Source organism: Coregonus clupeaformis, unplaced genomic scaffold (assembly GCF_020615455.1).
Source record: "Coregonus clupeaformis isolate EN_2021a unplaced genomic scaffold, ASM2061545v1 scaf0520, whole genome shotgun sequence".
Lineage (NCBI taxonomy): Eukaryota > Metazoa > Chordata > Actinopteri > Salmoniformes > Salmonidae > Coregonus > Coregonus clupeaformis.
In genome coordinates, this window is record NW_025533975.1 from 231221 (window position 1) to 303309 (window position 72089).

Genomic DNA, 72089 nt, shown 5'->3' on the forward strand with positions numbered 1-72089 from the left:
TTTTACTGAGGAGTGGCTTCCGTCTGGCCACTCTACCATAAAGGCCTGATTGGTGGAGTGCTGCAGAGATGGTTATCCTTCTGGAAGTTTCTCCCATCTCCACAGAGGAACTCTAGAACTCTGTCAGAGTGACCATCGGGTTCTTGGTCACCTCCCTGACCAAGGCCCTTCTCCCCCGATTGCTCAGTTTGGCCAGGCGGCCAGCTCTAGGAAGAGTCTTGGTGGTTTCAAACTTCTTCCATTTAAGAATGAGGGAGGGCACTGTGTTCTTGGGGACCTTCAATGCTGCAAAAATGTTTTGGTACCCTTCCCCAGATCTGTGCCTCGACACAATCCTGTCTCGGAGCTCTACGGACAATTCCTTCGACCTCATGGCTTGGTTTTTGCTCTGACGTGCACTGTCAACTGTGGGACCTTATATAGACAGGTGTGTGCCTTTCCAAATCATGTCCAATCAATTGAATTTACCACAGGTGGACTCCAATCAAGTTGTAGAAACATCTCAAGGATACTCAATGGAAACAGGATGCACCTGAGCTCAATTTCGAGTCTCATAGCAAAGGGTCTGAATACTTATGTAAATAAGATATTTCTGTTTTTAATTTTTATAAATTTGCAAAAAAATTGAAAAGCCTGTTTTCGCTTTGTCATTATGGGGTATTGTGTGTAGATTGCTGAGGGTTGAATCCATTTTAGAATAAGGCTGTAACGTAACAACATTTGGAAAAAGTCAAGGTGTCTGAATACTCTCTGAATGCACTGTATATGGTGTGTTTACAAACTCTTCATCGGTAATTCCAGAAGGTCAAATGTACAGTATTATGCTCAAATGACAAAAATAGGTTTTGTGAAAATACAAATTACGTTTGTCCAGGATAATAATTGAGTACAAAATTTACTTTTTCAAGACATGATTGAAGCTTCAAATGCTTTATCTTTTATTTACTAATTATCAAATGACAAAACATTGAAAGTCTTAAAAAATGATATTGATGAAGAATGTTCAAAGAACTATGGTATTTATCATATTCCTCAAAATCAACAGAAATGTGGCATTATATGATGACTGCTAATGTTAGCAGTAGCACTCACACAAAACTTCAAAGACTTCAGCCCAGGGCTCAATGCGATCCACCTTTATGCTGATGTCCTGACCTGAGTCTTTATATTCAGATGAATTGAATCACACTACAGTTAAGTTAGATTATATGGTTGACAGTTGACAGTTCAGTTGGCATTAGACTGTGATCCTGGTCTTGATTGACTTTGGTTAGGATTGGCCAGCCGGTGGGTAACGTAGTATGTTTGTTTTTCTGCAGGGAGACAGAGAAATAGCTAATAATAGCAAGCAATGATGACAGTACATGAATGTATAATTAGGTTATCAAATGCTATAATATTAATAAATTGCAATATGAATGTAATTATTTAACATATCAACAGCAATATGCAAAAATAAAATACTTAAGCTATGCAAATATAGTAATGAGATTACAATATGAATGTCAAAAGTGGGATGCAATAACGTGGTGTGGTAGGCCAAAGCTAGAGCAGGTTAAAATGGCAGTGGCTATATAGTGTAGCATATAGTATGTGGGGTACACATCAAACAGTAGATATAACTCATAAAGCTAGTAGGCAAACAAGCCAGCAGTATTAACTGAAAAGCAGGCCTTAATTTGCATAACAAAGTGTGAAAGGTGCAAACAATGAGGTGTCAATTACCAACTACATGTAGCATCAAGAAAATTGATCAATTAATCAAAATGGCTGTTTTACTTGGACTATTAGCATTAGTGGCCAACATGCTATACAAAACAAATGTTCTTATTGAGTCAATTCCTTTTCTGTTTCCTTCTTCAATGTGAGAACATTGTGTACTGACGTTTTTCTTGACGCATACTTTCTGTCTAAGTACGTGAAAGGCCAGAATACAGGGGAGGCGCCCGCAAACGTTCATGTTTTTATACTTGACCATAGAGTTTGTTAGAGGGAACACCAGCCCACGAATGCCCTCCTTTCACCTCTACGCCTCAGACTGGGGGAATGTTGAACAGTACAGAATCACAATGTTTGAAGTTCATATTTTTCCTTTAATCTAAACATTTGTATTCTGATATGAAGGTATGAAAAAATAAAAGTGGAATTTCACACAAAAACATTCTCCCTATGCCCTTTTCAGACTTGAGATAAGTTGATTTAAAGTGGTCAATTTTTAATTGCATTGTTAAGTCTACTTATCTCAAGTCTGAATTGGTCACCATGTGATCAGTGTAAGAAGGGTGGTTCAGCACAGTAGTTTACTCCTGAAGACTGGCTGAGTGGGGTAAAGCAGTGTTTTGACAAGCAGGATATCTGGGTTCACATCCACCTCCTCACATGAATACACTTTATTAATGTTACCTCTGCTATAACTTACATACCCCTAAGCATTTTGATTGTAAGATTATTTCTAATCTCACAAAGTTGCCTGGCAACTGTAGCCTATAATTAGTGCCAAAGTCTACCCTAGGAAAATTATGTAATTCTTATTTAAAATGTAATTACAATATTGACAAGTTCTGTCAATATTTATAATCAATCAGTATTTATGCTATAAACCATTTGCAATTTAAAAACATTTGATTATATGAGACACAACGAAAAAAATAAAATAAAATGCATGCATGCAGAGCAGAATTAGGCCGATACCCACTAATTATCAAAATCCAGAAAAGAGCAGTTAAATTCTATAACCACTTAAAAGGAAATGATTCCAAAACCTTCCATAACAAAGCCATCACCTACATTTACATTTTAGTCATTTAGCAGACGCTCTTATCCAGAGCGGCTTACAGTTAGTGAGTGCATACATTTTCATACTGGCCCCCCGTGGGAAACGAACCCACAACCCTGGCGTTGCAAGTGCCATGCTCTACCAACTGAGCTACAGAGATATTAACTTGGAGAAGAGTCCCCTAAGCAAGCTGGTCCTGGGGCTCTGTTGAAAAACACAAACAGACCCCACAGAGCCCCAGGACAACAACACATTTAGACCCAACCAAATCATGAGAAAACAAAAAGAGAATTACTTGACACATTGGAAAGAATTAACAAAAAAACAGAGCAAACTAGAATGCTATTTGGCCCTAAACAGAGAGTACACAGTGGCACAATACCTGACCACTGTGACTGACCCAAACTTAAGGAAAGCTTTGACTATGTACAGACTCAGTGAGCATAGCCTTGCTATTGAGAAAGGCCGCCGTAGGCAGACCTGGCTCTCAAGAGAAGACAGGCTATGTGCACACTGCCCACAAAATGAGGTAGAAACTGAGCTGCACTTCCTAACCTCCTGCAAAATGTATGACCATATCAGAGACACATATTTCCCTCAGATTACACAGATCTACAAAGAATTTGAAAACAAACCCAATTTTCATAGACTCCCATATCTACTGGGTGAAATACCACAGTGTGCCATCACAGCAGCAAGATTTGTGACCTGTTGCCACAAGAAAAGGGCAACCAGTGAAGAACAAACACCATTGTAAATACAATCCATATTTATGTTTATTTATTTTCTCATTTGTACTTTAACTATTTGCACATTGTTACAACACCGTATACACGTAATATGACATTTGACATGTCTTTATTCTTTTGGATCTTCTGAGTGTAATGTTTACTGTTAATTTTTATTGTTTATTTCACTTTTGTTTATTATCTACTTCACTTGCTTTTGGCAATGTTAACATATGTTTCCCATGCCAATTAAGCCCTTAAATTGAATCGAATTGAGATAAAGCATGTACTATGGAGGAGGTAGGGTGATAGGGCAGAGAGAGAGAGAGAGAGACTGAATGTGAAGGGGGTGGGAGGAGAGAGCGAGAGAGGGAGAGAGAGAGAGAGTGAATGTGAAGGGGGTGGGGAGGAGTGGTTTGTTCTTACTCAGTGGCTGTATATAGAACTCAGTGGCTTAGCCTGACTATACAGTGCCTGAGTGAAAGAAGAGAGAGAGAGAGTGAGGGAGAGAAATACTTTCTCTAGTTACTGAGAGGAGAGAGCAGCAGGAAAGAATATCAGATTTCACAGGACTGTGTTTTCCATTGGATTACAAACAAGAAGAGGGAGAGATATTTCACAGAACACACATACAAGGTAAGAAGATATTTTATTGAACTTGTTCCCCTGTTACGTACCTCTTTCCTAACCACCTCTGATCCTCTCTCTCATTGTGTGCCAGATCAGGCAGGTGCAGGTTTCAGGTCATAATCCATTGTTTTGGACAAATTTACACAAGGCTTGGATGGCTTGTTTGGAAGTACTTTTGATGGTAAACCACTGAATAAATTGTATGTTTACAAACTAGTTGGATTTTCTTGCCATGCTAGTTTTATGATAATGTATCTGTAACAAGCCTTTTGGTTCAGTTACGTACAGGTTTCCTAATCCGATTCTGTGGATAGTTTGTTTTCAGGGTGTGGATTGGTCGGACGGACATGACAACAGTAATGTAACCCACATATAATACTAACATATGAGACTTGAATATGTGCCATAAAAGTGCCATAAAAATGTCTGAGTGTACAGCTTGTTATATATCCTACATAATATGATTATTGTGAACTTTGTCTTTGGACTATGTCTCCTGTGTTATACCAAGGGAGGTTTGTGTGACACCTGTAAAATAAATGGTTTCTTTATTGAGTGTAGTCTTGATTTGTGAATAAAAGTAAACAGAACTCAAGGAGTCCATGACACAGTCTTAGAACTCTATAGAAATACCTCACTCCATTGAAATGCTTTTAGACTGATACTGACTGGGAGTGCTTGAGTCTAGTGGGACCTGTAGTAATGTTTCAGCTGACTGTCTTTGTCTGGATTTGAAGAGTTGAGAGAGAAAATAATGTGAGGTGGTGTGTGTGTGTGTGTGTGTGTGTGTGTGTGTGGTTGTTTGTCTGGCTGTCTCAGAACAAGTGAATGATACTGCCCAGGTGAGATGAAACCAGGGCGTGTTGAGCTTGTTCAGTGACTCCATACAGTATGAGGAAAACAGGCAGCCAATTGACTCTTCAAGTTGTTGCACAGCTGGAGGAATTTGGTTCTAGGGCACTGCCTCCCTCTTTGATTTCTAGTCGTTATGGGTTATAATAACTGTGTAATGTCTATAAGCTGGTTGTGTGTGTGAGTGTGTGTGTGTGTGTGTGTGTGCAGCAGCAAGGCTACAGATGTCTACAGTACTGCAGCACCGTGCCATTCTGTATGTCTGAGGCACTCCCGTGTCAGACTGGAACCAGACTGGACCCAGCAGACCATATCATATTCACAGGGATTAGATACACAAGACAAAGCTGCTGTCTACAAAGAAAAGTTTGATTAGCAAGTAAGACCTCAGAGGACATAGGTTTACTGATCAATAGGTTTATTGATCAATAGGTTTACTTGGCTTGATCAATAATGGAAAGTATTTGCTGTATTTGCACCATACAGGCTGTTTTCCTTTAAACTTTTTGTGTTTTTTTTTGCCTTTTGCCTCAGACCGGCTCTTCACCTCTCAGAGTCATTGTCTTTCCAAAGCATATTGCATGTCCTGTATGTGAATTCTTCTACTAGATTATGTAGGGTAAACATGTGACACAATTTTCCCATTCAATTTGCCCATCACCACTACCATCAACACCATCATCAACCACCATCAACACCATCACCAACTACCATTAACACAATCACCAACCACCATCAACACCATCACCAAACACCATCAATACTATCACCAACTACCATCAACACCATCATCAACACCATCACCAACCATCATCATCATCATCAACACCATCAACACCATCACCACTACCATCAACACCATAACCAACTACCATCATCAGCATCACCAAAAACCATCAACACCATCACCACCACCATCAACACCATCACCACCACCATCAACACCATCACCAACTACACACACACACACAGGCACACACACACACACACACACACACACACACACACACACACACACACACACACACACACACACACACACACACACACACACACATACACACACACACACACACACACACACACACACACACACACACACACATACACACACACACACGCACACACACACATCACACACACACACACACACACAAACTGTCCCAAACTGTCCCAATACTTTTGCAGCTCACTGTATATATGGCTATGGCAGATCATGTCTATCTAAATATACAGTAGAATGCATATAAAAAGAAAAGAGACACACACACACACACACACACACATACATGGGTACACACAACTCAGTCACAAACACTTGTATAATCCCATTTATACTCCAGTTGACGTGTCTGGCTCTCCAACAAAGACCCCAGAGGATTCTGGAACACATCCACATGGACATGGAGATAATATTGACCACTCCTTAATAACCCAGCAGTTGTTGTTGATGTGTGTGTTATCCCTGATTAGCCCCTGTTCCTAAGCTGAAACTCAGTGATGCATGAACTCCCACATTTCACTCTCACTCTCTACACAGCAATTGTGCGGACAAACATTGGCCACCGTGTGTGTGTGTGTGTGTGTGTGTGTGTGTGTGGGAAAGTTACAGAGGCATAAATATTATACCCCCCAAAAAATGCTAACCTCCCCTGTTATTGTAATGGTGAGAGGTTAGCATGTCTTGGGGGTATGATTTTTGTGCGTCTGTAACTTTCTCACTCATCATTATTTATGATTCATTCAGGACTATCCATAATTATGGTAGCATCCACATTAATGTAGAAGTGTTTAGAAACATATTATATTCTTATTTACAATAAAAGTGACTCCAAAATGACACAATACAGTATTTACCATTAATTTCTATTGGGCACAAAATAATCTGAAACACAACCAAAACAAACAGCAAATGCATCCAACAAGTTTGTAGAGTCACAAGCTTGCGGCTATGAATATGGGACCAAATACTTAACTTTTGGCTACTTTAATACACATAAGTGAATTTGTCCCAATACTTTTGGTCCCCTATAATGGGGTGACTATGTAAATAAAAGTGCTGTAATTTCTAAATGGTTCACCCGATATGGATAAAACGACCCTCAAATTAAAGCTGACAGTCTGCACTTTAACTTCACAGTCATCATATCATTTCAAATCCAAAGTGCTGGAGTACAGAGCCAAAACAACAAAAAATGTGTCACTGTCCCAATACTTTTGGAGCTCATTGTACATGTGGTCTGTAGGACAGGATAGAGAGTGAGGCATGCTCTTCGGGACATTTCCTGAAGTGTGACAGATTAGCTCTGACAGACAGCAGGAAGTTTGTCTGTTTCCGGACCGACATGATAACATTATACTACGGAGCTGATAATAATGTAATGCCCCTCGTTTCTGACTGTGCCCTGGTGGCATGTCCCTTTAGATAAAAAGTCAAGTATAGCATTCAGTGCTATTTTAGTGTGGCCGCATTCATCAAATTATTAAGCAAAGAGACTCCAGAGAGCCATATTTATACCACTTAAAGGCTGTATCCCAAATGGCACCCAATTCCTTATATAGTGCACTACTTTTGACTAGAGTCCTACGGGCCCTGGTCAAAAGTAGTGCACTTTATAAGGAATAGGGTGTTATTTGGGACACAGTCTAGCAATGTCTCTGACTTGAAGCAATTGAAACACAGTAACAATATAGGGCAGTTTAACCTTTGTAGCTTTAGCTAACAGTTGTCCAAATTGAAATAGCACATCCTTTGTCCGCTATAGATTTAATTTGAAGAGTAGTAGCATTTTTAAAGCTTTGTTGAGAGGTCCCTTGACATTTTTACTTATGTCAAAGCTACATAATTTACAAAGCGATATGTCCATTCTTGTTGATTATAAACACTTATTACATAAAAAGGTGCTATGTTACTATTCTTACTAGTTCTTTTGAAATAATCTACACCTACATGACAGGCCTTATTCAAAAAGATCTTGTTAAACACAGGAAGAGGTTTAAAGAAATACAGTACTTCAATCATCAGTTGCTTACAGTAGGTTCACACTTTAAATCAAATCCAATATGTTGTTGTATGTTATCACAGTTAGTTGATGCTTTTGATACACTCTATGGCCCTGTTGAAGATTGTGAGTGGATTGTTTAATAAAGGGACCAGATGAACCTCCTCCTCCTCCTCCTTCTCCTCCTCCTCCTCCTCATTCTCCTCCTCCTCATTCTCCTCCTCCTCCTTCTCCTCCTCCTTCTCCTTCTCCTTCTCCTCCTCCTCCTCCTCCTCCTCCTCCTCCTCCTCCTCCTCCTCCTCCTCCTCTTCCTATCTTCCTAAGCGCTCTCTCCAGCTGTTAAATGACCCACTGAGGGTGACTTTAGGGGTTACTGTTAGATTTAGACTATATTCTCCTACTGTGTTAGGCCCACTTGATGGTCTACAGGACTGGGCCTATAACACATGGTTTTGTTAATCTTATTCCAAAATAATCCATTACTGTTAGATTTAGACTATATTCTCCTATGGTTATGAAAAATGGCTGATTATCTACAGAACTACTTCTGCATCCTAACAGATGTTCTTCTTTGTCGCTTCTGTCAGGGTGATAATGAAGCTTCTAGCAGCCACAGCTGTGGTGCTCCTCCTGGTGGCGGTGGAGAGTATGGCGGCCAGAGGCACTTCCAGGAGGACCAAGAGGGAGCTGATGAGCACGCTGCATATGGGGGGCATCAGGGACCCGTTTGGGTCGTACTGCGAGCGGCGGGGTGGCTGCTGCCCGGGTCGGGACGATCAGTGTACGGTGCCCTACCTGGACACCATCTGTTACTGTGACCTGTTCTGTAACCGCACCGTCTCCGACTGCTGCCCCGACTTCTGGGGCCACTGTCTGGGCATCTCACCCCCTTTCATTGGTAAGTTAAAGGGTGTGTGTGTGTGTGGAGGGTGTGTGTGTGTGTGTGTGTGTGGAGGGTGTGTGTGTGTGTGTGGAGGGTGTGTGTGTGTGTGGAGGGTGTGTGTGTGTGGAGGGTGTGTGTGTGTGTGTGTATGGAGGGTGTTTGTGGAGGGTGTGTGTGTGTGTATGTGTGTGGAAGGTGTGTGTGTGTGTGTGGAGGGTGGGTATGTGTGTGTGGAGGGTGGGTGTGTGTAGGTGTGGAGGGTGGGTGTGTGTGTGTGGAGGGTGTGTGTGGGTGTGGAGGGTGGGTGTGTGTGTGTGTGTGGAGGGTGGGTGTGTGTGGAGGGTGGGTGTGTGTGGAGGGTGTGTGTGTGTGTGGAGGGTGGTGTGTGTGTGTGTGTGTGGAGGGTGTGTGTGTGTGTGTGGAGGGTGTGTGTGTGTGTGGAGGGTGTGTGTGTGTGGAGGGTGGGTGTGTGTGTGTGTGGAGGGTGTGTGTGTGTGTGTGGAGGGTGTGTGTGTGTGTGGAGGGTGTGTGTGTGTGGAGGGTGGGTGTGTGTGTGTAGGGTGGGTGTGTGTGTGTGTGTGGAGGTTGTGTGTGTGTGTGGAGGGGTGTGTGTGTGTGTGGAGGGTGGGTGTGTATGTGTGTGGAGGGTGTGTGGGTGTGTTTGTGGAGGGTGTGTGTGTGTGTGGAGGGTGTGTGTGTGTGTGTGTGTGGAGGGTGGGTGTGTGTGTGTGTGGAGGGTGGGTGTGTGTGTGGAGGGTGGGTGTGTGTGTGTGGAGGGTGTGTGTGTGTGTGGAGGGTGGGTGTGTATGTGTGTGGAGGGTGTGTGGGTGTGTTTGTGGAGGGTGTGTGTGTGTGTGGAGGGTGGGTGTGTGTGTGTGTGTGGAGGGTGGGTGTGTGTGTGGAGGGTGGGTGTGTGTGTGTGGAGGGTGTGTGTGTGTGTGGAGGGTGGGTGTGTGTGTGTGGAGGGTGGGTGTGTGTGTGTGGAGGGTGTGTGTGTGTGTGGAGGGGGTGTGTGTGTGTGGAGGGTGGGTGTGTGTGTGGAGGGTGGGTGTGTGTGTGTGGAGGGTGGGTGTGTGTGTGGAGGGTGTGTGTGTGTGTGGAGGGTGTGTGTGTGTGTGTGTGGAGGGTGTGGGTGTGTGTGGAGGGTGGGTGTGTGTGTGTGGAGGATGGGTGTGTGTGTGTTTGTGTGGAGGGTGGGTGTGTGTGTGTGTGGAGGGTGTGTGTGTGTGTGGAGGGTGTGGGTGTGTGTGTGGAGGGTGGGTGTGTGTGTGTGTGGAGGATGGGTGTGTGTGTGTGTATGTGTGGAGGGTGGGTGTGTGTGTGTGTGTGGAGGGTGTGTGTGTGTGTGTGGAGGGTGTGTGTGTGTGTGGAGGGTGGGTGTGTGTGTGTGGAGGGTGTGTGTGTGTGTGGAGGGTGGGTGTGTATGTGTGTGGAGGGTGTGTGGGTGTGTTTGTGGAGGGTGTGTGTGTGTGTGGAGGGTGGGTGTGTGTGTATGTGTGGAGGGTGGGTGTGTGTGTGTGTGTGGAGGGTGTGTGTGTGTGTGTGGAGGGTGTGTGTGTGTGGAGGGTGGGTGTGTGTGTGTGTGGAGGGTGTGTGTGTGTGTGGAGGGTGGGTGTGTATGTGTGTGGAGGGTGTGTGGGTGTGTTTGTGGAGGGTGTGTGTGTGTGTGTGGAGGGTGGGTGTGTGTGTGTGTGTGGAGGGTGGGTGTGTGTGGAGGGTGGGTGTGTGTGTGTGGAGGGTGTGTGTGTGTGTGTGGAGGGTGGGTGTGTGTGTGGAGGGTGGGTGTGTTGTGAGGGTGGGTGTGTGTGTGGAGGGTGTGTGTGTGTGTGTGTGGAGGGTGTGTGTGTGGAGGGTGGGTGTGTGTGTGGAGGGTGGGTGTGTGTGTGTGGAGGGTGGGTGTGTGTGTGGAGGGTGTGTGTGTGTGTGGAGGGTGTGTGTGTGTGTGTGTGGAGGGTGTGGTGTGTGTGTGGAGGGTTGGTGTGTGTGTGTGGAGGATGGGTGTGTGTGTGTGTATGTGTGGAGGGTGGGGTGTGTGTGTGTGTGTGGAGGGTGTGTGTGTGTGTGTGGAGGGTGTGGGTGTGTGTGTGGAGGGTGGGTGTGTGTGTGTGGAGGATGGGTGTGTGTGTGTGTATGTGTGGAGGGTGGGTGTGTGTGTGTGTGTGGAGGGTGTGTGTGTGTGTGTGGAGGGGGTGTGTGTGTGTGGAGGGTGGGTGTGTGTGTGTGTGGAGGGTGTGTGTGTGTGTGGAGGGTGGGTGTGTATGTGTGTGGAGGGTGTGTGGGTGTGTTTGTGGAGGGTGTGTGTGTGTGGAGGGTGGGTGTGTGTGTGGAGGGGGGGTGTGTGTGTGTGGAGGGTGTGTGTGTGTGTGGAGGGTGGGTGTGTGTGTGTGGAGGGTGGGTGTGTTTGTGTGGAGGGTGGGTGTGTGTGTGGAGGGTGTGTGTGTGTGTGTGAGGGGTGTGTGTGTGTGTGGAGGGTGGGTGTGTGTGTGGAGGGTGGGTGTGTGTGTGTGGAGGGTGTGTGTGTGTGTGGAGGGTGTGTGTGTGTGTGGAGGGTGTGTGTGTGTGTGTGAGGGTGGGGGTGTGTGTGTGGAGGGTGGGTGTGTGTGTGTGGAGGGTGGGTGTGTGTGGAGGGTGTGTGTGTGTGTGTGGAGGGTGGGTGTGTGTGTGGAGGGTGGGTGTGTATGTGTGTGGAGGGTGTGTGGGTGTGTTTGTGGAGGGTTGTGTGTGTGTGTGTGTGTGTGTGGAGGGTGGGTGTGTGTGTGTGTGTGGAGGGTGGGGGTGTGTGTGTGTGTGGAGGGTGTGTGTGTGTGTGTGTGGAGGGTGTGTGTGTGTGTGGGGGTGTGTGTGTGTGTGTGTGTGGAGGGTGTGTGTGTGTGTGTGTGGAGGGTGGGTGTGTGTGTGTGTATGTGTGGAGGGTGGGTGTGTGTGTGTGGAGGGTTGTGTGTGTGTGTGTGTGGAGGGTGGGTGTGTGTGTGTGGAGGGTGGGTGTGTGTGTGTGGAGGTGTGTGTGTGTGGAGGGTGTGTGGAGGGGTGTGTGTGTGTGTGTGTGGAGGGTGTGTGTGTGTGTGGAGGTGTGTGTGTGTGTGTGTGTGGAGGGTGGGGTGTGTGTGTGTGTGGAGGGTAGGTGTGTGTGTGTGTGGAGGGTGTGTGTGTGTGTGTGAGGGTGGGTGGGTGGGTGGAGGGTGGGTGGGTGGGTGTGTGGAGGGTGGGTGTGTGTGTGTGGAGGGTGGGTGTGTGTGTGTGTGGAGGGTGTGTGTGTGTGTGTGTGGAGGGTGGGTGTGTGTGTGTGTGGAGGGTGGGTGAGTGTGTGGAGGGTGGGTGTGTGTGTGGAGGGTGGGTGTGTGTGTGGAGGGTGTGTGTGTGTATGGGCCTTCCATTTAGGATTAAGACAGAAAGGCCCAGTACAGTGGGAGACTACTGTAGCCAAAGGCATAATAACCCACTAACCCTAGCCCTACTGACAGGCCCCAACCTAACCCTAGCCCTACTGACATGCCCCAACCTAACCCTAGCCCTACTGACATGCCCCAACCTAACCCTAGCCCTACTGACATGCCCCAACCTAACCCTAGCCCTACTGACATGCCCCAACCTAACCCTAGCCCTACTGACATGCCCCAACCTAACCCTATCCCCACTGACAGGCCCACACTGAGTGGCTACTATAGGACTACTGAATGAATAGCAACTACCAACTGCTAATCTTATACGCACAGGCAAAGTTATTTGTTCAGTTGTCACAGACGCTTTACAATTCGATAACGCTCTAGGTAGGAGGTCACATTGGCCTGTGAAATATGAATAAGCACACTGGTTATTATGCTCCACATCCAGTATATCTCTGCTAGTTGTTGCAGAGGTGTAAAAAGTTCCAGTGGCAGCAGGGCCGTACCTGAGAATAAACCCAGGAACAGTGGTCTTCTTATTAGTCTGAGACAGAGGGAGGGGGGAGTCCAGGGAGGGAGGGATGTATGAATGGAGGTCAGGAGAAAGAATGCGCGCTATGCAGAGGGAGGGAGCGATAAGCGACAGGAATGGGACAGGAGGCAGGGAGAGGACGAGGCAGGTATGTGCTCACTAGACAACATGGGGCATGTTCACACACACACACACACACACACACACACCCGTGCACACACACACATACACATACACACACAATCACACCTTAGCCCAGGGTTTCACAAACTCGGTCCTGAGGACCCCAAAGGGTGCATGTGTTGGTTTTTGCCCTAGCACTACACAGCTGATTGAAATAATCAACTAATCATCACGTTTGATTATTTGAATCAGCTGTGTAGTGCTAGGGCAAAAAAACTAAATGTGCACCCTTTGGGGTCCCCAGGACCGATTTGGGAAATGCTGCCTTAGCCTGTGGGAGGTGGGGGGAACAGAAAGGAGTGACACCTTCATTTCTCACTCTCTCTACCTCACGTTCTCTCTCACTATCTCTCAGCTCACCTTATCAGAGAGCAGCTCAGACAAATACTGTGGGATGAAGTCCAAAACTATTTCACAGAACAGAACAGCACAACACAAAACAGAACAGCACAGATCAGCAGAGCAAAGAACAGCACATCACAAAACAGAACAGCACAGAACAGCATAGAAGAGCACGGAACAGCACAGAACAGCACAGAACAGCATAGAATAGCACAGAACAGCACAGAACAGCACAGCTCAGAACAGCACAGCTCAGAACAGCACAGAATAGAACAGCACAGAACAGCACATCATAAAACAGAACAGCACATAACAGCACAGAACAGCACAGAACAGCACAGCTCAGAACAGCTCAGAACAGCACAGCTCAGAACAGAACAGAACAGCTCAGAACAGCATGGAACAGAACAGCACAGAACAGCACAGCTCAGAACAAAACAGATCAGAACAGCTCAGAACAGCACAGCTCAGAACAGAACAGCACAGAACAGCACAGCACAGAACAGAACAGAACAGCACAGAACAGCTCAGAAAAAGAACAGCACAGAACAGGACAGCTCAAAACAGAACAGCTCAGCGGCAGCTTCTGATCCTCCTCCTCCTAGCACTAGAGGAGAGGTAGAGGGGAGGGGTCACCAGAGATGGTGTAAATGTCTATCTCAGTCAGTCCAGGACTTGAACTGGACATTGAAATGATTCTGTAAACCTTTGTTGACAATAAAAAACATTGGAAAGGAAATAGTTTTGAGAATACCTGGAATAATAAAACAATAGGAATAAGACATTTATACTACATTTTTTGATTCAAACTCAATCGCATGTCCAACCCTATACTGTTACCACACCTCTGGAGGCTAAATGGGTGTGTGGGTTTTGTCTCTGTCCAGTGAGGGGTGGGAGGTGTGGGGAAGAGTGGCGCCCCTGTCCCCTGCAGACCCGGTGGAGGTGGCAGGGTTGTCATTTAATGTGTATGTGTGTGTGTGTGTGCTTGTGCGTGTGTGTGTGTGCACTTGTGCGTTTGCGTGTGCGTGTGTGTATATGTGTGTGTGTGTGTATGTAATGAAGTTCGTTAAGGCATGAGGCGTTTGAGGACCTGGTATTCTGGGAAACAGAGGATAAAAGCCAACAGGACATTCCAACAGCAGATTACTGCAGCTCAGGGTTCCCCAGACCCACCTCACAGCCAGGGTGTTACTGTTAACTCTCTCACTACACACTCTGTAGTGTAGAGTGTCTGTCTGTAGTGTGGAGTGTGTGTCTGTAGTGTAGAGTGTGTGTCTGTAGTGTGGAGTGTCTGTCTGTAGTGTGGAGTGTCTGTCTGTAGTGTGGAGTGTGTGTCTGTAGTGTGGAGTGTCTGTCTGTAGTGTGGAGTGTCTGTCTGTAGTGTGGAGTGTCTGTCTGTAGTGTGGAGTGTCTGTCTGTAGTGTGGAGTGTCTGTCTGTAGTGTGGAGTGTGTGTCTGTAGTGTGGAGTGTCTGTCTGTAGTGTGGAGTGTGTGTCTGTAGTGTAGAGTGTGTGTCTGTAGCTTAGAGTGTCTGTCTGTAGTGTAGAGTGTCTGTCTGTAATGTGGAGTGTGTGTCTGTAGTGTGGAGTGTCTGTCTGTAGTGTAGAGTGTCTGTCTGTAGTGTAGAGTGTCTGTCTGTAGTGTAGAGTGTCTGTCTGTAGTGTGGAGTGTCTGTCTGTAGTGTAGAGTGTCTGTCTGTAATGTAGAGTGTCTGTCTGTAGTGTAGAGTGTCTGTCTGTAATGTAGAGTGTCTGTCTGTAGTGTAGAGTGTCTGTCTGTAGTGTAGAGTGTCTGTCTGTAGTGTAGAGTGTCTGTCTGTCTGTAGTGTAGAGTGTCTGTCTGTAGTGTAGAGTGTCTGTCTGTAGTGTAGAGTGTCTGTCTGTAATGTAGAGTGTCTGTCTGTAGTGTAGAGTGTCTGTCTGTAGTGTGGAGTGTCTGTCTGTAATGTAGAGTGTCTGTCTGTAGTGTAGAGTGTCTGTCTGTCTGTAGTGTAGAGTGTCTGTCTGTAGTGTAGAGTGTCTGTCTGTAGTGTAGAGTGTCTGTCTGTAATGTAGAGTGTCTGTCTGTAGTGTAGAGTGTCTGTCTGTAGTGTAGAGTGTCTGTCTGTAATGTGGAGTGTGTGTCTGTAGTGTGGAGTGTCTGTCTGTAGTGTAGAGTGTCTGTCTGTAGTGTAGAGTGTCTTTCTGTAATGTAGAGTGTCTGTCTGTAGTGTAGAGTGTCTGTCTGTAGTGTAGAGTGTCTGTCTGTAATGTGGAGTGTGTGTCTGTAATGTGGAGTGTGTGTCTGTAGTGTAGAGTGTCTGTCTGTAGTGTGGAGTGTCTGTCTGTAGTGTAGAGTGTCTGTCTGTAGTGTAGAGTGTCTGTCTGTAGTGTAGAGTGTCTGTCTGTAGTGTGGAGTGTCTGTCTGTAGTGTAGAGTGTCTATCTGTCTGTAGTGTGGAGTGTCTGTCTGTAGTGTAGAGTGTGTGTCTGTAGTGTAGAGTGTGTGTCTGTAGTGTAGTGTGTGTGTGTGTATCCATGGGAGGGTTGTGAGGAGATTCTTTGAGTCGGCCGCTCAGATCTTCCACCACAACAGGATCAAAGTAATCATTAATGTGATCCTATCTTCTGGCAACATCTTATCGAATTTCCTCCTTTTGTTTCATTCAAGGCTCCTGTGAAAGAAACGGACACAAATTCCTCTCAGGACAAACATACAAAGAGAACTGCAACTTATGGTAAGTGTCTCTAACCGCTTTCTCTCTTTCCTCTCTATATACCTTTATCTCTCCTTCAAATCGTCCTCTTTCTCCTCTCTCTCTTCCTTTCTTTACATGTCTTCTGATGACATGACCGTTCTGGTTGTACCACAGACAGCCACGTTTCCATGGAGAGTTTTGGGGCCTTTTCTCATGATGCTGTCTCATTCATAACTCTTCTACATAATCTTGGGACCCCTGTTCATTCATTTGGGTTATTGTAGCTAGCTATCGCCTTCATCTAATGAAAGAGTCTTGCATCTTATCAAACAAGCAGCCTTAGAAAACAATGGCAAGACATGGCATCCCATCACACTACAATGCAGCACTTAGCATTGGGCAACATTAGGCAACATCGGGCAAAATTGGTAAACATTCGCAAATTTGAGCAACAGTGGGCCTTGTGGGGGCTAGAGCAGCCAGGTTACCCGTGATACAAGTCAGTATTCGACGTCCATCCATGTCTGAGGACATCAGGAGAGTACTTGAAACCGGCCACTAGGGGCAACAGCGAGCGCTGTTATCTTCAAGTAGGTTTCGGTTTTGCTAGGGTGTTGTGGAAAGCGATGGCAGATGGGTGTAAGTATCTGCAGCTGATTCCAAAGGTTGCACGTTCTAATCCAGTGATAGAAAGTTATTTTTGTTTTAAGCCTATCCCAAACCTTAACCCTTACCTTAACCATTTGGTTAAGGCACTGCATCTCTGTCACTACTGACCCTGGTTCGATTCCAGGCTATATCACAATCCGGCCGTGATTGGGAGTCCCATAGGGCGGTGCACAATTGGCCCAGCGTTGTCCGGGTTTGGCCGTGGTAGGCCGTCATTGTAAATAAGAATTTGTTCTTAACTGACTTGCCTAGTTAAATAAAGGTTAAATTAAATAATGCCTAACCTTAAGATTTCAGAGTTAATGCCTAAACTTTATCTTACACACTTCGAAATTTGACGTTTGCAACAACTTCGAAATTTGACGTTTGAGAAACATGGATGAATGTCTAATTCTGACGTGAGACTGTGAGAGCTAGTGGGGCTATAGAGGCAGGGGTAGGATGTGCTACCCCTAAACGCTACACTCTTAGAAAAAAGGGTTCCAAAAGGGTTCTGCGGCTGTCCCCATAGGAGAGCCCTTTTTGGTTCCAGGTAGAACCCTTTTTGGTTCCAGGTAGAACTCTTTTGGGTTCCATGTAGAACCCTATGTGGAAAGGGTTCTACATGGAACCCAAAAGGGTTCTACCTGGAACCAAAAGGGTTCTACCTAGAACCAAAAGGGTTCTTCAAAGGGTTTTCCCATGGGGACAGCCGAAGAACCCTTTCTTGTTCTAGATAGCACCTTTTTTTCTACGAGTGTAGAGAACTGAACACATTCCTCAAATACCCAGTGTCCACCTCCTCTCCTCCTCCTTCTCTCCTCCTCTCCTCCCGCCCTCCATCTGTTCCTCCTCTTTACAGCGATGTTTTACAGTAATGAGAGGGACAGCAGAGCAAACTGGCGACAGGTAAATACTGTACATCAGCCTTTCTTCAAGTCTGGGAACACAGTTCTGGGTTTCTCATCTACAGCAGGAAAGCAGTCTCCTGCCTGGCTGAGAAAACAGTAGATGTTCTGATCCAGTTTGGCACCACATACCTATGCCAGTCAGGGTTCTCAACTCTGGCGTACTTTAAAAAAAGTACAGAAACAGACTCCATGCTGAGCATGACCTCAGGGTTGCACTGTCATAAACTGAGCCCAGAATAGACATGCTTGTTGAAGCTTCAACCAGCCACACACCTCTCATTAGGACTGTGTGTGTGTGTGTGTGTGTGTGTGTGTGTGTGTGTTTTCTGGTCTACATCTGTGTGATGTGATCAATCAGTTTATTCCAGTTCAGAATGAAAATGATTTATTGTATTTTAACAGCAACAGTTCCAACCTAGACAGATATGTAAGAGTGTTTTTAATGGGGGAAAAATAAACATGAATAGCTATTTCATTTCATTGTTATTTGTTTTTGTCTATATTGCATTTGTTTTAAGCATAAGGGCAATTAAATGTACCGATATTTACGTATAGTTTAAGAACCCCTGCTGTACATACTGAAGACCATGCACGTTCAGTTTATCTGCTAGTCTGTATGTTTATGTGTTTGATAGGCATTAGAGACCACAGGAGGCTGCTGAGGGGAGGATGGCACATAATAATGACCGGAACGGAGTGAATGGAATGGAATCAAACACATTGAAACCAAGTGTGTGATGTATTTGATACCATTCAACTTATTGCCACGAGCCCGTCCTCCCCAGTTAAGGTGGCACCAGCCTCCTGTGTCAGAGACCCAATATGGCATAAACCTTATATGGGATTTTCACCCTTTCAGCTGTGCATTACTCTAACCCAGGCATGGGCAACTTTGATGTAGATGGGGGCCACAAAAATTTGAAGTCATGAGGGGCTGCAGTTTCTGGCAGGTCTGCGTACCCACATCCCACACCCACATTGCGAGCAAAACATTTTAGTGGCCTCCCTCTTGACAGAGTTTTAGAGTTAATTTTACACAATTCTACACATTTTGCCATGGGGTGTAGAGAAAATGTGACGGTTTTAAAGCAAGTTTGCTGCAATTCTACACATTTTGCCATGGAGTGGTGAGAAATGTTTGCAGTTTTTTGTATGATGTCTGACTGAGACTGACTAACAAGAGCAATGGGGGCCCCCCGGCCGGTAATTCGACCATGATAACAAGTTTAGACAGCTGACCTCTACACTAATTTAGCAATCTAAAAACATTGACTGACTATCAGTGACTGACATAAGAGACATTCTAACACACAGACACCTGGAAAACCTATCTCAAACACACAGACACCTGGAAACCTCTTTCTAACATACAGACAACTGGAAACCTCTTTCTAACACAAAGACACCTGGATAACTCTCTCAAACACACATACACCTGGAAAACTCTCTCTAACACAGGAATATGTAGAAAGACAAAACCAGGTTATCTCATAGACACCAAACTCTGTGATTTAATTGCATTGAGTTCTCCTCACCTGTAGCTTTTCAATTGGACTCTTTGATTTGACTTAATTGCATTGAGTTCTACTCACCCTTAGCTTTTCAACTGGACGAATTGCATTGAGTAGCCCTCACTAAAAGCTCTAGGCTTTTTGTCTTTATGGGATGGACTGTTTTTGTTCTAATCACCTTGCATGTGGGGTGTGGATGGTTTTCCTGTCCGGGGGATGTACAGTCATTCAAAATAACAGAGGGGACAGCGGGTAGGGGATAAGGGGTGAGGACAGTTTCCAGGATGAGGGGTGGTAGAATTCCTCACCTGTCTGCTAGAATGGTTTCTCACACCCCCGCCACGGGCAGATTTGCAGAGAGTTTGTTTGGTTTGGTGTGTGTGTGTGTGCGCGCACACTGGGGATGCAAAGGCAAGTGTCTGTGTGGCGTCTGCCCCCATTCATGTATCCATATCGTATTTATTTTCATACTCATGCAAAATGTCCTGTAGCTGTTTCTCTGGGAGAGTCTAACTCCTGCCATATTCATGTCTGCCTACCCGACCTGGGTTCAATACTATTCGAAATCTTTCAAATACTTTCAGCGTTTGCTCTAGCCAGACTGGAGTGCCAGATGGGTGGGCTTTGTAGTTTGGGGACTATTCTATTGGGCTATTAAGCCAGGCAAGCTCAACCAAGTAGATTAAGTATTTTAAAGGATTTCGAATAGTATTTGAACCCAGGTCTGCTGCATAGCTTCAGACTGGTAGTCCTGAACCCTGTCTCATATCAAGACAGGAGTCTATTAGTGGCGACCTAAGGGTCAGATAGGAGCAGAGATATTAAAGGGGAGCCTATAGACGCCCAGTCTAGCCTTGATAAATGGACCTACTGTGTCTCCCTCTTCTCCTTTAAGAGAGACGTTTGGAGGTTAAATAAACACAACCTCCCTGGTAAAAATAAACCCTGCTTTCAGTACAGCATGGACCTGCATTTAAGTGTAAATTCCCCTTTCACTGTTAAATTCAAACAAAAGGTCACACGCAAGAAACACTCACAACCATTCATGCACTCACACACAAGCATGTAACGTACACACACAGGTAGGCACATACAGTATGAACAAACACACACGCACGCACACACACACACACACACACACACACACACACACACACACACACACACACACACACACACACACACGCTCCCCTACTCTCCTCTCATTTCCCATGTGTGCATATTGTTCCTAACACTCCTACACACTCCCAGGCCATTGTGTCTTTTAACACACAGGGTTTTGGGTGGAAGACAGTTTCCATTCCTAAATAACCAAGCACTCTCCTTGTCCCTCTCCCTCAGTGTGCCCTCCTCTCCCCTCTCTGCTCTGGTCAGCCCCCACTGTCTTCATCTCTCCCGCCTACTCACCTTGGCTGACCATTCTGATCTCCAGTAGGCTAATGTATTACAGCAGTTACCTCATGACCAACACCACACTATTAACATGCAGCTCAATTGGTAGAGCATGGCGCTTGTAACGCCAGGGTAGTGGGTTCGATCCCCGGGACCACCCATACGTAAAAATGTATGCGCACATGACTGTAAGTCGCTTTGGATAAAAGCGTCTGCTAAATGGCATATTATTATTATTATATGCAGTTCAACATCTGCTTTCGAGTACCTGCGAATGCTTTGTCCGGGGCATCTACAGCTCTAGAAAAAATTAAGAGACCACTGCAAAATTATCAGTTTCTCTAGTTTTATTATTTATAGGTATGTGTTTGGGTAAAAATAACATTTTTGTTTTATTCTATAAACTACTGACAACATTTCTCCCAAATTCCAAATAAAAATATTGTCATTTAGAGCATTTATTTGCAGAAAATGACAACTGGTCAAAATAATAAAAAAGATGCAGTGTTGTCAGACGTCGAATAATGCAAAGAAAATAAGTTCATGTTCATTTTTAAACAACCCAATACTGATGTTTTAACTTAGGAAGAGTTCAGAAATTAATATTTGGTGGAATAACCCTGATTTTCAATCACAGCTTTCATGCGTCTTGGCATGCTCTCAACCAGTCTTTCACATTGATGTTGGGTGACTTTATGCCACTCCTGGCACAAAAATTCAAACAGCTCGGCTTTGTTTGATGGCTTGTGACCATCCATCTTCCTCTTGATCACATTCCAGAAGTTTTCAATGGGGTTCAGGTCTGGAGATTGGGCTGGCCATGACAGGGTCTTGATCTGGTGGTCCTCCATCCACACCTTGATTGACATGGCTGTGTGGCATGGCGCATTGTCCTGCTGGAAAAACCAATCCTCAGAGTTGGGGAACAATGTCAGAGCAAAAGGAAGCAAGTTTTCTTCCAGGACAACTCTGTACATGGCTTGATTCATGCGTCCTTCACAAAGACAAATCTGCCCGATTCCAGCCTTGCTGAAGCACCCCCAGATCATCACCGATCCTCCACCAAATTTCACAGTGGGTGCGAGACACTGTGGCTTGTAGGCCTCTCCAGGTCTCCGTCTAACCATTAGACGACCAGGTGTTGGGCAAAGCTGAAAATTGGACTCATCAGAGAAGATGACCTTACTCCAGTCCTCTACGGTCCAATCCTTATGGTCTTTTGCAAACCTCAGCCTGGCTCTTCTTTGCTTCTCATTGATAAAGGGCTTTTTTCTAGCTTTGCACGACTTCAGCCCTGCCCCTAGGAGCCTGTTTCGAACCGTCCTCGCTGTGCACTTCACCCCAGCTGCCGTTTGCCATTCTTTTTGTAGGTCACTTGATGTCATCCTACGGTGGTTGAGTGACATTCGAATGAGTTGGCGGTGATCCCGGTCAGTAGAGAGTCGTTTTCGCCCTCTGCCAGTCTGTAGCTTTGTTGTCCCCAATGTCTGCTGCTTGAACTTGTTCTTATGAACCACCGTCATTTACATTTAAAGGATGGAAGCAACCTGACGCTCACTGTATCCCTCTGCCAGTAAAGCCAGAATTGAACCCTTCTTTTCCTCACTCAAAACTTTCCTTTTCAACTCTTTTGGCATGGTCAATAGTTATTTTTGATTAATATTACTTTTGAGGTACTATTAGTACTGTTTTTGCCATCCATCTGGTCCTATTGCAGGAGGATAGTGAGGACCACAGCAGTGGTTTTTATACTTTTTCTCGTTAAATAAGATTTGGTTCAGGTGATCACCTAATCAGTACCTATTTCAGTAGAATGAGGTGTGCCTGTGTTGGAATTCAACAGACACTGGAATGGAATGGCTGTCATACATGTAGAGATGCTGATTTAAGAAAAATGTGTATTTGTGTTTGAATGTGTAAGTGTGTGTGTGAGTGTGTGTGTGCATGCGTGTGTGTATGTGGATATCTGTGTATGTGTTTTTGTGTGTGTTTGTTGATGTTTATTTGTCTATCACCATGTGTTCCTGTCTGATAAGCCCAGGCTTTTGTGTTCCTGATAGAATCTTCAGCGGAGGCTTTGAGTCATTAAGCAGTTGGCTGTGATAGCTCCTGATAACGCTTTGTCTAATGGAGGTCATCTCTGTGGCAGCACCTCCCGCTTTCAGCAGCTATATCATTCATCTGGCTGTGGGGTTATCTTCCTATTGATCTGACTCTGGGCTTCTGTTGGATCTGGCCTGCGTCCCAAATGGCACCCTATTCCCTATTTAGTGCATTACTTTTGACCAGGCCACATAGGGCTCATGACTCAACTCTAGTGTAGTCTACTGTGTGTTGGCCAGTGTCCTATAGTAGAACAAGTGTCCCATAGGGGTAGACTATGGTATAACACACGGCCATAGCCACAGTAAAATGTTCACTGTGAGGGGATTATAGTGACGTATAAACCCAGCTAGAGTATAAACATGGCTGTGTTTTCACACAGAGAGTGCTGAGAGGCTTTGTGCCACCATTTGTGTTCATGCCACAACCCCCCACAATGTCCTTTTCACTGTGTGTGTGTGTCTTTGACTTTGTGTGTTTGCGTGCATGTCTTTTGTATGTCTTTTCGTGTTTCTGCCTGTCTGCCTGTCTGCCTGTCTGCCTGTCTGCCTGTCTGTGGTCTGAGAGGGGAGAATCTCCCTGCTGGGTATCATCCCTAGCCTCTTGTTTCCAATGGTGAAGTGTGACGGGGAATCTGAGCTATGGTCTCCCAGTGTTCACACAGCCCTCATATTTCACCGTCTGTCTCTGTACCAGACCTAGACCTCAGAGTGCGTTCTGTTGGCCTCAGGTTCAGGTCTGTGCCAGGGTAGCAGGGTGTGTGTGTGTAAATAGTAGGGGTGTAACGATTCGTTTTAACAACGATTCGATTTGTATCACGATTCGTGGTTGTCGATACGATTCAAGGACGATATTGGTTCATTTAGAACGATACGATCCGAAACGATTCAGTGACTTGAAATCGATTCAGTAACCTTTTAGCCAAAAATTCAAACAGTGTGACTGAAATAAATACCCGGATACTGGACAGTGCAGGTGAAGTTTCCTAGATTCCTGTTTCTTGTAAGGACCGCAATGGTGGCTTGATAATTTCTCGCTCGTCGGCTTCTCCTCTGTCGTCCGCCATGCTATGTTTTGTTGTCTTTGCGCCTTTGCGCTGCTGCTGGCGCGGGGCGATGACGTCACGGATAGGCAGACTGAATCGAGTAATGTTTAAAGCCTTTATCATTAAAAGTGCTAAGAAAAAACATCCATATAAAGTCTGACGTGCTTAAATCCAATGGGTTATTTCCTAGTATCGATACAATCGATTTATTACATTTTAAAACGATGTTAGATTGATATATGTTGTCCAAAAGGCCAACTCGCCGAGCACAGATCGATGTAGTTGGATCATAGGAATATAAATCGATATAGCGATGTAGTAGATGGATCGTTACACCCCTAGTAAATAGCCTTGGCTTATGCGAGCTGGAACGGCTCATAGGGCAGGAGCCTATCTCCTGTTTCTGTAGCGTGAGGCAGCTTGATGTACCAGTACACCCCCTGGACAGGACGCTAATATATCTCAGGCCTTACCCCAAATCTATCTCCTTAATGTTGAGTGCCAAGCAGAGACGCATCAGGTCCCATTTTTATAGTCTTTGATATGACTCGGCCAGTGATTGAACTCACAACCTTCCAATCTGAGGGCAGACAGTCTAACCACAAGGTCACTGAGTGTGCATGTGTGTCTGACTGAATGTTGTCCCTGGAATGTTATTTGTTAGCTAATACACATATTGGACCTAGCATGACTAAATGAGAATGTTTCGGTGGTTCTGACTGGGGAACTAGACAGGGACTCCACTCTATAAAATAGGACCACAGATCCAGTAGACTTTATAGTCTGAGGTTTATAGGTACAAAAGGGTTCTTCGGCTATACCCATAGGATAACCCTTTTTGGTTCCAGGTAGAACCGTTTTTGGTTCCAGGTTGAACTATTTTGGGTTCCATGTAGAACCCAATGTGGAAAGGGTTCTACCTGGAACCAAAAATGTTATTTTAGGTTGTAGATAGCACCTTTTGTTATAAGAGTGTAGAGCTGTGTGTGAGAGAGACCAGTGATAGGGTTAGTATTATCTTAGGATAACGATAAGGTAAGAAGTTAAGTCATCATCATCATCATCATCATCATCTTCCTTTAGATAGCACAGTACATGAACCACCTGTGTGAGTATGCACTGTAACTCATTATGAATGCATACAGTAGATTGCTATTAGGAGTCATGAGCTAGTATGAATGTTTATGGCTAGTATGAATGTTTATGGCTAGTATGAATGGTTATGGCTAGTATGAATGGTTATGGCTAGTATGAATGTTTATGGCTAGTATGAATGTTTATGGCTAGTATGAATGTTATGGCTAGTATGAATGTTATGGCTAGTATGAATGTTTATGGCTAGTATGAATGTTTATGGCTAGTATGAATGTTTATGGCTAGTATGAATGTTTATGGCTAGTATGAATGTTTATGGCTAGTATGAATGTTTATGGCTAGTATGAATGTTATGGCTAGTATGAATGTTATGGCTAGTATGAATGTTTATGGCTAGTATGAATGTTTATGGCTAGTATGAATGTTATGGCTAGTATGAATGTTTATGGCTAGTATGAATGTTTATGGCTAGTATGAATGTTTATGGCTAGTATGAATGTTTATGGCTAGTATGAATGTTTATGGCTAGTATGAATGTTTATGGCTAGTATGAATGTTTATGGCTAGTATGAATGTTATGGCTAGTATGAATGTTTATGGCTAGTATGAATGTTTATGGCTAGTATGAATGTTTATGGCTAGTATGAATGTTTATGGCTAGTATGAATGTTATGGCTAGTATGAATGTTTATGGCTAGTATGAATGTTTATGGCTAGTATGAATGTTTATGGCTAGTATGAATGTTTATGGCTAGTATGAATGTTTATGGCTAGTATGAATGTTTATGGCTAGTATGAATGTTTATGGCTAGTATGAATGTTATGGCTAGTATGAATGTTTATGGCTAGTATGAATGTTTATGGCTAGTATGAATGTTTATGGCTAGTATGAATGTTTATGGCTAGTATGAATGTTATGGCTAGTATGAATGTTATGGCTAGTATGAATGTTTATGGCTAGTATGAATGTTATGGCTAGTATGAATGTTTATGGCTAATATGAATGTTATGGCTAGTATGAATGTTATGGCTAGTATGAATGTTATGGCTAGTATGAATGTTTATGGCTAGTATGAATGTTATGGCTAGTATGAATGTTATGGCTAGTATGAATGTTATGGCTAGTATGAATGTTTATGGCTAGTATGAATGTTTATGGCTAGTATGAATGTTTATGGCTAGTATGAATGTTATGGCTAGTATGAATGTTATGGCTAGTATGAATGTTTATGGCTAGTATGAATGTTATGGCTAGTATGAATGTTTATGGCTAATATGAATGTTTATGGCTAGTATGAATGTTTTATGGCTAGTATGAATGTTATGGCTAGTATGAATGTTATGGCTAGTATGAATGTTTATGGCTAGTATGAATGTTTATGGCTAGTATGAATGTTATGGCTAGTATGAATGTTATGGCTAGTATGAATGTTATGGCTAGTATGAATGTTATGGCTAGTATGAATGTTATGGCTAGTATGAATGTTTATGGCTAGTATGAATGTTATGGCTAGTATGAATGTTATGGCTAGTATGAATGTTATGGCTAGTATGAATGTTTATGGCTAGTATGAATGTTTATGGCTAGTATGAATGTTATGGCTAGTATGAATGTTTATGGCTAGTATGAATGTTTATGGCTAGTATGAATGGTTATGGCTAGTATGAATGTTATGGCTAGTATGAATGTTTATGGCTAGTATGAATGTTTATGGCTAGTATGAATGGTTATGGCTAGTATGAATGTTTATGGCTAGTATGAATGTTTATGGCTAGTATGAATGTTATGGCTAGTATGAATGTTTATGGCTAGTATGAATGTTATGGCTAGTATGAATGTTATGGCTAGTATGAATGTTTATGGCTAGTATGAATGTTATGGCTAGTATGAATGTTATGGCTAGTATGAATGTTTATGGCTAGTATGAATGTTATGGCTAGTATGAATGTTATGGCTAGTATGAATGTTATGGCTAGTATGAATGTTTATGTCTAGTATGAATGTTATGGCTAGTATGAATGTTATGGCTAGTATGAATGTTTTCTATTGCACTATGAGTGTCAGGCCCTAAACATATTATATAAAGTTGGTTTAAGGAGTTGTTACCATGGTGATGTATATCTTCATCAGACACTGTTACAGTATGTTGTACAGTAGGCCTATCAGACTTTATTACTGTGTCCCAAATGGCACCATATGGCCTACATAGTCCACTACTTTTTTGGACCCTGGTCAAAAGGAGTACACTATGGGATAGGGTGCCATTTTGGTCTATGACTGTACTGTACTGTATGTGTGTGTGTCCGGCTACTAGTTCTTTCCGGGGGCCATGGCACACACACCTCCCCACAGTGACTCAGCACAACACAGACAGTAGGAATGCTCTACTTCAGTGGATCACAAACATTTTCATGCGGTCATGTTTCAATATCTACTTATCGTGCCCATCAGACTGGTTAGTATTCACTGGGTCCTTGGTACTAAAAATGGACATTTTTCTGTGCTCTGTAGCCTTAAAAGGTCCTTTGTTCCTCCCCTTCATTCTCTCTCACTCTCTCTCTCTCTCTCTCTCTCTCTCTCTCTCTCTCTCTCTCTCTCTCTCTCTCTCTCTCTCTCTCTCTCTCTCTCTCTCTCTCTCTCTCTCTCTCTCTCTCTCTCTCTCTCTCTCTCTCTCTCTCTCTCTATGCCAAGTCCCCTGTTCCCCTTGTTCAGTCTCTCCCTTGGGAATTAGGCTATACAGTGTAGCTTCTTATAAATGTTTTATTCTTAAAACGTCTCTCTCTATATTGACTGTTGGCTTCCTTGTTCCTTCCGTTAATTCAGCATCATTACTTCAAAACAGTGGACAACGGTCAGTTGTGCTTTTGTACAGTAAATTACATCAATCACTTGAACTACAGTGTGTGCAGTACAGTAATACACTTCCAATTATTATAATTAAGCCCTAAGAATGTGGCATCATTAGCCATGAATCTAAAGCAGTGTTCTGAGTTCTGACCCTGCCCATTCTAACTTTGTATCTCTTGTACCCTCTCTACTCCCCCTTTTCTTTTCTCTTCCCCTCTTTATCTGCCCCCTTCCCCTCTTTATCTGCCCCTCTCTCTGCCCTTTTTACCTCTCTCTCTCTCTCGCTCCTCTCTCTCTCTCTCTCTCTCTCTCTCTCTCTCTCTCTCTCTCTCTCTCTCTCTCCCTCTCTCTCTCTCTCTCTCTCTCTCTCTCTCTCTCTCTCTCTCTCTCTCTCTCTCTCCCTCTCTCTCTTCTCCCCCTCCCCTCCTCTACCTCCTACAGCACGTGTGGAACAACTGGGCGTTGGGAGTGTGAGCAGCATGCCTGTCTGATAGAGAATGACATGATCCAGGCTGTCAACAGAGGAAACTATGGGTAAGGGCACTTAAACACACACGCACACAGGCACGCATGCACACACACACACACACACACACACACACATACACACATTTTTCACACTCACTGTCCTGACTTTCCTCTCTCTCCCTAGCTGGCAGGCAGCAAACTACAGCCAGTTCTATGGCATGTCTCTGGATGAGGGCCTGAGGTATCGCCTGGGGACACAGAGGCCCTCCAGGACCATCATGAGCATGAACGAGATGCAGGTGAGAGGACCTGTCTGCTGGGTAGGGCGCGATAGGGGGTGGGGGTGAGGCTGGGTGATTCATGGGATGGATCTCCAATGCCATGGCACCCTATTCCTTATAAAGTGCACTACTTTTTACAAGGGCCCATGTAGGGGACCATAGGGCGCACTATGTAGGGAATAGGGTGCCAATTGGGATGCAGACATGGTGTCGCAGCCTCACATTCAGAGTGAGGGACAGAACAGTCTGTTTTTCTCTCAGAACATTAGCTATGTAAACTTGAGAAGTATCTTCCAAAGATCATTTGGTGTAATGCAAAAGTGTATGCATCAAAAGGGACCTTTGACATAACATTTTACATAAAGATTCTGCTTGCCTGGCATGTATCATTACCAGCTATGGCTACCAGGCGGAGTCTGGTATTGATCTGTTGATAATTCTTTGTCTGTCTGGATCTTGGAAGCTTCCCTCTGCTGTGTGCTGTCTTTAGCTCTGTTTACATTCTAACCAGACATATTATGTAAGAGCCAATCATATCATCAGAGAGGGGCTTGGGAGGATAGGGGTGGAGGGGATGGGGTAGAGGATAGAGGTGGAGGGGAGGATGGGGTAGAGGATAGAGGTGGAGGGGAGGATGGGGTAGAGGATAGAGATGGAGGGGATGGGGTAGAGGATAGAGGTGGAGGGGATGGGGGTAGAGGATAGAGGTGGAGGGGATGGGGTAGAGGATAGAGGTGGAGGGGAGGATGGAGTAGAGGATAGAGGTGGAGGGGAGGATGGGGTAGAGGATAGAGGTGGAGGGGATGGGGGTAGAGGATAGAGGTGGAGGGGATGGGGTAGAGGATAGAGGTGGAGGGGAGGATGGAGTAGAGGATAGAGGTGGAGGGGAGGATGGGTAGAGGATAGAGGTGGAGGGGATGGGGTAGAGGATAGAGGTGGAGGGGAGGATGGGGTAGAGGATAGAGGTGGAGTGGAGGATGGGGGTAGAGGATAGAGGTGGAGGGGATGGGGTAGAGGGTAGAGGTGGAGGGGGAGGATGGGTAGAGGATAGAGGTGGAGGGGAGGATGGGGTAGAGGATAGAGGTGGAGGGGATGGGGTAGAGGATAGAGGTGGAGGGGATGGGGTAGAGGATAGAGGTGGAGGGGAGGATGGAGTAGAGGATAGAGGTGGAGGGGATGGGGATGGGGTAGAGGATAGAGGTGGAGGGGAGGATGGGGTAGAGGATAGAGGTGGAGGGGAGGATGGAGTAGAGGATAGAGGTGGAGGGGATGGGGTAGAGGATAGAGGTGGAGGGGAGGATGGGGTAGAGGATAGAGGTGTAGGGGGAGGATGGGGTAGAGGATAGAGGTGTAGGGGAGGATGGGGTAGATAGAGGGTGTAGGGGAGGATGGGGTAGAGGATAGAGGTGGAGGGGATGGGGTAGAGGATAGAGGTGGAGGGGAGGATGGGGTAGAGGATAGAGGTGGAGGGGAGGATGGGGTAGAGGATAGAGGTGGAGGGGAGGATGGGGTAGAGGATAGAAGTGGAGGGGAGGATGGGGTAGAGGATAGAAGTGGAGGGGATGATGGGGTAGAGTCATCTCCTTTTAGACAACACAACTGACTGGCCCTCCCCTCTCCCTGCTCTCCTTCCCAACCCCTATCCCCCACCTCTCCCACCTTACATCCTCCAGACCAAACTCCCCCACCCCCTCCTCCCTTCAACTGCACTCTCTCCAACCCCCCACACCCACTCCCCCCACCCCCACCTCCCTTTAACTCCACTTTCCAACACCGCCCTCCCCCACCCCCTTCCTTCCTTCAACTCCATTCTCTTCAACCCACCACTCCCCTCAGCCCACCTGTCCCTCTCCTCCCAACATGCCCCTACCTGTCTAAGCAGGAGAGCTTATTCATAAATCCCCACATGTCTAACAGTCCTTATACAGGGTAATGGACAGGCCCAGTCCTAACTGAGGCCTGGGGGTTGCAGCCTCACACACAGGCAAAATTGTCTCCCATTTCTCACACCCCTTATCTCTGAACACATCAGTACCGGGCTCTCACCTCCAAGCTGGCTCAAGCGTCGCTCCGAGGTGTGGTCTGGTTTGGACTTTGACCACAGCACACACAAACACATTCCTAGATTTTATATCAGGTGTTTGTCTGGGGAGAATGGTTGAGATATTAACAGGAGGAATGTGAGTAGGCCGTACCAGCAGATGTAGTATGTCTAAACAGAGCTAGAGTTACACAGGTAATACGCTAATGCTACATACCTGCCTCCCACCTCCATACCTGGCCTGTCTCCGTCCCAATATATAGTGCTCCAATTTTGACCAGGGCCCACAGAGCTCTGGTGAAAAGTAGTGAACTAAGTAGGGAACAATGTCAGAGACCGATATTAGGCCAAATGGTCCTAATCGTCTGTGAATAAGTCATCTCTACCGGAATAACTGAACAGACTTTTGCCAATGATATGCGTGTGTCACACAGCCATTCTACTGTAATTACATTCATGACAGTCCTATTGTGGATAATGAATCACCATGCGCTGAGCACGCTCCACACAAAAGCATCATTAGGAAGTTGTTGTTGTTGTTGTTGGTTTGGCAGTCACCTCTTGATGTTGGTTTGTCAGCCTCCTCTTGCTGTTGGTTTGTCAGCCTCCTCTTGTTGTTGGTTTGTCAGTCACCTCTTGTTGTTGGTTTGTCAGTCACCTCTTGTTGTTGGTTTGTCAGCCTCCTCTTGTTGTTGGTTTGTCAGTCACCTCTTGTTGTTGGTTTGTCAGTCACCTCTTGTTGTTGGTTTTTCAGTCAGCTATTGCTGTTGGTTTGTCAGTCACCTCTTGTTGTTGGTTTGTCAGTCACCTCTTGTTGTTGGTTTTTCAGTCAGCTATTGCTTTTGGTTTGTCAGTCACCTCTTGTTGTTGGTTTGTCAGTCACCTCTTGTTGTTGGTTTTTCAGTCAGCTATTGCTTTTGGTTTGTCAGTCACCTCTTGTTGTTGGTTTGTCAGCCTCCTCTTTTTGTTGGTTTGTCAGTCACTTCTTGTTGTTGGTTTGTCAGTCATGTCTTGTTGTTGGTTTGTCAGTCACCTCTTGTTGTTGGTTTGTCAGTCATCTCTTGTTGTTGGTTTGTCAGTCACCTCTTGTTGTTGGTTTTTCAGTCACCTCTCACTGTTGGTTTGTCAGTCACCTCTTGTTGTTGGTTTGTCAGCCTCCTCTTGTTGTTGGTTTGTCAGCCTCCTCTTGTTGTTGGTTTGTCAGCCTCCTCTTGCCGTCTGGCCGCTGGAACACCTACTGTAGGTTTTTGGGAGTAATAATTCATTTTATTTGTGTACTTCCAAGTACATTGAAACAGGATTGAAACTGTACAGTAGCTATTTCCTGTTTTTCCTCCTTCTCTCTATCCCCATGGCAGGTGAATATGGACCCTCAGAATGACCGTCTGCCTCAGTACTTCAACGCAGCAGAGAAGTGGCCTGGAAAGATCCATGAACCTCTGGACCAGGGCAACTGTGCTGCCTCCTGGGCCTTCTCCACTGCAGGTGAGACACAAAATGCTAGTAAAATACTGGCAGAATGCTGGCAAAATACTGGCAGAATGCAAGTAATGACGAAAATACTGGCAAAAGGCTGGTAAAATGCTGGTAGAATACTGGTAAAACACTGGTATTTGGGTGAATTACTGGAATTTCTGTAAAATACTGGTAAATGTGGGTAAAGAAAATTGAGAAATATTGCAAAATACTGGAAAGATGCTGGTAAAATGGTCATAAAATTACTTATTTGAAGTACCAGCTCATTCCCACAGAATATCTTAGAACATCTCTAAGGACATTTCACAGAATTTATTTTAAAACACTCTCTTTCTTTCTATCTCTCTTTTCCTCGCTCAGCGGTGGCGTCGGATCGAATCTCCATCCAGTCGATGGGTCACATGACCCCTCAGCTGTCGCCCCAGAACCTCATTTCCTGTGACACGCGCAACCAAGGGGGCTGTGCTGGAGGACGTATCGACGGAGCCTGGTGGTACCTGAGACGCAGAGGGTAGGACATATTTCACTGCAACACCAGGCACAATATTTTGGGTCAGTTTTTTTATATTTTTATTGAATATGCTATGTTCTCTCTCATCTCTATCTGTCTCCATCTCTCTATGTCTCTGTTTTTTCTTCTATCTCTCTCTCTCTCTCTCTCTCTCTCTCTCTCTCTCTCTCTCTCTCTCTCTCCCTCTCTCTCTCTCTCTCTCTCTCTCTCTCTCTCTCTCAGTGTGGTGACAGAGGAGTGCTACCCGTTCTCTGCCCCCCAGCAGACACCAGCGGAGGTGGGCCGCTGTATGATGCAGAGTCGCTCTGTGGGCCGAGGGAAGAGACAGGCTACAGCACGCTGCCCCAGCACACACACCTACCACAACGACATCTACCAGTCTACACCTCCCTACAGGCTCTCATCAAACGTATGTACACACACTCGCACGCACACACACACACCATTACCACCATCAAAACATCTCCTGTTCAACACCTCTCCACGGGATGTGTACCTCTGACATCAGCTCATCACCGCTTGCAAAACATACTCTGTAATCCTCCATAAACATGGTAAAGTACGTTGCATAAGCTCTGTACACACATGGCTGAATTCCTCATGCTACATTAGCCCATTAGCTCTCTCACGTATTTGTCTTAATGTGTTTTCTCTACCGTCGAGAAAGTACAGAAGTCTCAGTTTGCTCGCTCATAAATTAATTCCTTGTGAAGGATGCAGACCTTTACATTTCCATGTGAAGTGGCAGAAAGAGAGAGAGAGCAGTGGTGTAGATATTAAGTGGTAGGCTAAAGTTGGATTACTTCTGGGCAACATCTGTCGTCAACATCACTCACCTGTAGGCCCTATTTTCCGGTTTACACTTGAACACGCCAGATTTCTCAACTGATCTAAGACAGAGTGGGTAGCAGTAGGGAATGTTACTGGAGTGAGCTACAGTAGATCAACTGGAAAGCCTGTAGCTATTACATTAAGGTTGTGTCCCAAATAGCACCCTATTTCCTACATAGTGCACTACTTTTGATAGTACTCTACCCTAAGGACCCTGATCAAAAGAAATGCATGGGTCCTGAAAAGAGTAGTGCACTATGTAGGGAATAGGGTGCCATTGAGGCAGCCTAACTGTTTCCAGAGTACATGAGCAGTTAGAGAACCCACATGCACCCACTTGTTTTATATCCTAATCAAAGTAGACCCACTGAGCTACAGCCTACCTGTGGTTTATTACCTCTCACCATCAATCATTCTAAATGATGCCTGATGTTGGAAATCATTACAGCATGTTTCTCTTCCTCTATGACCTCTCAAGTCACCAAAAGATGTACTGTACTACATGGTCTACTGATTTATGTTGATATCCTCTCCACTTTATCTCTTTCATCTAATTACAGATCTGTCCATTTCTTTCCTTTCATCAAATCACAGTTCTGTCCATCTCTCGTTTCTTCACAGGAGAAGGAGATCATGAAGGAGATTGTGGATAACGGCCCAGTGCAAGGTAGGATTATCTATTGACCATGACTTCCTGTGTGTGTGTGTGTGTGTGTGTGTGTGTGTGTGTGTGTGTGTGTGTGTGTGTGTGTGTGTGTGTGTGTGTGTGTGTGTGTGTGTGTGTGTTTGTGCGTGCGTGCATGCAATTGCCATTGGCAACTATAATACTGGAACCACATGTGTATGCTGTAGCGCTCAAAGCCATCTCTTGGTTTTCTGAATGAATACAGACGGGCAAGACAGCCTGCTTAAGGAGGAGCATTGGGTATGAGAGGATGTGTGTATCAGATGTTTGGGCTATAACTCTGATTCATCATGCCATTGTTGGACATTGTTGGACTGGTATTCAGGAGGAAGAGTGTCTTTGTACAGGGTATGTAATGTGGTGAACATGCCAGAGACCTAAAAACCATTGTCAGCCCCCAGAGGCTTTAGCTTAGAGGGATAACTCTACATTGAGGCAGCTCAATTAACCCAAGCTCGAACCCCAGTGATTAGGACTGTTTATAGTGTAGCTTCCAACCCCGGCCCTTAGTTCATACACCTTCATATGTAGACTTCTCACCTTCGCCCTAATGATTTGCTTATGATTTGTTGACAATGTCCTAAGATATTGACAATTCCCTATACAATTATTTTGGACCCAAATGTGTCACCTGGAAAACACCTGGCTGAAAATAGTTAAAATCACCAAGCATCTGCTCTTAAGGGCTAGTATTCATAAACAGACATAGCTGAGCTACCTCTCTCTTTGTAGAACACAGGGAAGTTCTAAACACGTGCTTCACAAGTGTCTCACAAGCAGTGAAAAGTGTAAAAGTGTAAAAAGGTGAGGCCTCAGGTAGGGAATTTGACCTTTGAAAGAACTTTTGATGTTGTCCGTTGTCTGTGACCTCAGTCTCAATTTGACCTGGGTCACTTAGCCAGGTGGATACAACTGGTGTTCCTGATGCTATTCATTATACACGGTTGTCCGCACAATTGTAAATTCCTCAGAAGTTGGGATGGAGAGAGTGATGGATAGAGGAAAATGAACAGAAAGAAGGGGGAGACTGAAAGGAGGAGAGAAATAGAGAACAACAAATAGACAGTGGAATGTTGACTGTGTGAGTGTTAGTACACTGTATACCTTTGTGTGTGCGCGCGTGCATGTGTTTGCATGCACGTGTATGTGTGCACGTGTGGTTGTACAGAGGTAGTCTGAGCCTGGTCCAGCCTTGATGTATTGTTGCAAACAGCAGGACTGAATCATTGGCCTGCCGACAACTTGTCCTTTCTTTTTTCATGAATATTGTCGTTACCTTTGCCATAGAGGAGTGTGTGTCCTGGTTTATTGGCAGTAAGAGAGCAAGATAATGGTAACTTTGTAAGAACAAGTAGTCCTCCAAATGTGGGAATTACTCAGCGAGAGTTCCAGATAGTTTTTCCCAGTGGGGTTTCTAATGAGAAAGTCACAGGGGTTTAGCTCTACTGGGTTTATAGTGCACCGGTTCAAAGAGTCCCAACACCGCACCTGAGAGCCTCCACAATCCCCCGACCTCCACCCAATTGAGATGGTTTGGGATGAGTTGGACCGCAGAGTGAAGGAAAAGCAGCCAACAAGTGCTCAGCATCTGTGGGAACTCCTTCAAGACTGTTGGAAAAGCATTCCAGGTGAAGCTGGTTGAGAGAATGCCAAGAGTGTGCAAAGCTGTCATCAAGGCTGTCACGCCCTGGCCTTGAGAGGCAGGTTCTCTTTAGTTGGTTTGGTCAGGGCGTGAGAATCTATGCTAGAAATTCTATGTTTATGTTCTAGGTATTGTATTTCTATGTTTGGCCGGGTGTGATTCCCAATCAGAGACAGCTGTCGCTCGTTGTCTCTGATTGTGAATCATACTTAAGTAGCCTGTTGCCTACCTTAGTTGTGGGATCTTGTTCCGTGTTTAGACTTGTATGTGTATAGCCTGAGGACTTCGCGTTACGTTGTTTCTTGTTTTGTTTATGTTTATTGAGTTTAATAAACATGTTTGCATACCACGCTGCACCTTGGTCTGACCCGTCTCTCAACGATCGTGACAGAAGATCCCACCCCCAACGGACAAAGCAGCGTGCTCAGGAGGAACAAACACCCTGGACACAGGTGGGGAAGATGTGGTCTTGGGAGGAGATATTTGCGGGTAAAGGACCCTGGGCGAAGGAGGAAGCCCAAGCAGGAGAGGAGAAACGGCGACCCAAAAGGACTCGGTCAGGAAGAAAGCCCGGGAAGCAGCCCCAAAAAATTTTTTTGGGCGGGGGGCACACGGGGTGGTTGGCGAGCCAGGGTTCAGAGCAGAGCCAACTCTCCGTAGTCACGCTAGGAAGCGTGTGACCGTGCAGGCTCCGTGTTATGCGGAGCTACGCAGTGTGTCGCCAGTGCGCCGGCACAGTCCGGTGCGTCCTGTGCTAGCGCCACGCACATGCCGTGCGAAAATGGGCATCCAGCCAGGACAGGTTGTGCCTGCTCAACGCTCCTGGTCTCCAGTACGCCTCCTCGGTCCAGCATATCCTGCGCCGGTTCTACATACTGTATCGCCATTGCGCGTGCACAGCCCGTGCCAGCTCCTCACACCAAACCAGGGGTGCCTGTCGCCAGCCCAGTACGCCCCGTACCTGCTCCCCGCACCAGGCCAGTGGTGCGTGTCTCCAGTCCGGCCCGGCCCGTGCCTGCACCTCGCACCAAGACAGTGGTGCGTGTTCCCAGTCCGGTACGACCCGTGCCTGCTCCTCGCACCAGACCAGTGGTGCGTGTCCCCAGTCCGGCCCGGCCCTGCTCCTCGCACCAGACCTGTGGTGCGTGTCTCCAGTCTGGCCCGGCCCGTGCCTGCTCCTCGCACCAAGACAGTGGTGCGTGTTCCCAGTCCGGCACGGTCCGTGTCCATTCCACCGGTGCCCAGTCCAGCTCCGGTCAACGGTTCCACTCCGGAGCCAGAGCAGTCCGCTCCACCGGTGTTGTCCAGTCCAGCTCCGGTCAGCGGCTCCACTCTGGCGCCAGAGTAGTCCGCTCCACCGGTGCCTAGTCCAGTTCCGGTCAGCGGTTCCACTCCGGAGCCAGAGCAGTCCGCTCCACCGGTGTCCAGTCCAGCTCCGGTCTGCGGCTCCACTCCGGAGCCAGAGTAGTCCGCTCCACCGGTGCCAAGTCCAGCTCTGGTCAGCGGCTCCACTCCGGAGCCAGAGCAGTCCGCTCCACCGGTGTCCAGTCCAGCTCCGGTCAGCGGATCCACTCCGGAGCCAGAGCAGTCCGCTCCACCGGGGTCCAGTTCAGCTCCAGTCAGCGGCGCCACTCCAGACCCAGAAGTCAGCCCCTCTCCAGGGTCGGGGCCTCCCACACCAGGGTCCAGACAGGGCTTGGTGCATCGCGGGAGGATTGCCGATCCAGGCCCAGCCGTCAGCCCCTCTCAAGGTTCGGGGTCTCTCACACCAGGGTCCAGACAGGGCTTGGTGCATCGTGGGAGGAAGGAGAGGGGAAGCATCGTGCCGAGGTCCAGACCATACCAGGGGCGCAACGGGGAGGCAGAGAGGGAGAGGTCGTCACGCCCGGAGCCGGATCCGCCTCCGAGGCGGAATGCCCACCCGGACCCTCCCCTAATGAGTCAGGTTGGTGCGACCGGAGTACGCACCTTTGGGGGTGGGTACTGTCACGCCCTGGCCTTGAGAGGCCGGTTGTCTTTAGTTGGTTTGGTCAGGGCGTGAGAATCTATGCTAGAAATTCTATGTTTATGTTCTAGGTTTTGTATTTCTATGTTTGGCCGGTGTGATTCCCAATCAGAGTCAGCTGTCGCTCGTTGTCTCTGATTGTGAATCATACTTAAGTAGCCTGGTTGCCTACCTTAGTTGTGGGATCTTGTTCCGTGTTTAGACTTGTATGTGTATAGCCTGAGGACTTCGCGTTACGTTGTTTCTTGTTTTGTTTATGTTTATTGAGTTTAATAAACATGTTTGCATACCACGCTGCACCTTGGTCTGACCTGTCTCTCAACGATCGTGACAAAGGCAAAGGGTGGCTATTTGAAGGATCTAAAATCTCAAATATATTTTGATTTGTTTAACACTTTTTTGGTTACTACATGATTCCATATGTGTTATTTCATAGTGTTGATGTCTTCACTATTATTCTACAAATGTAAAAAATAGTAGAAAATAAAGAAAAAACCCTTGAATGAGTATGTGTGTCCAAACTTTTGACTGGTACTGTAAGTATTCAGACCCTTTACTTAGTACTTTGTTGAAGCACCTTTGGCTGCATTTACAGCCTCAAGTCTTCTTAGGTATGACGCTACAAGCTTGGCACACCTGTATTTGGGGAGTTTCTCACATTCTTCTCTGCAGATCCTCTCAAGCTCTGTCAGGTTGAATGGGGAGCGTCGCTGCACAGCTATTTTCAGGTCTCCGCCAGAGATGTTCGATCGGGTTCAAGTGCGGGCTCTGGCTGGGCCACTCAAGGACATTCAAAGACTTGTCCCGATGCCACTCCTGCGTTGTCTTGGCTGTGTGCTTAGGGTTGTTGTCCTGTTGGAAGTTGAACCTTCCCCCAGTCTGAGGTCCTGAGCGCTCTGGAGCAGGTTTTCATCAAGGACCTCTCTGTACTTTGCTCCGTTCATCTTTCCCTCGATCCTGACTAGTCTCCCAGTCCCTGCCGCTGAAAAACATCCCCACAGCATGATTCTGCCACCACCATGCTTCACCGAAGGGATGGTGCCAGGTTTCCTCCAGACGTGATGCTTGGAATTCAGGCTAAAGAGTTCAATCTTGGTTTCATCAGACCAGATAATCTTGTTTCTCATGGTCTGAGAGTCCTTTAGGTGTCTTTTGGCAAACTCCAAGCGGGCTGTCATGTGCTTTTAACTGAGGAGTAGCTTCCGTCAGGCCACTCTACCATAAAGGCCTGATTGGTGGAGTGCTGCAGAGATGGTTGTCCTTCTGGAAGGCCTCACCTTTCTACAGAAGAACTCTGGAGCTCTGTCAGAGTGACCATCAGGTTCTTGGTCACCTCCCTGACCAAGGCCCTTCTCTCCAGATTGCTCAGTTTGGCTGAGCGGCCAGCTCTAGGAAGAATCTTGGTGGTTCCAAACTTCTTTCATTTAAGAAAGGCCACTGTGTTCTTGGGGACCTTCAATGCTGCAGATCTGTGCCTCGACACAATCCTGTCTCGGAGCTCTACAGACAATTCCTTTGACCTCATGGCTTGGTTTTTGCTCTGACATGCGTTGTCAACTGTGGGACTTTAAATAGACAGGTGTGTGCCTTTCCAAATCATGTCCAATCAGTTGAATTTACCACAGGTGGACTCCAATCAAGTTGTAGAAACATATCAAGAATGATCAATGGAAACAGGATGCACCTGAGCTCAATTTCGAGTCTCATAGCAAAGGGTCTGAATACCTACGTAAATAAGGTATTTCTGTGTCTTATTTTTAACAAATTTGCAATTCACAAATTTGCAAACATTTCTAAAAACCGGTTTTCGCTGTGTAGGTTGATGAGGATATAAATTAATTTAATCCGTTTAAGAATAAGGCTGGAAAGAGGGAAGGGGTCTGAATACTTTCCAAATGCACAGTAGGCCTATGCAGTCATCGGTTTTCATTTGAAGCATATTTTAATCCTTCGCTTAACAATTGCAAAGATATTGGCAATTTTGTATTTGTAGTAGAGCTGGGCCATAATGAAGAAAATGCATATCGTGATAAATTGCCTGAATTTATGCAATAATGTTAAATAAAAGGATAAGTTTATAACATTAATGTGCACAACAGTTTTTTAAATCATCCTTTTAAACTATTACTACTAGATTGATGGTTGTATCCATCAATTATCCCATCAACAATCACCCATATTAGCAAACTTATTTCATTTCAAACTTCACATTTGTCTAGTATGGGCTACTTATCGTAATGAACAATATCAGCAAAATGCCTGCGATAAGTGATCGGTATGGTTGGTGTCAATTTTCGGTTTATCTTGATTCTATGTTTAACAGAGATCTTCTGTGTATAATGTAGCGGTAGGGAAAAAATGCATCTAACGAAGTAATTAGCTGTTCGACGACTGGTCTGAGGCAGTCAGTAAATACGAGGTTTTAAAGAGCAACTTTATTAACAATGGTTTTGGGAAAAAGCTCAGAGATTTAACGATGCTCCTACAAAGGTTATAACGATGAACTTAGCCTTAAGATGCTTTTTGGGAAACCAGGCCCAGATTGGTTACCTTTGAACTACAGTGATGCTTTCTTTACCTGATATGGGTTAATAGTAAAGTTGATTGTATCTATGTTTTTCAACAATATTGAAGCATGAACTAACTGCCTTTGGTTGGTCCTTTTATAACCATCTGAGAAGCTATAGATTTGTCTGGCTGTAAAAAGTGTGTGTTTCTGTGTTTCCAGTTCATCTAACTTGTGTTTTTCTTCCTGTGTATCCTGCAGCCATCCTGGAGGTCCATGAGGACTTCTTTGTCTATAAGAGTGGGATCTACAAACACACAGACGTCAGCTTCACCAAACCACCACACTACGCAAACACAACACACACTCCGTCAGGATCACAGGGTAAGGCTGTCAATCATCTGCCATCTGGTAGAGCTTTGTGTTGTCTTTTATCCATTGTTATGTGATTACATTTCATTCGACATTCAGTATGTGGGAGGCAGTCTAGGAAGAAAATGGCGGTATTACTTTTGGATGTCTTGTGTTCAGTCTTCACCTTCCTCAAATGTTATTGTAGGCTAAATGCATTCAATATATCTTATCAAATGTTCCATAATTTATATCTAAGGCCGGGATTCAATACAAGGCCGATTATAGTGCAGCACACTATACAGGTGACAATGTAGCTGTAAATGACCTTTAAAGTCTGTTTATAGCGACGGTGCTATAATTACGCCTTGCATTGAATTCCGGCCTAAGTCTACCAACAATAGAAAACCTCAGTATACTTGTTTGCATTTGCCAAGTTATTAAATGATGAAACCATCTTCCTGTATACAGTCCCAGACCGCATGCTAGCACAGGTGTGTTATGTTCTTCAGTGTGACTAAGAGAGTTGCCCTCCCTCCCCGTCTGTCTGTCAGCTCCTTCTGTTGGGAGACACCTTGGCTCCAGTCCTCATTTCCCCAGACAAGCCCCCTTAGTTACCATGGAGACCACAAAAAATGCAGGCAGGCAGACACTACACACCTGGATCACCTCCCCATCCCTCCCTGTCACTCCCTATCACCCCACCCCCACCCCTCTGTCTCCCTCTGGGAGTAGAATCAACTAGTCCCTAGACACTGATCTAAGGTCAGTGTTGATGTTTGGAGGTTAGGTTTTGGGGAGGGTAAGCTGATCCTAGATATGTACCTAAGGGCAACTTCTATGAGGAGCGAACACTTCCTCCGAGACATTGTTCTCTCCACTCCCCCAACCTATTACCACTAACCCCCAACACCCCATCCCGGCCAAATACTCACATTATAGTTTAGTCTGAGTGACCAGGTGTTTGTTTTGTGCTGTCTGTCTGGGCTGTCTATTCTAGGCATTACAAGCCTTGTGCCTAGAATGAGGAAAGATATGCGTTATGAACATACTTTCCCCTTGTAAAGATCCATTTGATGTGTTTTTCTATCTGGAAATTATCACCTTCTGAGTCTGTTAGCTACCGGTGGAATGTTTGGCTTGTGTGTGTGTATGCGCAAGAGTGTGTGTGTGTGTGTGTGTGTGTGTGTGTGTGTGTGTGTGTGTGTGTGTGTGTTTGTGTGTGCTCCAGCGTTGTGCAAAAACTGGAGTTGGAGGGTTTGTTGTCTTTGGCTTGAACAATGCTGTCAGTTGAATAAAAAGGAGCAGAGCCGCTGAGAGCCATCATGGAGGCAGTTTCTCTAACTCTTATCTGATCGGCCATTGATCAAGAGAAACAGAGCATGGAGATCCACTTCTGCCCCGTCCTGCTGGCTCTGTTTGGGTCTCGTGATATTGTGTCATTTAACTTTTAGTAATGTCTGTATTTGTCAGTGTGTATTTCTACCTGCATTTTTGAGGTATAATTCATAACCAGTGGGCATGTCTGAAGACTTTATTTACCTATACCTGGTTTGTCTCTGACATCAAGTGAGTGCTCTGTTTGCTTGGTTGTTTGTGAGTATGTATTTCACATGTATGTCATAAATGCAGTATATTAGATTATGTAGGCCATATACATAAATTCTGTATATATGGCTTTGTGGGGCTGTACAACTATGCTAAGTATTCTAGGTCAGGAAAGTCTAGGGCAGGGATCATCATCTAGATCTGGCCCGCAGGCCAATTTTTTCTTGAGCGGATGGTCGGGGGGCTGGAACATAATTACAAATAATTTGTAGACTACAAATTGACCGCAAAAAGCCCAAACAGATATAATGTTTGACTAAAACAAAATCGTTTCAAACCTTGCTTACATTTGTATGTGATCACGTGTCTCTCTATTATGCGTGGGAATACTTGGGAAAAAAATTCTTAAATTAAAATCACTTGGAGCTGATTTCCTGGTGTTTTTACAGTCTTTAATGTCCAACAATAAAAAGAAAAAAATATTGAAAGAAGTTGGGAACCCTGGTCTAGGGTCTCGGTCTATCAAGGTCAATAGCATAAGGCTGATTCCCAAATGGCACCCTATTCCCTTTATAGTGCACTACTTTGACCAAGGCTCATAGTGCTCAGCTCAAAAGAAATGCTCTACATAGGGAATATGGTGCCATTTGGGGTGCACACTAGCTCTGGTCTGTCCTGGATCGCTGCTGGAGTCTGGTCTGTCCTGTCTGGTCGGTCTGTCCTGTCTGGTCTGTCCTGTCTGGTCGGGTCTGTCCTGGTCTGTCCTGTCTGGTCTGTCCTGTCTGGTCGGTCTGTCCTGGTCTGTCCTGTCTGGTCTGTCCTGTCTGGTCTGTCCTGTCTGGTCTGTCCTGTCTGGTCGGTCTGTCCTGTCTGGTCTGTCCTGTCTGGTCTGTCCTGTCTGGTCGGTCTGTCCTGTCTGGTCGGTCTGTCCTGGTCTGTCCTGTCTGGTCTGTCCTGGCACACTGCTGGTGTCTGGTCTGAGCAGCATGCTCTACTGATGATGATGATGATGATGATGATGGTTGAAGCTCATATTCCCCCTGCATCCAACCTCCGCTGACACTGCGGTTCTTTCGCTGGTTTGGGCCACGAACGCGAGGCTCGGTGGGCACTGAGGGTATGGATTTGGGGTCGGGGTGGGGGGAAGAAGGGGGTCAGGACAGGGTGCGTAGAGCCTGACTGTCACAAGCACTGATGTTTTTACAAGCAAAATCCCGCTGCAGTGCGTTCTAGTAAGCCAAGGGCATGGGAAAGTTTGTGTTTAGGGCATTGAGGTCCACTCTGGTGGAAAGGGAATTGTCTGGTGTGTTGATCCCAACTGTACTGGACAGAGAGGGGATCAGACCCATAGAGGAGGTCAGGGGTAAGGTGGGGGAGGACTGGTATGTCCCTCATTGTCCAGGGGGAACAACGCTAACTGGGGGAGATAAGGGCTCCATAGTGGTCCAATTCTGTCTGGCTCTCTGGCTCTGCCCGTATACACACACACGTATACACACAAGTACACACACATACAAATGTGCACACACACACACACACACACACACACACACACACACACACACACACACATGCATGCACAAATGCACCCACACACACACACACACAAACGCACCCACACACACATACAATTTAGCCTCCCAAAACACACATCCTGCCTTGCCTGGCTATCCATCCACATCGCTCCTGCCAAACGCCACGCCCACTAACATTTATTCTCCACCATGAGTCTGGATTTGATCACCTCCCAGACGACTTCTCGAAAGTTAACACATTCTAATCGTTTTTATTGGTCTCAGAAACCGATGGGTTGGGCCAGAGCCTGAACACACGTGGTTAAAACGGCGTGGGGACAACGTCCCTCACTTTGGTGTCAGCAGAAAGGGCTTCTAGGATGGCAGTCTCAGACTGAATATATGTAGCGATAGCGGAATTAAATCCAGTCTGAGTCTTCAGACAACCTCCAGTCTCCATCTATTTAAGATGTGGTTGTGATGTTTGTACAGCTGTTTGTATTTGCCTATTCAAAGCATGATGACCCTTGAACTATTGTCCGAACCAGAGTCAAGTAATAAAGAGACTTGCTGAATGAAGATTGGCATTATTCGCAAATATTTTGGTGGCAGGCTACCGAGTTGGCAACAACTCCCGAGTGGCGCAGTGGTCTAAGGCACTGCATCGCAGTGCTAGCTGTGCCACTAGAGATCCTGGTTCGAATTCAGGCTCTGTCATAGCTGGTCGCGACCGGGAGACCCATGGGGCGGCACACAATTGGCCCAGCATCGTCCAGGGCAGGGGAGGGAATGACCGGCAGGGATGTAGCTCAGTTGGTAGAGCATGGCGTTTGCAACGCCAGGGTTGTGGGTTCGATTCCCACGGGGGGTATAACAAATAAAATAAAAAAATAACAAACTGTAAGTCGCTCTGGATAAGAGCGTCTGCTAAATGACTAAAATGTAAATGTAACTGAAAACACCACATCTCTTTCCCAGCATTCCTTTTCTCTTATAAAAGATGAGGCTCTAGAGGCCCTAGGGCCTGGTGTTCACAAACAGGATGGGAATAGAACTGGAGCAAGGGAGGGGGGAGGGAAATTAGGTCTGAGACGCAGGGACTCTGGGCCGTATCCGACTGGGGGCAACTGCCAGATAGGACCAGAAGCTAAAGATGATGGGAATTCATGGGCCTTTGCCAGAAGGAGAGAGAGAGAGAGACCTCTGCAGGGGTAAGGTGAATTTATGAGAGCCTCACTCAACCTTCAGCAATGTTGTTGTTGTCTGTGAGATGACAGGAGTCGGGCGGTGACCACTTCTTCCCTGGCCGTCCATCTCCTTCCTGTTTCCTGCGCTGCGATGGGGGAAGTGGCAGAGGGGGGAATTCAGTGTGCTGCTGAGGAATCTGAATGATGTGGGATCAAATCAAATCAAATCAAATTGTATTTGTCACATGCGGCAAGTACAACAGGTGCAGACCTTACAGTGAAATGCTTACTTACAAGCCCTTAACCAACAATGCAGTTTTAAGAAAGAATACCAAAAAATAAAAATAAACACAATATAAAATAATACGAAATAAAAGTAACAAATAATTAAAGAGCAGCAGTAAAAATAACAATAGCGAGGCTATATACAGGGGGTGCCAGTACCGAGTCAATGTGCGGGGGCATCGGTTAATCGAGGTAATTGGGGGTAATATGTACATGTAGGTAGAGTTATTAAAGTGACTATGCGTAGATAATAAACAGTAGCAGCAGCGTAAAAGAAGGGGTGGGGGGGGTTTATGGCTTGGGGGTAGAAGCTGTTTAGAGGCCTCTTGGACCTAGATTTGGCGCTCTGGTACAGCTTGCCGTGCGGTAGCAGAGAGAACAGTCTATGACTAGGGTGGCTGGAGTCTTTGACAATTCTTAGTGTTGAGGATCAGCGTGGCGGATGTGTTGTTACCTACCCTTACCACCTGGGGGCGGCCCGTCAGGAAGTCCAGGATCCAGTTGCAGAGGGAGGTGTTTAGTCCCAGGGTCCCTCTGACACCGCCTGGTATAGAGGTCCTGGATGGTAGGAAGCTTGGCCCCAGTGATGTACTGGGCCGTACACACTACCCTCTGTAGTGCCTTGCGGTGGAGGCCGAGGCAGTTGCCATACCAGGCAGTGATGCAACCAGTCAGGATGCTCTCGATGGTGCAGCTGTAGAACCTTTTGAGGATCTGAGGACCCATGCCAAATCTTTTCAGTCTCCTGAGGGGGAATAGGTTTTGTCGTGCCCTCTTCACGACTGTCTTGGTGTGCTTGGACCATGTTAGTTTGTTGGTGATGTGGACACCAAGGAACTTGAAGCTCTCAACCTGCTCCACTACAGCCCTGTCGATGAGAATGGGGGCGTACTCGGTCCTCTTCTTTTTCCTGTCGTCCACAATCATCTCCTTTGTCTTGATCACGTTGAGGGAGAGGTTGTTGTCCTGGCACCACACGACCAGGTCTCTGACCTCCTCCCTATAGGCTGTCTCGTCGTTGTCTGTGATCAGGCCAACCACTGTTGTGTCATCGGAAAACTTAATGATGTTGTTGGAGTCGTGCCTGGCCATGCAGTCATGAATGGGAGTACAGGAGGGGACTGAGCACGCACCCCTGAGGGGACCCCGTGTTGAGGATCAGCGTAGCGGATGTGTTGTTACCTACCCTCACCACCTGGGGGCGGCCCGTCAGGAAGTCCAGGATCCAGTTGCAGAGGGAGGTGTTTAGTCCCAGGGTCCTTAGCTTAGTGATGAACTTTGAGGGCACTATGGTGTTGAACGCTGAGCAGTAGTCAATGAATAGGCAGTCTGCTAAATGACTTAAATGTAAATGTGTTCCTTTTGTCCAGGTGTGAAGGGCGGTGTGGAACGCAATAGAGACTGCATCATCTGTGGATCTGTTGGGGGCGGTATGAAAATTGGATGCAGGAGAGACGTGTGTGTGTGTGTGTGTGTGTGTGTGTGTGTGTGTGTGTGTGTGTGTGTTTGGGCAGTATAATCACTCTGGTGTTCCTTAGCCATGGTCATAAATAACGTCTTGTTTTCAGGATGCTGTTAAGAGATGAAAGATGTTTTGTACTCAGCATCTCTACCTATACTTATAGCTCTGACTCGAATTCCATGTCAGTTGTGTCAAAACACTCTCAGGTGTGCACATTCCTACGTGGGCGTGGGATGTATTTAAAAGCTACTTGTAAAAGGTTAAAAACAACACAATTCACAACAGAATAATTTTCCGATTATTTTTATTCCCAGTGAAAAATGAAGAAACCTCTGAAGTTCATAATAGTGTGTTCCCTTCAGTTGGAAAACAATCATGTCAGTAATCCGTCTCTGTGTGTTCTGTTCCAGGTGGGGAGAGGACAGGAACTATGATGGGACAACAAATAAGTACTGGGTAAGTAATGGCTCCTCACATTACTCATCACATCTGTTTCTCTCTGTTGTGTCTCTTATTTGTGTAAATATCTTATGATGTATCTACCACAGGAGGATGGTGGCACCTTAATTGTGGAGGACAGGTAAAGGTAATGGCTGGAGCGGAATCAGGGGAATGGTATCAAATACATCCAACACATGGTTTCCATGTGTTTGATGCCATTCCATTCGCTCCGTTTCAGCCATTGTTATGAGCCGTCCTGCCCTCAACAGCCTCCTGTGGTCTCTATCTACTATATCTACATTCTAACCCATTCCACTCTTTCTAGTGACTTTTTCAGATCGCTGCCAACTCGTGGGGAAGAACTGGGGGGAGAACGGCTACTTCCGTATCGCTCGCGGAGAGAATGAGTGTGAGATCGAGGGCGTTCGTGATCGGCGTGTGGGGGTAGGGGTCACCATGGAAGACATGCAGAGCCACCATCACCACCAACACCGGCGACGCAAGTAGAGACAGACACTCTAGGAACCCAGCACCCCAGAGCCCCTACCCTTCACCCCGTACCCACTTCTCTTCCTACCCTGGGGAGCAACACAACCAGCCCCAGAGCCCCTACCTTCACCCCATACCCAGTTCCCTTCCTACCCTGGGGACCAACACAACCAGCCCCAGAGCCCCTATCCTTCACCCCATACCCATTTCCCCTTCCTACCCTGGGAGAGCAACACAACCAGCCCCAGAGCCCCTACCCTTCACCCCGTACCCACTTCCCCTTCCCACCCTGGGGGAGCAACTCAACCAGCCCCATACTAAACTCTGGGGGAGCAACACAACCAGAACCCTGGAGTTCCCACTCTGACCCATGGAGGAACCAACTACCCCAAGAACCCCTACTCTTACCCCCCTTACCCCCTTACCCCCATATCCCCTTACCCCACACTGGGGGTAATGAAACCCCAGCCGCCCCCAACATAACTCAAGGTTTATGGCACCAAAACAAGCTCATGGCCTGCAGGCCTCCCCGGCTTCAGGACACAGCAATAAGCGCCTCAGGACTCACTATCCCAAAGACCACACTTCCCAGACTCCTCGGCATCAACTGTTTACTTCCTGCTTCTGTTCAGAAGCCTTCACTTCCACTGCTATGAGGATGAAAGGACTGGCTTGATCTGAACTCTCTCTCTATCGCTCTCTCGCTCTTTGGATAGTGAGAACCAGAGAGACAGAATGGTAGATGATACAGGCACCAGAGAGAAATGAACAATCCACTTGTGTTACAGTTTAGTTAGTGGTATCACTGAGGACCTAACTCTTAATCATGCTAGCTACACTACCAGTCAAAGGTTTGGACACACCTACTCATTCAAGGGTTTTTCTTTATTTTTACTATTTTTTACATTGTAGAATAATAGTGAAGACATCAAAACTATGAAATAACACATATGGAATCATGTAGTAACCAAAAAAGTGTTAAACAAATCAAAATATATTTGAGATTTGAGATTCTTCAAATAGCCACCCTTTGCCTTGATGACAGCTTTGCACACTCTTGGCATTCTCTCAACCAGCTTCAAGAGGTAGTCACCTGGAATGCATTTCAATTAACAGGTGTGCCTTGTTAAAAGTTAATTTGTGGAATTTATTTCCTTCTTAATGCGTTTGAGCCAATCAGTTGTGTTGTGACAAGGTAGTGGGGTATACAGAAGATAGCCCTATTTGGTAAAAGTCCATATTATGGCAAGAACAGCTCAAATAAGCAAAGAGAAACGACAGTCCATCCTTACTTTAAGACATGAAGGTCAGTCAATACGGAAAATGTCAACAACTTTGAAAGATTCTTCAAGTGAAGTCGCAAAATCCATCAAGCGCTATGATAAAACTGGCTCTCATGAGGACCGCCACAGGAATGGAAGACCCAGAGTTACCTCTGCTGCAGAGGATAAGTTCATTAGAGTTACCAGCCTCAGAAACTGCAGCCCAAATAAACACTTCACAGAGTGAACAGAGTAACAGACACATCTCAACATCAACTGTTCAGAGGGGACTGTGTGAATCAGGCCTTCATGGTCGAATTTCTGCAAAGAAACCACTACTAAAGGACACCAATAAGAAGAAGAGACCTGCTTGGGCCAAGAAACACGAGCAATGGACATTACACCGGTGGAAATGTGTCCTTTGGTCTGGAGTCCAAATTTGAGATTTTTGGTTCAAACCGCTGTGTCTTTGTGAGACTTGGTGTGGGTGAACGGATGATCTCCGCATGTGTATTTCCCACCGTAAAGCATGGAGGAGTAGGTGTTATGGTGTGGGGGTGCTTTGCTGGTGACACTGTCTGTGATTTATTTAGAATTCAAGGCACACTTAAACAGCATGGCTACCACAGCATTCTGCAGCGATGCGTCATCCCGTCTGGTTTGGGCTTAGTGGGACTATCATTTGTTTTTCAAAAGGACAATGACCCAACACACCTCCAGTGTAAGGGCTATTTTACCAAGAAGTAGAGTGATGGAGTGCTGCATCAGATGACCTGGCCTCCACAATCCCCCGACCTCAACCCAATTGAGATGGTTTGGGATGAGTCGGATGGAAGAGTGAAGGAAAAGCAGCCAACAAGTGCTCAGCATATGTGGGAACTCCTTCAAGACTGTTGGAAAAGCATTCCAGGTGAAGCTGGTTGAGAGAATGCCAAGAGTGTGCAAAGCTGGCATCAAGGCAAAGGGTGGCTATTTGAATAATCTCAAATATAAAATATATTTTGATTTGTTTAACACTTTTTTGGTCACTACATGATTCCATATGTGTTATTTCATAGTTTTGATGTCTTCACTATTATTCTACCATGTAAAAAATAGTACAAATAAATTAAAACCCTTGAATGAGTAGGTGTGTCCAAACTTTTGACTGGTACTGTATATCATTGATTAATGTATTCCTATTACTGTCACAGATCTGCAGTTGCAGTTGCAGTAGCCACGCATCTCTACACATTCCAAAGAAAGCAGAATCTTACACTGGAAAGGGTGTTGGGCTAAGGCTTGGTGAAAGGTGGGGTTGAGGGTTTAGTGAACTTTCCTTTTGACCAATAATTTATTTCCCCTCATTTACCAAAAAACAATGTTTTATTTTTAGGTTAATCCCACTAAGTGCATAGTACAGGATTGAGTCTCAGCAAGCTCTGGAAATGTTCAGTACCACATAACCTGTCTGTTTATGGAAGACATGGTGTCAACCTTCAACTTAAATCTCATGACCATGACAGCTCTTCACTGAATCCAACTGCTTGAACATAACATTTCTGTATGAATAATATTAGTGGGTCAACCATTTATACATCTGCCTTAATAGACAGTATACACTCTTAGAAGTAATTGAGCCTGGAAGAACCTTTTGAGGTTCTAAAACTGACACACAGGGGGAACCTTTTCAGTCCAAAAAGGTTCCTTGAAGAATCCCTCTGAAAAGGGTCTTCGAGGAACCCTGTGTAAAGGTTCAAATCGAACCCTTTTTTTTGATGGGGAGGGGTTCAATTTTTGAACCTTTTTAATAATATATTGTAGAAGTGGAAGCCTCTCTGTTGAAAGTATCCACCGTTTGTGTATCATAGTCTTAGTCTGTTTCATTCTGTGTACACTGTGTTACGATGATGCTGAAAATATTCTTATTGTTGCTGTTGTTGTATTTTACTCTTATTTTATTACTTGCTTTGAGATATGTGGTTGTCTCACACACTCACACACTCCCCCCTCCCCTGACCAGTTGCTTTGAAGAGTGCATGGGTGGTGCAAATACCTATTCTGAAAGGTGAACACACACAAAATCAAAGTGCCTGGCTCTAAGGAGAGGAGGAGGTCGGACTCAGCTGTCAAAGTCTGTTCAGTGCTGTTTCATTGTAGTATTTTTGTCAGTTCGATTATCTAAGCCTAATATTTCACAGACACAACATGCTACTAACACTTCAGTATTTAGTAATAGGCGTGTGTAGGCCTACAACAGACTCATTGTGACATTTCAAAGGTTGTGCATTTCCAAAGAAGTGTTAGGTAGGTAGCTCAAGCCTCAACTGAAGCCAGTGATCACACAGGTTCTGATATACTGATATAACTTGATTTAACTGCCTTATGTAATGTTGCCCTAGGTGCTCTTTTTATACTTTCTTTTTAAATGTTTTGAAATGTTGTTCCAATTTGAGATATATTTTGTGTGCCTATCATGAGTTTTTAAATGTCTCAGTTTCCAGAGGTGGCAACTGTCCTTTTAGACACCACATCATGTATCAGTTCACACCGTGCAGTCTCACTTCACAATAAACTGCTTGGCTTCCCAGAAATTATGTATTTTTAACTGTGCCACCTTTCCAATATGGCTTCATGTTTTCACATTGTTCATGTAAATCAGCCAGGCTCCTATACACAATTTCGTACATTTCAAGTAGGCCTCAGTTTTAAACCCCATTACAACCATCACCTCATGAGAAAAGGATAGAGACGAGGAAAACCGATATGTTCAGATGGACAAGCAATGTTCAATGTGGAGGAAGGGTACACTCTTAGAAAAAAGGGTTCCAAAAGGATTCTTCGGCTGTCCACATAGGAGAACGCTTTTTGGTTCCAGGTAGAACCCTTTTGGGTAATCTGGAGGTGAAAGAAACTCACACCTGTTTAGGAGAGGTGCTGGCTAGCGGATTAGAACACCTGTTTAGGCGAGGTGCTGGCTAACGGAGTAGAACACCTGTTTAGGAGAGGTGCTGGCTAACGGAGTAGAACACCTGTTTAGGAGAGGTGCTGGCTAACGGAGTAGAACACCTGTTTAGGAGAGGTGCTGGCTAGCGGATTAGAACACCTGTTTAGGCGAGGTGCTGGCTAACGGAGTAGAACACCTGTTTAGGAGAGGTGCTGGCTAACGGAGTAGAACACCTGTTTAGGAGAGGTGCTGGCTAGCGGAGTAGAACACCTGTTTAGGAGAGGTGCTGGCTAGCAGAGTAGAACACCTGTTTAGGAGAGGTGCTGGCTAGCAGAGTAGAACACCTGTTTAGGAGAGGTGCTGGCAAGCAGAGTAGAACACCTGTTTAGGAGAGGTGCTGGCTAGCGGAGTAGAACACCTGTTTAGGAGAGGTGCTGGCTAGCGGAGTAGAACAACTGTTTAGGAGAGGTGCTGGCTAGCGGAGTAGAACACCTGTTTAGGATAGGTGCTGGCTAGCGGAGTAGAACACCTGTTTAGGAGAGGTGCTGGCTAGCGGAGTAGAACACCTGTTTAGGAGAGGTGCTGGCTAGCGGAGTAGAACAACTGTTTAGGAGAGGTGCTGGCTAGCGGAGTAGAACACCTGTTTAGGATAGGTGCTGGCTAGCGGAGTAGAACACCTGTTTAGGAGAGGTGCTGGCTAGCGGAGTAGAACACCTGTTTAGGCGAGGTGCTGGCTAGCGGAGTAGAACGCTTGGAAAAGAAAAGGAGAGCCGCACACTCTAGGAGCTCAGACGCAATAATTTAATAACCTAATAACCAACGTTTCGATAGACAAGCTGTCTTCATCAGGGTATAATTAAGCAATAAGGCCCGAGGAGGTGTGGTATATGGCCAATATACCACGGCTAAGTGCTGTTCTTAGCACGACGCAACAAGACAGGATTGTGTCGAGGCACAGATCTGGGGAAGGGTACCAAAAGATGTCTGCAGCATTGAAGGTCCCCAAGAACACAGTGGCCTCCATCATTCTTAAATGGAAGAAGTTTGGAACCACCAAGACTCGTCCTATAGCTGGCCGCCTGGCCAAACTGAGCAATCAAAGGAAAAGGGCCTTGGTCAGGAGGTGACCAAGAACCCGATGGTCACTCTGACAGAGCTCCAGAGTTCCTCTGTGGAGATGGGAGAACCTTCCAGAAGGACAACAATCTCTGCAACATTCCACCAATCAGGCCTTTATGGTAGAGTGGCCCGACGGAAGCCACTCCTCAGTTAAAGGCACATGACAGCCCGCTTGAGTTTGCCAAAAGGCACCTAAAGGACTCTCAAACCATGATAAACAAGATTCTCTGGCCTGATGAAACCAAGATTGAACTCTTTAGCCTGAATGCCAAGCGTCACGTCTGAGGAAACCTGGCACCATCCATATGGTGAAGCATGGTGGTGGCAGCATCATGCTGTGGGGGATGATTTTCAGCGGCAGGGACTGGGAGACTAGTCAGGATCGAGGGAAAGATGAACTGAGCAAAGTACAGAGAGATCCTTGATGAAAACCTGCTCCAGAGGGCTCAGGACCTCAGACTGGGGCAAAGGTTCACCTTCCAACAGGACAATGACCATAAGCACACAGCCAAGACAATGCAAGAGTGGCTTCGGGACAAGTCTCTGAATGTCCTTGAGTGGCCCAGCCAGAGTTGAACCCGATCGAACATCTCTGGAGAGCTGAAAATAGCTGTGCAGCGACGCTCCCCATCCAACCTGACAGAGCTTGAGAGGATCTGCAGAGAAGAATGGGAGATACTCCCCAAATACAGGTGTGCCAAGCTTGTAGCATCATACCCAAGAAGACTCAAGGCTGTAATCGCTGCCAAAGGTGCTTCAACAAAGTACTTAATAAAGGGTCTGAATACTTACGTAAATGTGATATTTCTGTTTTTCGTTTTTTATAAATTTGCAAGAGTGTGCAAAGCTGTCATCAATGTAAAGGGTGGCTATTTGAAGAATCTCAAATATAAAATATATTTTGATTTGTTTAACACTTTTTTGGTTACTACATGATTCCATATTTGTTATTTCATAGTTTTGATGTCTTCACTATTATTTTACAATGTAGAAAATAGTAAAAATAAAGAAAACCCTTGAATGAGTAGGTTTGTCCAAACCTTTGACTGGTACTGTAGGCCTACAAACATTATTTACAATGGATAGCAAAAACACAATAATCACAAGAATGGCTTCAGATCAAAGGCTACGTTGAGACAGAAGGGAGAAAGGGTATTTAAATGAAAGATCCAGGCGGCCTCTAGTTTTAACAATAAACTGTCAAGGTCACCCGCTCTCCTAGGGAGGGTGACATGTTCGATGCCGATATAACGTAATAGAGCGGTTCACTTCCAAAAAGTGGGCCGCAACTGGGTACGTCAAGTTTTTTGCACCTAATGGTTCTACGATGCTCCAAGATTCGTACTTCGCGCTTCGTTGTACCCACATAGGTTTTACCACAAGGACAAGCTATAAGATAAATTAGCCTTAGTGGAGCACGTAATAACACCTTTGATTGGGATCTGTTTCCCTGTTTGGTGGTGTTTGAAGGATCTACATTTGTAAGTGCCATTGCATTGAGCACAGCCATTTCACTTGTAGTTTCCATCCGGTAGAGACGCAAATAGACGCTGTGCAGGGGTATTTTGGAGTGGTAAATCAGAGTTTACCAATTAATCGCTGAGATTTCTGCCCAGCGAGAATATGACCAAGGGAGGATCCGAAAACACATTACCGATACTGTCATCGGATCTTAGAATGTGCCAATTTTTTGAATGATTCCCTTCATTTGTTCGGAGCACTTTGAATAGCGGGTAGTAAGAACGCAAGAATGCTTCTTTTTGCGAGACTGTCCTTGAAAGAGATCATGTCTCAATTTATTTTGGATTTTCTCAATGGCAGTATTCATCTGACCGTTTTTGTGCCCACTCTCCCTGAATTTTCTTTGCATCTCATTTCTGTAGAAATCTGATAGTTTTTTGCAAATTCCTTTGATTCGACAGAATTGGCTGTAGGGCAAACAGTTTTCAAGGGAAGTGGGTGAAAGGGTTCTACATGGAAACCAAAAGGGTTTTACCTGGAACATTTAAGGGTTCTTCAAAGGGTTCTCCTATGGGGACAGCCGAAGAACCTTTAAGGTTCTAGATAGCGCCTTTTTTTCTAAGAGGGTAGGCTATAGGAGGTAGAGCAGACATAGCTGTGTGTTGTGTGAGCCATGCAGTCTACAGAATATTTACTTTAATTGGAAATGGCGCGAGAGAGGATGAGTATGACTCTGCTGGTCATCTACTGTATGAACGTTTGAACATCTTGAAGAACGATCTGGCCTTAATGGCCATGTACTCTTATAATCTCCACCGGCACAGCCAGAAGAGGACTGATCACCCCTCAGAGCCTGGTTCCTCTCTAGGTTTCTTCCTAGGTTCCTGCCTTTCTAGGGAGTTTTTCCTAGCCACTGTGCTTCTACATCTGCATTTGCTTGCTGTTTGGGGTTTTAGACTGGGTTTCTGTATAGGCACTTTGTGAAATCTGCTGATATAAAAGGGCTTTATAAATACATTTGATTCGATTAAGGGAGGATGATGTGGCGGGGTTGGGGTGAGGTGCATCATGGGTTCATGAGGCATGACAGTGCAGAAATAATTGATAACAGAAGGGAGGTGGAGATGGAGGTTGGGACTGGGGGGAGTCAATGACAGGTTGTTGTGTCATAATATTTTCTTTACACTTTACAAAATATTTATGAGTAGAATTGTGAGGTGTTCCCGCATTATTAATTTATTCTAGATTTTACATTACCATTATAAGCTACCATAACTGTTCATAGATATAACCTTGCAGTTTATTGGTGCAAGTCAAATCTGTTTATCCTTTAAAATAATGTTATAGTACTATCCCATTAGTCTATAGGATGCAGCCCCCTAGCCACTGAAAAACAAAAGGGCTGTGTCCCAAATGGCACCATATTCCCTATAGTGCACTACTTCGAACCAGGGCCAAGGGCAATATGGGCCCATTAGGCCATTAGGGCCTACTGTATGAGGTTATTGTCAAACTGTTGGCTAACCAGATGGATCCCCTTTCCCATGCAGTCATCCAGACAGCTGTATCCTTATAGGGATAAACCAGTGATAGACAGATAAGCCTGTCTGGATCAATGGGACGAGAGGAGCAGGCGACTGGATCCAAGTCATGCGGAGAAAAGGGGTGGAATTTGTCCAAAGCTGGATCCAAGTCGGACCGACTGTTCTTTTTCAGTTTGAGTGACTCCTGAGTGCGATTAGTCTGCCCATTCAAGGTGCCAAGATCCGTAGACAGAAGGTCCTAGTGGGATACTAATGAAAGATGTAAGTGGATAAGGGGCACAGCACTCTCTCCATGGACAAACAATGAGTTATGACATCTTGGTCATCAACAAGATCTTCGTCTGTCAGCCATTTTGGATGGTATTCAGGTAGTACAATTTCTCTGACATTGAAGAGCTGCTCACTCACTCAACCAACCAAACATCTTATACTACAGTACTGTCCTTCAAAACACTCTCAAAACATTTACAGAACTCCAGTCAGAAGTTGTGTATTCAAAGTCAAAGAATCACTTCATATTCAGTGATACATAGACTTTATTTATGATGTGGCAAGATGTGTAAATTATATAATATGTTATGTTTATTATTATTAGCTGATCTTTCTGTCTCTTGTATTGTGAGTACTAAATGAAAAACCACCATAGTTTTCACCTGTGAGGCACAATAAAGTCTCTTAAAACAACCATCCATGTGTGACTCATGGTCTAATAATGGAACACAATACCCAACATAATACAAATGTAACCAGCAGCCGAGTCAAAATGTAGAAATAAGGATATGAAATTGTTTGTTAATGTCAACTGTTCATTTCCTTGGGGAAAAGAGTTGAAGCATTGTCTTGGCAAACGTTTTCACATTTAAAGAAATGTAAAAGAAAAAAGTAACTAGTAGTGTCTGGAACTATAATTCATAAACAAGTGTAGTCAGAGAGAGAAAATTGTCAGAGGACAGCAGGCGTTTAGTTTTGGGAGCTGTTGGCACACCTCTGTTGGGACGAAGGGGGTCACACTGGGGGCGAGGGGGGCGAGGGGGGTAGAGGGTGGGGGCACAGAGAGGTCTATGGGACGGGTGAGGCACGAGGGTGGGATGAGGACAGTTTGTATAGGACAGTGCTGTGTCAGCTCACTCCACCACCACTGAGAGTCATAACTCAGACGGACAGACAGACAGACAGACACAGGCCAGGGACAAAAACCTGGGGAAAGAGGGTTATAGAATTCTTATACTTTGCGTGAGAGTTAGTTACGTTGTTTCTGTGTGTGTGTGTGCTTGTGTGTGTGCGTGCGTGTATTGTTGCATGTGTGAATGTGCATGCCTGTGTGTGTACCTGCTTGTGCATGTCTGTGTGCAACTAGCTCTCACAGTCTCACGTCAGAATTAGACATTCATCCATGTTTCGCAAACATCAAATTTCGAAGTGTTTAAGGTTAAGTTTAGGCATTAACACCGAAATCTTAAGGTTAGGCATTAACTCCGAATCGTTAAGGTTAAGGTTTGGGATAGGCTTAAAACAAAACTAACTTTCTATCACTGGATTCAAACTTGCAACCTTCGAAATCAGAGGCAGATTCTTACGCCCATCCGCCATCCCTGTCCACAACACTCTAGCAAAACAAAAACCTATTTGAAGATAACAGCACTCACTGTTGCCCCTAATGATCGGTTTCCACGTCATCTCCCGATGTGTGTGTGTTGGGTGCGTGCTTGTGTGCATATGTTTGTTCGTGCAAGCTTGCGTGTGTATTGTATGTGTGTTTGTGTGTGTGTGTGTGTGTGTGTGTGTGTGTGTGTGTGTGTGTGTGTGTGTGTGCATGTGTGTGTGTGTTGCAATGGGTTCAGCCAACGAAAAGAAGAGGAATTTGATCAGTAACAGCTTTCATACCATAATCCCAGACAAACATTGTCACACAAACAAATCTATGTGTAATACTGTCAAAGAGTACAGATAGCATCCACTTGTGACTCTCTAGAACCATGTGATGGTGGAGAATTATCCCCAAATTTACCCTCTGTTTGCAGACAAACCTGTTTTGCTGTCACTGTTATTGGTTTTATGAAGACCTTCACACTGAGAAGGCTGTTAAACTGAAACGACTGATATGCTATCCATGATGCAGTAAAAATAATAAAATAAAAGTAAGCTTAATGCTAAATATTTTTCAGTGCGGACCCATTACATTTTTGCTGGTCCAGATTCACTGTTACTGGCAATGAATAAATCTGTCCAGAACAGTACACTGTGTGGACCAAGGGGGCCAAGTAAGGATGCCAAAGGCACCAAGTAAGGAAATTTGGACAGAGGCATGCGTTTGGTGACTACGTATTTACATTTCTCTCATTGTTCCTGGTTCAGGAATAGCCCAATCACCCATTACCTCAACGCATACTGTTTCTTTCCTTCCAGATGATGATAATTGCCGAATATCTCAGTTGAGGAGGAAGCTGTGATTATGGACTTGGCATTGGAAAGAACATGTCACCACCCCACCCCACCCCGGTGGTCCAGGAATTATCCGTCACATTCTGTTCTTCCTCACATTATAGCCCCCCGTGTTCCTTCAGTAGTTCTGTTAAAACCTAAAATATTCTTGAAGACATCAACAACCGTAAAGGGACAATGGGAGTTTCCACAGGACGAGGGCTGGGGTTCGCGGGAAGCCCTTTATCACAAACAACTAAGCTGTGAAAAAAAGGTGACTGGCTTCACTCTTAGCGTGTGGGATTGTTATCTCCTGTCAGACTGTTGACATCATGCCAGTTCATGTAGCCCTAGTGAACCCCCTGAGAAACCTTTTGGATTTTACCTTGATGTATTGTTTCCACTTGGTTGTGCAATAGTTTCATTATTACAGATTATACAACGGTTGGGTGACGTGGGTCTAATCCTGAATGCTGATTGGTTAAAACCGCATTCCAGCCGGTGTCTATTCCAGAATTACCACCGGGTAAATGTTAAAATGCCAATTTACTCTGTTCCATCTGACTGCGCAATCCGCTGTCTCATCAGCCCAGCCAAGCAATTTACAAACTTGATCTCCACTATAACAAGCATCTAGACATGTCCTGGAGGTCTCATGTTTTAGCCACATTGGGCCCACTCTTTAACGCTGCGCCTCTGGGAGAGTAAAAACATGATTCATTGTGGTACATATAGAACAAGGAAAATAATATCCACAATGTATGACAAATCTTTACCTGTTGCAAGGTGTGGTCCTCTTTCACCATCATCCGGTTGCTTTGGCTATGGGATTACCCAGGCAACAGAAGCAACTCATCTAGCGGTATGTGCGAAGCCCTGCTCATGAAAGCTGGTTTAGTGCCGCCATCTTGTGGTGAAACTTTGTGTGCATCACGTATAAGACGGCCATCCTCACTAACACAACCCATATCTAAAACCTCTTCTCAGAAAGAGGTCAAAATAAGTAATTGAAAGGTGGACCTTGCATTAAGGATCAACTTAGAGGCAACAGAACATTTAGATAGGAACTTTATTGGAAAATATGAGAAATTGCCAAGTCAGCATGGCTGCCATATTCCTAATCAAAACTACAAACATTTGCATGTACAAAAGTCTGTTGTCATCTCGCGTATATGCTTTTGAAAAGGGCACTAAGAAGATATAATAACCCTTGCAGTGTCAGCCATTTTGAAACATATTATCCTGTTAACTCCTGTTAAAAATGGCTGACAATGCAAGGGTTATGATATCTCCTTAGTGCCCTTTTCAAAAGCATATACGTGAGATGACAACAGACTTTTGTGGACACACCTACTCATTCAAGGGTTTTTCTTTATTTTTACTATTTTCTACATTGTAGAGTGAAAATGAATGGTATAGTAGTGTCATGCCCAAACACTAGGTGGCACCCTTTTGTAACATTTCTCCTCATGTTCAAGTCAACATTTTAACATTTACAGTCATTTAGCAGACTGTCCATTGCTATCCCCCCCCTGGTGGGCGAAGCTGCCTGACAGGCGGTACTGCATCCAGTAGTCTGTTGCCGTGGAGACCAACAGCAGGATGTTCCCCACCATGGCACAGAACAGGCCCCCCTCCGTGAAGCTATACATCCTGAGAGATGCTGCTGTGGCCGCTGCGTGGTACCTGATACCGCATGGGAAGAGGAGGGAGAGGGGGATAAACACACCTGGATTATATTACGTATTGAAGGTATTGAATGACAGACACTCAGTTTGCTATGGTCACCTCGTAGCTCCTGATACTGGGGAGGGGCGTGAGGGGAGTTAGACACACCTGTACTGATACTGGGGAGGGGGACGAGGAAGTTAGACACCTGTATCTGTCTGATTTGATCTTTATAACACACACTCATTATTCCATGCTGTGGTGCAGACTTCAATAGAAACATTAATACGTTTAGTACTAGTCTTGACACTGGGGATAAGTGTTACATGGTGACAGTGGACAACAACATCGAATAGACAATGTACAAATCGCTGAGTATCAATGATCTCAAATCACATATATTACAGAGCTTATATTTAATATCAGTTGTGCTCAGCTCATAAGCACTACTTTATATGATGCTATGGCAAACACAATAAGTCAGAAACAATCAAAGCTTGACGACTAGAATCAAAGCTTGATGGCTAGAATCAAAGCTTGACTGACTAGAATTAAAGCTTGACGACTAGAATTAAAGCTTGACGACTAGAATCAAAGCTTGACGACTAGAATGAAAGCTTGACGACTAGAATTAAAGCTTGACGACTAGAATCAAAGCTTGACGACTAGAATCAAAGCTTGACGACTAGAATTCAAGCTTGACGACTAGAATTAAAGCTTGACGACTAGAATGAAAGCTTGACGACTAGAATGAAAGCTTGACGACTAGAATTAAAGCTTGACGACTAGAATCAAAGCTTGACGACTAGAATCAAAGCTTAGCGGCTAAAGACATGCTAAGGGATTATTACTTAATTTGAGCAATTTACATTTTGTATGTCTTAAAATGACACCTGTTAACATATATGAACATGTGCTCCATATATCATAAACGAACATTGTCATGGAATGGATGTTTACAACTAGCAGCGTTAAACATCAGCTCTTTTGATCAACGCTTATTCAATCACTAGTTCACCAATGTCTTCACCTTTCAGACTTCAGTTCACCATTAGGTTGAGTAACTGTCTCTGGCAAAACTATACATTTTTATCAAGGGAACATTATATAGATATATTTAGGATGCCCCTTACCTTGTTTCTTCAGTAAAAGCACCCTCTTAACTGTCTACCTTTCTGGTGAGAAAGGGAGAGAGGGATAGAGGGAAGAGAGAGAGAGAGAGAGAGAGAGAGAGAGAGAGAGAGAGAGAGAGAGAGAGAGAGAGAGAGAGAGAGAGAGAGAGAGAGAGAGAGAGAGAGAGAGAGAGAGAGAGAGAGAGAGAGAGAGAGAGAGAGAGAGAGAGAGAGAGAGAGAGAGAGGTTGCAAGCTTAGGAGGAGAGATAGGAGAATGAAAGAGAACTCCACTGGGCTGAATTCCAAAAAATTGGTCCCCATGTAACAGATGTACTTCAACGAGCCATCGCAGGGGGCACGGGATCACGTGACCTTAGTCCTTTCAGTGTGGGCTGCTGAGAGGGGGTTAGGGTAGGCTTTGGCTGGGGGGCTCCATATTCTTTATGTTTGTTTGTATTTGGTATGTTCTAGAATTGTGGGTGTGCATAGGTATGCAGTACTGCTGGAGTCAATGCAACATGCTGAAGCCAACATTTTTCCTTTCAATGGATCTGGGGCTGTGGGGGCATGGATAGACAGTTAGACACACATACAGGGAGGGATGGCCCCTCTGTCTAACTGGTTGTCCTCTCTCTAATATACAGAATACATCTGTAATCTGTAGCTCACCTGCGTCCTCATAATACTGTTTTTAATATACACCGTTAGTTGAGCAATGTGATCATAGTTTTCCATGTCACAGTATTTGAACAGTGTATACACACTCCAATACACTCACACTAACCACACTAACAACACACACACACACTGCTATTCTCAAGACAGCTACCAACGGTTCTGTGAGGCCTGAGTAAGGGATAGGTCATCTTCGACTGACAGAAATGTCATACCCTTCATCAAAAGCCACCACCACTGCGGCATTTAACAGAATCAATGGATCAAATCATAGCAATTAGAACTGCCATTTCATTTCACACAATCTTCCAATCAGTGTTAGCATTTATTCATGTGACAGATGGCCTGAGGATGCAGACGCCACAGATGCAGATAAGGGGTTTTCTGTTTGCTTCATTATGCAAGGCGGTGGGTGCGTGGTGATAACCTTATAGAGATAAAAGTGATGGTTGACAATTTCAGGACCTGTGAAACCGAGACTGTGCATATGGAGATTAAGATCTAAATCAGTGTTACATATGCTATCTGCTTTTCTTTTTCTTAAAAAGGGTAGCCTACAACAGCTTTGTCAAACTTCTATTCCAAATCACGTTTGGTTTGCATGGTAGGCTACAGACACAATAGTCTTGTTTGCTAGACTCGTTGCACTCCACCAGTAGAGCTTGTGTCAGAGATACAGCGGATGTGGGAAGAGATTAACACAATAATAAAAGTGGTCAACTTAAATATATTGATTATATTGATATATAAAACTAAAACAAAAAATAATATTCTAAGTTAGGAATACAAAGAAAAACCTTTCCCAGACAATTCAACAGGTAAGGTAGCCAGTCTTCAAGACTGGGTACCGCTCCCTTGTGGAGTGGGAGAGCTATTACATTAGTGCCTTGTCATCTGTTGCTTTTAGGTAGCCTGTCCAAATCAAATCAAATCAAAATCAATTTTTATTGGTCACATACACGTATTTAGCAGATGTTATTGAGGGTGTAGCGAAATACTTGTGTTCCTAGCTCCAGCAGTGCAGCAGTATCTAACAATTCACAACAACAGACACAAATCTAAACGTAAAAGAATGGAATTAAGAAATATATAAATGTTAGGATGAGCAATGTCGGAGTGGCATTGACTAGAATACAGTAGAATACAGTATATACATATGAAATAAGTAAACAGTAAGTAAACATAATTAAAGGGACCAGTGTTCCATTATTAAAAGTGTCCGGTGAAGATAGTTCACTCAGGCTGTTTGTTTACCATTGAAAAAATGGTCAGTTCCGGTCTACTTAACAGGGTGTGTCCCAGAGACACCAATGTAATAGCAGCTGGGTCTGATCTACTTAGTTCATTGCCTTTAATTGAACCAGAAAAAAACAGCAAGTGGGGTGTCTCGCTTCCTCTTCTGTCTCTGGCCTGTCATCCTGCAAATGTACATTGTTTGAGCATGACTTATCTCCCAGTTTCCAAGAGTAAAATACATTACATTTGTGCATTTGAATATTTTGGGGGTCCCCCCCCCACTCCCCAAAAGTTTTTATTTTTTATTTTTATTATTGCACACCTTATGCCGAGTTCAGATGCTAGTCAGAACTAGAAAACTCGGAAATGTTGGACTTTCTGATTCGTTGAACTCGGCTTTCGTATAACTACAATCAGTTAGCAAGTCAGATATTTCAGAGTTTCCTAGTGCCGACTAGCACGTGAACGTGGCACCAGAGAGCTATTTATAACTTGTCAGAAATGTCCAGATCAACTAGCACGTCAGCTAACGTTTTTTAGCTAGGTTTATTAGCCCATAGGTTGTAATGTTCGAGTCGCTCAAATATCACGACTACACATTAGACATGGCAGCATTTTTTAGAAAATGAGCTTTAAAAATGTGTAGAATTGCAGGAAATAAGCTTTAAACCTGCAAAATATTCTCTCCGGGTGTGAACAGTTTGTGTCATGAACAGTGCTTGTGCCCATAGAAATAGACGTAGCGCGTAGGGGGGAGCGGGCTGGTCCCAAGTGCTGGAAGAGGGGCCTGAGTGATACAGTTTGGGAACACCTGCATAGATAATTGATATAAGTCAATTTTTCTGGAAAGGAAGTAATGACCTATATTGACCCGGAAGTGGACGCCAAATCTGAACGATTCCATCAGAGGAGTAAAGATGGCGGACAACGGCGGCGCAGATCCTGTTAATAACAACAATAATACAACTGTTGCTTTGGAGGGAACTATTATCAAGGTCACAGTCAAAACCCCAAAAGATAAGGAGGAAATCGCCATCTCGGAAGATGCCTCTGTCACTCAGGTTCGTTCATTTTGTCAATCCGTACTAGCTGGCCAGTGAGCGGCAACTTGCTGCTATGCTACATCATCATCATGACCTGCCCACTTGCCTTGCTTGATTAGCCTGTGTCTGTAAGCATGTTGCTAGCTAGCGAACTAACATTTAAGAATCGGCCTGTGTGTAGCGATATTTAAAGCTAGCTATTGACTTGACAAGCTATTCACAAACGTTGTTATATTGCTAGCTAGATAATACGGCTCACAACTATTCCTCCGTATAACTGTTTAACTGTTTATGTACCCTAGTTAGCTAGCTAACCGGCTTGCTAGTAAGGTATTCCATAATTACACAGTCAGTAAATTGTGTCGCGTGACTTCTGTATGTTAGTCATGGCAAAAAAATTAATCAGCTTCTATGTAAGTAGCTAACATTAGTTAGGTAAATTGTTAACTAGCTAACATTGGACTAATTTTGTTAGCTAAGTGTTAGCTAGTATGCTAGTTTCTTAGCTGTTTCTCCAGAACCTTCTTTGCGCTACGTAGGTAATTAGTCTAGAAACAGTATTCTTCATCAGAATGTAACAGCATCTCATTGTTCTGAATGTCAGTTACTGGACTGTGAATCTCTTCTCCCAATGAATGATAGCTACACTGGTCCCATGTTTCACTTTAATTTGTTTTGTTATGAATCTGTCAGCTAATGCCACTTTTCTCCCTGTCACTCCAGTCCTGATTGATACCCTGAACAGCTAAATAGCCTACAGCTTATTTTACTCCTGTTTAATGTGGATCTCATATGTGTAGTATTCTTGTAGTTAGTTGTAGACTGGGGCCAGGTGTTGAATCACACAGTGTTGTCTTGTATTCAGAGAAATGTGTAGCCTAGCTGTTTCACAGTTGGAATCAGTTCTTTTGAGTAAAGCTTCTCTCATTGTGCAAAGCACAACACCAAGAGTGAGTTGGTATTCGTAATCAGGTAGTAGGATTCCTATCATAGGTTAAGCAATGAGGATTTACCCAGAAACAAGGCTTTATAATTAAAATCAGCTAATTGTTTGACTACGTCTTTTTCTTCTTTCCTCGATTTCTCCCTTTCTTTCCTCCCCCCTCTTTCTCTTGCTGTCCATCCATGTCTTTCTCTCTTTCTGCCCCCCCCCCTCTCAATTTCAATTTAAGGGGTTTTATTGGCATGGGAAACATGTTTACATTGGCAAAGTGAAATAAACAATGACCTCTCTCTCTCTCTCTTTCTCCAGTTTAAAGAGGAAATCTCACGGAGGTTCAAAGCCAAGCAGGATCAGTTGGTTCTGATCTTTGCAGGGAAGATACTGAAGGACGGGGACTCTCTCAACCAGCACGGAATAAAGGACGGCCTGACAGTCCATCTGGTCATAAAGACAGCACACAAGTAAGATGATGCAAATTCTCAAAGCGGAATGGACATTGTGTGTTTCAGGAGGATATGTCAGTCTTCTTTGGACATTTGTTTGGCAGGAATGAAGGAATTGGAATAGGGAATTTCTTCATAACATTTTGAAGAGGTGAATAAGCTATATGTAGTGGAGTTAAGATTGACTCGGGCCATATATGCTTGCTTACTCCACAGCTTGAAGTGTCTCCACTTGCGTCGCTGAATAGCTTTCGGTGGCGCAGCTGGTTAGTACGTATTCAAGCGGGCGGTCATGTGTGTTTCCAAACAAGAGTAACACTTGTTGGAGCCTTGGTACAAACAGGGACAGCGAAGGAAGCTATACGGTTAGAAGCACCGTGAAGCTCCCACGGGGGGCCAGTATGAAAAATGTATGCACTCACTAACTGTAAGTCGCTCTGGATAAGAGCGTCTGCTAAATGACTAAAATTTAAAAATTTAAATGTAATACAATATATGGTCCGAATCCATCTGTGTGTGAGCCGATGCGTGTGCACAACAACTTGCATGCATGTATCTCAATGGAAGATTTGTAGGCAGATACCAAGTTGATGTGAATATGTAAACATAACTGATCCATGCATTGTCCCTCCAGGGCAGGAGATGGCGCTAGTTCCTCCACCTCTTCCTCCGGCACCACCCAGGAGGGCAGCAGTAGTGGCAGCTCCTCTGGCCCCAGTTCTGCAGCCCACCCCTCCACCGTAGGGTCCACTGGAGGCCCTGCCTCGGCACCCCCACAGACCCCCAACATACTGAGTGAGTTTGCTAGGCTAAATACACCCACACACATGTATCTATCCACTCCCTCACACACACCCAACAATTTATACAGAAAAAGACAACCATCATCATTACCATCACCGCCTCCTGACCATACCCCTCTCCCTCCCTCCTAGCCGGGTTCGGTGGCCTGTCCAGCCTGAGCAGCATGGGCATGGGCTCAGCTAACTTCATGGAGCTGCAGCAGCAGATGCAGAGCCAGCTGATGTCCAACCCGGAGATGCTGTCCCAGATCATGGAAAACCCCCTGGTGCAGAACATGATGTCCAACCCAGACCTGATGAGGCAGATGATCGTGGCCAACCCCCAGATGCAGCAGCTGATGGAGCGCAACCCAGAGATCTCCCACATGCTCAACAACCCCGAGCTTATGAGACAGGTAAGGGGGTTTGGCCAGAGTGTACTGTGTCACATACAGCTTGGGATTGGCTGGGGTGTACACAGAAGTTGGGCTTAGTATGTAGCAGGTGCTGTTTTTGCTCTCATTATTTTTGAACTGTGGGAAGTCGACTGCTTTGAGTGGCTGATCTTTATGTTTAGCTGCATTCTAAGTTATATTATATAAAGAGGTCTTAGGGGTGGTTTCTCGAACACAGATTAAACACCCTACCCCTCTTGAGTCCCTGTACCCCAGAACCCAGTCTAGCTGATACACTCCTATCAATATTGTCCTGTTTCATACCATCACAACTCCTTAACACCCCTTCCTGTTCCCTTCTCCTCAGACCATGGAGCTGGCCAGGAACCCTGCCATGATGCAGGAAATGATGCGTAACCAGGACCGGGCGCTTAGCAACCTGGAGAGCATCCCCGGAGGCTACAATGCCCTGCGCAGGATGTACACAGACATCCAGGAACCCATGTTCAGTGCCGCACGAGACCAGGTACCCACTATGGCACCAACTGAACTTATTCCTCTTGGTCTTGCTTGTCCCCATTGTTTATTTTGTTAGATGGGGAGTATGAGGGGGAATCTAACTTTCACATAAGTGAAATGTTCATCAATTGACATCAATGCTGACAAAGTAAAAATGTGGCTTCAGTGGAAATAAGGATTCACTCATTATTGAGCTTTTTTAGCCTCAGAAACGAACTCTAATCTATCCCATGGAGAGTGCTTAACAGAAACTGGTATTCAACATGTTGATAATGACTTATCTCTCTCCTCTCTCACAGTTTGGAAACAACCCTTTCTCAGCCCTGGGGGGCAACTCTGACGGGGGGGTGCAGCCCTCGAGGACAGAGAACCGGGAGCCCCTGCCCAACCCCTGGGGCTCCACCAACCCCTCTGAGGGTGGAGGGGGCACGGGCACCACAGGCACCTCTACCACCGGCAGCACCACCCCCAGTGTGTCCAACCCTCTTGGTGTCAACTCTGCCAGTCTGGGCAACGGTACGGGAATACATAGACATACTTCCTGTTTAAGAGAATAGCATTCAAGAGGTTACTGCAGTTTCATATACTGTAATATCACGTGGATGTGAATTCCTAAATACATACATTGGGGAGAACAAGTATTTGATACACTGCCGATTTTGCAGGTTTTCCTACTTACAAAGCATGTAGAGTTCTGTAATTAAAAAATAAAAAAAATCCAGAAAATCACATTGTATGATTTTTTAAGTAATTAATTTGCATTTTATTGCATGACATAAGTATTTGATCACCTACCAACCAGTAAGAATTCCGGCTCTCACAGACCTGTTAGCCCTCCTGTTCTCCACTCATTAACTGTATTAACTGCACCTGTTTGAACTCGTTACCTGTATAAAAGACACCTGTCCACACACTCAATCAAACAGACTCCAACCTCTCCACAATGGCCAAGACCAGAGAGCTGTGTAAGGACATCAGGGATACAATTGTAGACCTGCACAAGGCTGGGATGGGCTACAGGAAAATAGGCAATCAGCTTGGTGAGAAGGCAACAACTGTTGGCGCAATTATTAGAAAATGGAAGAAGTTCAAGATAACGGTCAATCAACCTCGGTCTGGGGCTCCATGCAAGAACTCACCTCGTGGGGCATCAATGATCATGAGGAAGGTGAGGGATCAGCCCAGAACTACACGGAAGAACCTGGTCAATGACCTGAAGAGAGCTGGGACCACAGTCTCAAAGAACCATTAGTAACACACTACGCCGTCATGGATTAAAATCCTGCAGCACACGCAAGGTCCCCCTGCTCAAGCCAGCGCATGTCCAGGCCCGTCTGAAGTTTGCCAATGACCATCTGGATGATCCAGAGGAGGAATGGGAGAAGGTCATGTGGTCTGATGAGACAAAAATAGAGCTTTTTGGTCTAAACTCCACTCGCCGTGTTTGGAGGAAGAAGAAGGATGAGTACAACCCCAAGAACACCATCCCAACCGTGAAGCATGGAGGTGGAAACATAATTCTTTGTGGATGCTTTTCTGCAAAGGGGACAGGACGACTGCACTGTATTGAGGGGAGGATGGATGGGGCCATGTATCGGGAGATCTTGGCCAACAATCTCCTTCCCTCAGTAAGAGCATTGAAGATGGGTCGTGGCTGGGTCTTCCAGCATGACAACGACCCGAAACACACAGCCAGGGCAACTAAGGAGTGGCTCCGTAAGAAGCATCTCAAGGTCCTGGAGTGGCCTAACCAGTCTCCAGAACTGAACCCAATAGAAAATCTTTGGAGGGAGCTGAAAGTCCGTATTGCCCAGCGACAGCCACGAAACCTGAAGGATCTGGAGAAGGTCTGTATGGAGGAGTGGGCCAAAATCCCTGCTGCAGTGTGTGCAAACCTGGTCAAGACCTACAGGAAACGTATGATCTCTGTAATTGCAAACAAAGGTTTCTGTACCAAATATTAAGTTCTGCTTTTCTGATGTATCAAATACTTATGTCATGCAATAAAATGCAAATGAATTACTTAAAAATCGTACAATGTGATTTTCTGGATTTTTGTTTTAGATTCCGTCTCTCACAGTTGAAGTGTACCTATGATAAAAATTACAGAACTCTACATGCTTTGTAAGTAGGAAAACCTGCAAAATCGGCAGTGTATCAAATACTTGTTCTCCCCACTGTACATATAAATCAATGACACCCATACATATATCAAGCTGGGGATTGTAAAAGCACACACCTACACCCACACACCATCAACCTCCCTCCCTCTGTGTGTGTCCCAGGCATGTTCAGCAGTCCAGGCATGCAGAGTCTGATGCAGCAGATCTCGGAGAACCCCCAGCTGATGCAGAACATGCTGTCTGCTCCCTACATGCGCAGTATCATGCAGTCTCTGGCCCAGAACCCAGACATGGCCTCCCAGGTCTGTAGCAGCAGAGTAGTGGGCCCTGGGGATTATCATGGATCATAAAGTCATTGATGCGTCTCAAATGGCACCCTATTCCCTTTAAGGTGCACTACTTTAGGGTGCCATTTGGGACGAGGCCAATCTGAACCCATGGGAGGGGTATCTATAGGAATCAGTGGGAATGGGTTGTTTTGTAATTAATTGTAATGAGAACAATAAAGCAGATCTGGGCTGTATTCACAAAGCGTAGGAGTGATGATCTATGATCAGTTGAGCCTTTTAGACCAGGGATGAGCAACGGGCGTCCCGTGGGCTCCCCACCTTTGTAGGCCGCGGATCAATCCCCCCACCGAACTCAGTCAGGGTCTCAACTTACTGTTGAGCGTTAGAATGGTAGAATACACAAGGTGCAATATTATTGAAATTTGGTTGTGCATCAGCAGTTTTTCCTCTTGTGATGTCAGACACTGACAGTCACTCAATTAGCCCATGTCAGCTAACATTTTTAGATTGATAAATGAGTCTAGCCAGCTATCTAAACTTGTAGTCATGGTCAAATTAGCAGCCAGGGGGGCCCCCATTGATTTTGTTAGTCAGTCTCACACTGATATAATTTCTCTCCACCCTAAGTCAACATTAGTAGAATTGCAGGAAATTAGCTGTAAAACGGCAAATTTTTCTCTGCCCCATGGCAAGATGAGTGGAATTACAGGAAATGTGTAATAAAATTGCTAAATCTTCTCTCCGCCCCACGGCAAAATGTGTAGAATTGCAGGAAATGTTTTATCTCCGCTGTCAAGAGGGGGGAGGGGGCAACAAAATGTAACTTATGGCCCTCAAAAGGTTATGGCTGCATGTGTGGGTACGCAGACCCGCGAGCCACTGTGGCCCCTCATGATGAGTTCAGATTTTGTGGCCCCCACCCACATCAAAATTGCCCATCCCTGTTCAAGACCATAATGAGTAAGATAACACGGACAGGGGCTGGGATGATCCTAAATCAGCAGTCCTGCTCAGAGCCAAGTTGGACTGCTTGGCAGCTGGACGGAACAGATCCAGCTGGCAGTGCTTTACCTCTAGGTATCTAGAACAGATCCAGCTGGCAGTGCTTTACCTCTAGGTATCTAGAACAGATCCAGCTGGCAGTGCTTTACCTCTAGGTATCTCCATGTAGATAGACAGATGTGAGGAAGAGGGTGAACACTGGGAAAGCAGCAGGCTGCAGCTGGTGAACGACAGGACCCTGACCTTGTCTGTCTTTCTCCATTTCTCTTTCTCTCTCCTGTCTTTCTCCATTTCTCTTTCTTTCTCTCGCCCCCCCACGCTCTCTCTGTCTCTCTCGCTTTCTGTCTTTGTCACCTTCTGTTTCTCCTCCAGGTGTTGATGAATAACCCCCTGTTTGCTGGAAACCCCCAGCTACAGGAACAGTTCAGGAGCCAGCTGCCCGTCTTCCTGCAGCAGGTACACACACACAGCCGCATTTATCTCAAACTGAGAGAGAGTTGAACCTGTCCCAAGGACCTGATTGGATTGATTGAGACTGGATGGACCCTAAACAGATGATTTGGGGATTGTTTCAGAATGTTAATTGATTCATTGTTAGTTTGAATGTGACTGATGTTGTTTAGATGCAGAACCCAGAGGCTCTTTCTGTGATGACCAACCCCCGGGCCATGCAGGCTCTCCTCCAGATACAACAGGGCCTACAGACACTGCAGACAGAGGCACCGGGACTGATGCCCAGGTACACACTGACTCGCACACACACACACACACCAGTGTTTTCCACAAGTACATAGAGTAGCCAGCCAAATAGAAAAAGTACCCAGCCAGTCGCCCTGGCCAGCCAGTCACCCCCAGCTCCTTTTTTGCCCAAGTAGCTCTATTTTGGTGGTCTCTGGTACATTCTAATGTCTTGATTCCATCTGAAATACACAGCTAAATTATTGAATACTTTATTGAGTTGACCTCCCAGATTGAAAAATAAGTTGTGGTATTGTGTAGAAAGACATGACTTTACAATTTAAATGATGAAAATGTATGAATTCAATGTGTTGTTGTCTAGGTTTAAATATATATGATCAGGACTATTTTCTAAGTAAGAGAGCATTAAACCTTTTTTAACATTTAACCTGTCTTCTCTTGAGATTAAAGTCTTATTTACAGTTTTACTGCAAGATATGAATTGCCACAATGATGTTTGTTCTTCAAATTATGTATTTTATTAAAACAGAACTGAAGTAAATAGCCCACATTGTCTTTAAAAATTATTAAACGTTTAGTGTTTCCAGGTTTTCGCTCTCAAAATCACACTTTTTAAATAGAAAAACACGCAAAATTGGATGTTGTAAGTCCACAACCATGCACATACACAGACGGGGGGTTCTCGTTGCCTCTTCAGGAAAGTTGCAGGAAATACGAATCACTGATCCATTATGTTCGTGTCTTATGATAAACTTGCCCAAATTAATTAATTTTCAATACATTTGTTTGATTCCCTACTAAAGGTCAACAAATTTTTTTATTTTGTTGAATTCCGTTTTAATACCTGGATTCCGTTAGGGGCCGAAACCTAGGAAATCCTTTGGTGTACTTGTCCCGATGCGACACAATGGACATATAACCACGTTGCATGGTTTATGACTGGCAAAGGGATATAGGAGATCGACTTTATTCAGCCAGTTCGACACCTTTTATAAACTAGTCAACACTTGCTGTTCAGTTGTCAATCAACGCTACTATGCACCACGACTCCACTCGGCTGGCTACGTGAAACACGTGAAATCAAATAAATGAATGTGTCAGAAATCAATAATTAGGCTAAGTCGTGGATTTTGACTCATCGTTACCACTTACATTACAT

General features: G+C 45.1%; 1 protein-coding gene and 1 pseudogene across 1 annotated transcript in view; both read left to right on the forward strand.

The window, feature by feature from the left end:
• The first annotated feature begins 3978 nt into the window (after nt 1–3978).
• LOC121586710 lies at nt 3979–47284 on the forward strand (annotated as a pseudogene).
• Nucleotides 47285–63531: 16247 nt separating this feature from the next.
• The window catches only part of LOC121586709 (ubiquilin-4), a 10846-nt gene continuing 2288 nt past the window's right edge, over nt 63532–72089 (forward strand). Inside the window, exons 1-9 of the mRNA XM_041903637.2 lie at nt 63532–63752; nt 64987–65138; nt 65755–65915; nt 66056–66318; nt 66665–66823; nt 67116–67332; nt 69102–69241; nt 70604–70687; nt 70855–70970. Of these exons, the coding sequence (XP_041759571.1) occupies nt 63609–63752; nt 64987–65138; nt 65755–65915; nt 66056–66318; nt 66665–66823; nt 67116–67332; nt 69102–69241; nt 70604–70687; nt 70855–70970 (1436 nt within the window). The 5' untranslated portion in view covers nt 63532–63608. The remainder of the gene's footprint in view (nt 63753–64986; nt 65139–65754; nt 65916–66055; nt 66319–66664; nt 66824–67115; nt 67333–69101; nt 69242–70603; nt 70688–70854; nt 70971–72089) is intronic.